Source organism: Epinephelus lanceolatus, chromosome 9, assembly GCF_041903045.1.
Source record: "Epinephelus lanceolatus isolate andai-2023 chromosome 9, ASM4190304v1, whole genome shotgun sequence".
Taxonomy (NCBI): domain Eukaryota; kingdom Metazoa; phylum Chordata; class Actinopteri; order Perciformes; family Serranidae; genus Epinephelus; species Epinephelus lanceolatus.
Genome location: NC_135742.1, coordinates 33919140 through 33979042, shown reverse-complemented (window position 1 = coordinate 33979042; position 59903 = coordinate 33919140). Strand labels below are relative to the sequence as shown.

The 59903-nt window shown below is 40.9% G+C and overlaps 1 protein-coding gene across 2 annotated transcripts; it reads right to left on the bottom strand.

Moving 5' to 3' along the window:
- Positions 1 to 1654: 1654 nt before the first annotated feature.
- On the bottom strand, positions 1655 to 58570 carry LOC117252292 (leucine-rich repeat transmembrane neuronal protein 4). Of its 2 annotated transcripts, none has more exons than XM_033619071.2 (3): positions 57973 to 58570; positions 55902 to 57491; positions 1655 to 2856 (listed from the first exon to the last, which is right to left on the bottom strand). In XM_033619071.2, exons 1-2 carry the CDS (start codon positions 58022 to 58024, stop codon positions 55945 to 55947), a joined length of 1599 nt encoding a protein of 532 aa, XP_033474962.1. In that variant the 5' UTR covers positions 58025 to 58570; the 3' UTR covers positions 1655 to 2856; positions 55902 to 55944. The 2 variants fall into 2 exon arrangements, with proteins under 2 accessions (XP_033474962.1, XP_033474961.1); XM_033619070.2 differs by having other exon boundaries at positions 55951 to 57491.
- Between the last annotated feature and the right edge of the window lie 1333 nt (positions 58571 to 59903).

The window sequence follows — 59903 nt, the reverse complement described above, 5'->3', positions numbered from 1 at the left end:
AACAGCACCAAAGAACCACGACAGACATGCTAACGTTACCCTACACTCTGATACTTCAGCATCCAGGACCGGCTGCCCTGCAGTGGTGATATACTATATGGTGAATGTGCTGGTCATGAAGGGGGCTTTTTTTGTCTAGAGGCCCAGACACACCAAACCGACATCAAAAGAACTAGCAGTGACGAACACTGACTGTCGCGTTGCCTAACGTTCCCCCTGCGTGAGAGGAAATAACTCTCCATACCAGCAACCAGCGGTAGTCTGTATTTGTCATTAAAAAGGGATCCTTTCAACAGGATGGATATGAGATGCTAGTTAGCCACTTAGCACATTAATAACACAATCCGATGTGAAGAACAAAGGATATTTACCATGTGCTAGGGAACAAGAACACTTTCAGCTAAAGAGCTCATTGCCCAAAAAATAATCTTACCTCATATAACAAGTTGGTTTCAATCTTACCCCCTCTTGACCTCAACTTTACAGACTTCTTACTGAGCTGAACTACCATTCAGAGGTGATTTAATTCACCAATCAGCTCCGCCACCAATTAAACATGCTGAATCGGCTGATTTATTGTTCAGGAGGTTTTTACTGGGAGCGGAATTATTCGCAGAGGTCTCTGTTTGGCATGTTGGAGAAGGGTCGCTAGCCCAGCATCTGCTAATGTGTGCTCACCTATTTTTCTCTGATAACTTAAGATCCAGACATGAGCCGATTTATGAACAGATGTCTCTTCCTCTTCAAACAAACCCACCAGGTGATTTAAACTGGTAAAAACACTGCATAAAGCAGTTTCACATTAAAAAAAAAAAAAAAAAAGATTTTTCCAAAGCTCTTGTTGCGGAAGGGCTGCTAACTACAGTGGCCAATGCAAAAATGGGAATGGCCCTATGTTGAGCAGGTGTTTGGTTTTTCCGTTCTGGGCTACTGTGGAAACATGGCGATGCAACATTGTGATCTTTGTGGACGAGGATCTGCTCCCTATGCAAATATAAACGGTTCTTTATAAGGTAACATGAACAGTTCTTATTTTCAGGCTATTATGCACCAAATAACAGCCTACATAATTATATTCCATTTCTGCCAATATATCCCTCTAAATCCTACACACTGAACCGCTTGCTGTTTAAATACAAAGTACCACTGTTTTAGCACCACATACAACATTTCAACATGGAGAGATCTGAAGCTTGACAGGCCCTCTGCAACTTTTTTTTATGGTTGTTAAACTATGACTGGACAACTGCTGTTCGGGGGACTGGTTCAACTAACGGTCAATTCTTAGCTGACAAACTGTCCAATTATATTACATTTAGCTTTCACCATTTTCATGGCACATTACTTGTGTGTAAAGAACATGGAGCTGCTGTCTATACCCAGGAGGAATTTTCCACCCTTGGAAGCAACATAAAAGTCCATGAGGCGAGTTCAGAGAGTGGAGTATACTGTATTACGTCAGATAACGGTCACACACAGTCACAGGAGGAGAGAAAAGCAAGTGAAAGTTACCATCGGGGTCTTGATCACTAAGGCAGAAACCATACACATAATTAATCAGTCTTGCCTTCAGCGCTGTGCTCTTCAGTCTTAACCACCTACGCAGCTGTTTACAGCAGACAGATGCCACTGACCTTGATGAATGACAATGTTACTGGTCATTTACCACAGTTTATTTACCATATATTATAATGTAACATCTTGTAAAGAGCACACACATGTAGATATATGAGTGCACAATTAGATAACTGTTTGAAGAACACATTTCAAAAACAAAAACCTTTAACTACAAGAGTGATTTAAATGGATGATGAAAAGTAAATATCCCAGTGCGCCAAGATCTGGTGTTTATTTTCTCGCCTGTTTCAGCTCGATTAAATTAATTATAACGTGATCAACATCCCAAATCATTAAGGAAATCAAAAGTCACCATGAAAATTATACTTACTGCCAGCAAGATGTGTAGGCTGTACATTTTATATGACAATTACTGTCCGTTATTTTCTGACTTGTTTCTCTTGTCTCGGGTAATTTCATTTGGGTGGCTCATTTCTCGAGATGAAAAACGCCACAGGGACTGGAGTTAGAGAGAGACCTCTGACTGACAGCGTGATCAGAAAAAGCAGCAGAAAACCTTTTAGCTTGGCTGATCTTTCATTTGTTCTGCTACTCAATTGCTTATCATGCTGTTTCCCCCTGCTCTGTTAATAACATTTTGCATTTGATTACTTTACCTGACGCAGCAGAGAGGTGCCCAGATGAGGAGCAGTCAAGGAAATATGTTTAATAAGATTAACAAATGATTAAATTATTAGCCTTAATACTCCTCAAGAGGCAGAGCAGAACGTGGAAAGTCATGCTGCTGTTCAGCCTCCTTTGCTAATTGAGGACATTGAGGGTCAGGTAGGTCAGAAGCTCACTAATCAATACCGCTGCACCCCTTTATTTCCACTGAGAAATATTTTCATTTTCATTACCCTGGGTCCAGGATGCTCTGCAGTAGATTAATTGTCTCCTTTGCTTCTTTACCAGTCCCAGTTCCCTCCCACACAGCCTTGTGTTTCATCTGAGTGGTCCACTGATTCTGTGCAGCACACATACAGTAGTTTAGACACAGAGCCTCACAGTGTGCACAGCTCACTGGTGGAGGGAGTGGGTCTGGGGACAAGGCAGCACGGGCTCAGAGGGGAGGGGAACCATTAGGCCCGGGTGGTACTTGGCTGGCCTCGGACCTCCCAGTGCCTGAGTTGGGGGCTCCATGCCCACATTAAGGTGCAGCGACAGGTGGGCATGGCAGTAATCCAGAACCGACTGCTCACACCTGTACAACGTCAGAGCACTCAGCTGCCGCGGTATCTGGACAGAAGCAGAAAGCAGAAAAGGGGAAAAGAGAGAAAAAGAGAACCACACATAAGCCTTTTAAATCAGCCAAAAAAGCCCTCCGTTTCAACATTTTATATGCTCTCAGAATATTTGGAATTGGTTTAATTTACTTCATGCAGTCGTGGCACATCGCTGTCATTAATGCAGCCTTGGCCGCTGATACAGTGCGCGCCCCAAGACCTGAAATCTGTGGTGCTCAAACACCCACTTTCAGCTGGAATGATTTATATGCAAGATGAAAGCCTTAAGCAAGAGTGCACACATATTTTCTGCCCTCTTTTAAATGGAGTCAAGGCTCCATTTAGAAGAGAGTGCTTATTACATTACAAGCACTTTGCTGATTCAAAGACCCCTCTTAGTTTTTACGTGTTAGTGCGGTCTGAATTATGTCAATTAAATGGCATAAAGCTGCATCATGGCCTGTCTGATATTGATATTAATATCCAAATGTCTATTAATGCTTTCACACAAAGTATGAATGCACTCATGCTTCTTAAAATGCACAAAGCACAATAGAGGGTAAAGAAACATTCATACATGTCAGGTAATGCAGAACACATGCAGCACTTGAATGCACCACAGTCAAGTTCAGCTCCACATGGAGATGTGCTGTATATTCTGCAAACTCAAGAGTGTTATTATAAGCAATGAATTATTCCCATTCTCAAACACTGCATACTCAACTTCACTTAAGTGCAGCATAATAAATGAACATGCTGTTACCATGGGCACATTATGAGACAAAGGGCCCCTGAGCACAGATATGCAATGGGCCCCACCACCTGTTCTAGTGTACATAGGAGAAAGACACACAAACTTTGTGGTGGTTTTGTGTCTCTTATGCATTTATTTATTTATTTATTTATTTGTGGTTTTGAGTCACTTAATTGTCATTTTGTGTCTTTTTGTAGTCAATAGGTCTCTTTGAGATCATTTTGTGTGTTATTATGGTAATTTTTTTTGTCTCTTCAAAGATAATTAAATGTCTTTTTTGGTCATTTTGTGTGGCTTTGTAGTCATTTTTGTCCCTTCGTCAATGTTTTGTAGGTTTTTGTAGTTATCTTGTGTCTTTCTGCAGTTCCTTTGACTCTCCTTGTGGTCTTTTTGTGTTTCCTTGTGGTTGCTTTGTGTCTTTTTGAAGTCGTTTGGGTCTCTATGAGGTAATTATATGTCTTTTTTAGTCATTGCGTGTGTCCTTGTAGTTGTTTTGTGTCTCGTTGAGGTTATTATATGCCTTTTTTGGTCACTTTGTGTGGCTTTGTAGTTGTTTGTGTCTTCTTGTGGTTGTTTTGCCCATTTTTATTTTTTGTGTTTCTTCACAGCTCTTTTGCATCTCTTTGTGGTCTTTTTGTGCATCTCCAAGGTCATTTTGAGTCTCTTCCTGGTCGGTATGAGTTGATTTGAGTGACATTTTGCATGTGAAGGCCAGGGGGTGCTCCTGACACTTTGGTCCCCGGGGCCTGTGCCCAGTAGGCCAGTTCAGAAATCCATCCCTCACTGTTACAACTAATGTTGTTAATTGTTTGTTAAACCATTTGTACTAATTATACTGTGAAAGCCGTCACAAACAGCAGTAGTCAAAGTGCCTGCTTGAAAAATCACCATGATATGAGTTATTGGCAAAGTATCTATCGTAAAACATGTTGGATTGGATTATTTATTGAACTACGGAAGGGATTACTTGAAGCTGATTTGAAGCAGAGATGGCTTATAGATTTCTGTCTTCTCTGTAACTGGTTAGGGTCAAGTTTCACAGCGCTGTCACCACTCAGACCCTTGAATTTAAAAATCACAGCTTTCAAAAGGTTATGTTTTCCTTTCTGGAAATGATCTGGCTCTGTTTGTTCTGCGCTTTAATGGGAAGATTAGTTGAAAACACTCTATTGTCTAATTCAACAGCTGAACTTTGCACACTACTTCAGAGGCCTTAATAAAAAATTCATGAAGACAACGCTTGGAATGCAAAATGAGCTAAGTAGGGGGGTGACGGGGTCTGAATCTGGGATTCTCTGTACAAATTGTCAAGGGGAAGGGCTATACTGTGGACTTGTTTTTTCCAATTATTGTAAAAGAAAGAGTCAAACATGTGAGTGCAGTTAGTATTAATTCGTATGGTTGGCTGGTTGAACCGACAGCCCTCTCTCTCTGTGTATACAGCAGTAGTTGGCATGAGCACTTGCAAACTCTGTCTTTTCGACATCTCTTGCCTCCTCTGTTTAACTTCCACATTGCCAGTTTATCCCGGCTGAAATCCAAAAGGTGCCATAAAATAAACTGAGCTGCAGTTACTGAGACAATAAAAGGCTCTTTTTTTGTCTTCCCTCTACAGATCTGCCAATACATAAATAAATAAACCCTTTAGAAAGGTATAGTGCTATTATTATATAGGTCTCCTCACTGTAAACGGCATGAATAATCCTGACAGAATAAAAAGACTGAAAACAGAAAGCTTCTTATGACCTCTTGTGAGGAATCATATAGCCTTTGTTTGGGACTTAAATAGCATTTGGGTTTTTTGAAGGATTTGTGTCATTCATAATAGTCAAAAGAGAATTTGAAATAGTCAAAAATTGTAATGCAAAGCTTCGGGAGTGACTGCCTGTTTGTTTTGTCAGGTTATTTCTGTCGTGCTGCATATATCCTGCTTACCATCGCTGTGCAGATTGATTTAAAACCTTCTCAAAGAACCTGACACAAGTAGCTCCTCATTTTTTATCATTATGCTCAGTGCTGCGGCAAATACATCAACGTCAAGGTTTTTGTCTCTGTGTGCAATTTGCTGTTTGGAATTGGACCTTTTTAGACTCAAAGAAATAAAAAATACTTTATGTAGGTGATACACATTAACCATAACATTTACCAATGACACGGCAGAGGTTCCAAATTGTGCCAATGTCAAACTCATTTTCCTGCTCGCCTAGGAGGTATAGTGTGATGCAACACGTGTGGTAATGCCTCGGCCTGGACTTTGTGTTGTAATGTTGTGACATCTCGAAGCAAGAAGTGGATACACTGAAAACTCATTTTCAAAAAAGCATGCATGCATTTTTTGGGGGAGGTTTGTCTAACTTTGTATAGAAAACCAGCCAAAAAGCATGTTGAGATGTAGAGACACACACACATGCAAATAAACACATACTACACCCCCTCCCTCAGCAGGTTTGGTGGTTAAAAAACAACCACACTGGATCACAACCTTTTTCTGATTTCATTGCCTCCTCCTCCAACACTTTAGTTGGTTGCTGCTTTTTCCAGCACTTTGCTTGAACTGTGACCCACTGTAGCTTAGAGAAAGTGCACTCTCACTCTGCAGTTCGCCAAGTGGCAGTCACGTTTTTTATTAACATGGAGCTGCTTACCATGAAATAAACTATAATTTCTATTTCATGGGGTCTTTAATTTTTAATAAGGCCCTCCTCAGTATTTTTTCATTGACAGCCGAAGGTGGTGTATCTGAAACTTTTCTTTCTTAAATGTTGTAAAGCAGAACTGACACAGAAACATTTGAGCCCTTATGACTTGCTCCAGATCATCGCTCTAAAGCCACACTTCACAAATACTGTACAATCCATTCATTGTTCTACTGACACTGTGGAATTATAGAGAGATGGAAACATCACTGATTTTGTAACTCTTCAACACTCGTCACTGAGAAGGAGTTTCAGTGAGTGAAGTGGTGGGACATGAAATAGCAAGAAGCAGAAACTGGGACTTCACACTTCCAGTATGAATTGTTCAAATGACATTTGTTGAATGTCCTCCGCTCTGCTGTAGGCCTATATTTTGGCAAGCTCTCCGATATTCTGTTTAACAAGACTAAGCAGATGTTCAGACCAAAAACCGCCCTGAGTTGAAACAACACAATGGGCTGCAAAGGTGGAGGTGTGTTGCTTCAGGCATCGGTGAGATAATGAAATATGATCCACAAAGTCCAGTTTGAGTAAGATTCAAGAATTTGAAGGCCAACACACTGCAGAGTGGTTTTGTAATACCCTGACACGGGATTTTACTTTTTTTTTTCATTGTGATCATTGCGACTGTGATGAAGATCAACATTAGAAGTATGATCTTCATGTTACAAAGTAATCTGCCAAAATGCACACAGTTGGCCACTGCAGTATTTTGCCAGATAACAGCTCGCTGCATTACAGACGGATAACCCTGTAGTTTTTCTGGAGCCCTCGGCTCCCTGCTGCTTTGCCAGGCTGGCCTAGCAGAGGTGTGGACTTGAGTCACACGACTTGGACTCAGTTTGAGTCACAAATTTGAAGTCCTTAGACTTGACTTAAACACAATCAAAAAAGACCTGTGACTCATGACTTCACTTGGACTTGAGCTTTCTGACTTGAAAATACTTGATACCTTCCCACAAGCCCAAAGATTAAAAAAGTATTTGATTTCAAAAGTGTACCACAAATCATCTCATTTCCATTCATTTGCCGAATCGATGAATGTTAATGTTGTTCATTTCCAGCAAGTCGACACTTAATTTCCCAGAACTAATCCGACAGAATCCAAGCAAGTTGCAGAAGAACATACAAAAGTAGCATATATAGGACAGAAACATACAAGATCCATTCTGCTGTGATACTGGTTAGCAGTGCCATGTACTTTATTAAAAATGGGGCAATGTCAGCATTATTTTTTTGATGATTAACTTTAGTGGCACTTGTTTTAACAAACTTGTTTTAACTAATAAATACACATTTTAAATAGCATTCATGATTTTTTGTAAATTTAATATATTATTATTATATTTGTAGTGAAAATGGTGTTGCATTTGGTGAAGACTGCATTATGATTGCTTAGGACTCAAAACTCAAAGTTCAGGACTTGGGCCTTGAATCGGGACTTGCCTGTTTTGACTTGTGACTTGAGTGCAAAGACTTTAGACATACAGTACTTGTGGCATGCAAAACAATGTCTTGGTCCCACCTCTGCCTCAGCCATGCTAGTAGCTCTGTGAGTACGGAGCTACATCAGGGTCAAATGTTTTGTACTTGAAAAAATAAAATTTGAAACTGAAAATTCATGTGTTGATCTTGAATTTTGAAAAATACAACAATGTATTCAAAATAAAAATAAGTGTGTGAAACGTTTTTTCAGGTTAAATATAATTTTGATTCACTTTGGTAACTCTTTTGAATGAATAATTTATTTTCACTTTTCACTTCCATATGTATTTTAACATTTGAGGTCTTATTTTTTTCAGTTGCATATTTTATCTTTTCAGATTCAGATCTTATTTTTTACAGTTTCAAATCTTATTTTTTTCAGTTTCAAATCTGTTTTTTGAGTTTCAGACTTTTGACCCTGATGTGGCGTGGGGGGCGTGGGGGGCATGGGCTGAGCACCAATTGCGGTGTAAGAGCGATACATTTTCACAGCTCCATCGTCACGGCCCTGTTGATGCTTCCACATCCAGACGTGTCCCCTGGATGAAATCTTTGAGCTTGGGGAAAAGGAAACAATCCTAAAACACCTCCCTACTCACCTGGTGCCACAAAAATCACCTGGAGCCAGGTCAGGTGAGTAGGGAGGTGTTTTAGGATTGTTTCCTTTTCCCCAAGCTCAAAGGTTTCATCCAGGGGACACGTTTATTGAATGAGGAAGCATCAACAGGGCCGTGATGATGGAGCTGTGGACAATCACACTTTCCAGCTCTGACAAATTCGCCACTTCAAGACGTCACAAAAAAAAATGTATGTTGTCACAAAAACGACACCTTAATATTTGTTATGATTTCCCAAAGCTTAGTTAACATTTCTCACCTGTGTGCTGGATGTATGGGCTCCAGCAGATTGACCCGACCGACTGGACGCCATCAGTCCAAGCGGACACTACGCTGCGTTCACAGTGCTATGTGGAAATCGGACATATCAGCACTTAAAACGTGGCTGTTGAACTGCAAAATCTGGCATAATTTATCGCTCTTACACCGCAATTGGTGCTCAGTACTGTCTAAAACAGATTTCTAAATGGAAGTTTGTCACTGGCATCAATTTTTACACTGCCAGTCACATGAATATGGTGCCCCCACGCCACATCAGGGTCAAAAGTCTGAAACTCAAAAAACAGATCTGAAACTGAAAAAAAAGATCTGAAAGTGAAAAAAAGATTTGAAAGTGAAAAAATAAGATTTGAAACTGTAAAAAATAAGATCTGAATCTGAAAAGATAAAACATGCAACTGAAAAAAATAAGACCTCAAATGTTAAAATACATATGGAAGTGAAAAGTGAAAATAAATTATTCATTCAAAAGAGTTACCAAAGTGAATCAAAATTATATTTAACCTGAAAAAACGTTTCACACACTTATTTTTATTTTGAATACATTGTTGTATTTTTCAAAATTCAAGATCAACACATGAATTTTCGGTTTCGAATTTTATTTTTTCAAGTACAAAACATTTGACCCTAATGTAGCTCCATATTGAGGCTGTATTTAAGCAAACTGTTGCTTTAGGTTCAGTGTTAATGCTAACATACTCACAATGACAAAGCTAACATGCTGATGTTCAGCAGGCGTATTGTTTATTGTGTCAGCCATCTTAATGCACTGTACTGTAAGCATGCTAACATTTGCTAGTTAGCACCAAACACAAAGTACAGCTAAGGCTGATGGGAATGTCATTTGTTTTGCAGGTTTGACATATGACGGTGTTGGATTAAAGCTCAGGGATGGGCAAAGTTATTACGTTTCATCCTGGGGGGAACATGAATGTGTGTACCAAATTTCATGGTAATCCATCCAATGGTTGAGTCACTACAAATATAAACCCAATGGTGGTGCTTGAGGAAAAGTCAAAGGACTGCTAAAGTAAAGTCAGCAGACTTCACCCATAAATATCACCAAAGTACCAAATGTCCTTTCAATCCATCCAACAGTTGTTGAGATATTTTATTTTGCACCAAACTAATGAACCAATTGACCTACTAAAATTGCCACCCATAGAGCCAGGGTACATGGCTACAAAAGCTACTCTAAGTCTAAAAATGATAAGGGCTGAAGCAGATATTTCTGATTAATGTGCCTGTTTGTGTATTTTGGAAATAAGTTGGTCTGGTTATTAGAAAAACAGATGCCTGGTAACCAAAAGGTCACATTTTTAATTTCAACAACATCCTAATGTCTTTCCATTAGCCGACCAATTATTACACACACTCCTGTGTTTTTGTGAAAGATTTCAAAAAGCTTTCCTAACTCAGTGTCAGTCTCTCTGGATAAGACCATCCACTAATTACTAAAATACAAACAGCAAAATGTCAAAACTAAGTCAATTAACTTTCAGCTCTCTTCATAAGTGTGATGCAGTCTCGTTGAAGTCGAGAGTCATTAAATTGGAATTAATGTTGTTTTATATTTTGGCAGTGTATCCCATAGGTCAGCAAAACGTCATATTGCAGTTTTAACATGTTGCTTTCACTCGGAGCAGATGCAGTCGTTTCCCACTTCTTCATGAGCAAGATAAAGCATTTCTGAGGCAGTAAACTAAGACAGGCTCAGTTTCATGTCTTAGCATAGAAGAAAAGAATAAAAGCCTTTTTGGCCAACTGAGCTGAGTGAGCATTCAGGTTTAATCAGGAATATTGAGGAAACGTTGGCTGTTATGGTTGGAGCTCTTAGAGAGGTGAGTCATTGGCTAGCATAGCTTGGACAGCTGCCAACAGAGCTGCTTAGGGCTGAACGCTGCATACAGTCGGATTTTGCCCGAGGCATGATCACCATCTTTCCTCAACTTTAATGGCTCAGGAAGTCCTTTCCAATCTGGTTGTGCACGACACAAGCAGATAAATATAAAATGAATTCAAATCTCTTGATTACAATAGCTATCTAAGAATAGCCTTGTTTCCTCTTGACAAGTCCAAGTTGTTATTCAGTGAGTCACTGGCGACTGGCCAAGGTAATAAAGCGAGTATCTGGCATCAGCCCGATCTTGTCCTCACTTTATGTTAACTGTTTAAACTATAGCTCCACCTGTTTACCCTGAAGTGAATTTAAAGGGAACAAAATACACTGAGTGGCTGCTACCTGTGGAAACGACATCTCTGTTTCAGCTTTTGTATGTTTACACTGTGTAATGCATTTATATCTGAGATTATTACATCTCATTTCAATTTCATGATACTCTTCCCTTTTCTTTTGCATCCTCCTCTGAGCTTGAAAACCTCATTGTTTATCACAGGAAACTTAAGAGTTTAAAGTATTAAGAAATAATCTTCTCAATTGGTCTGGGAATTATTTTAGACTTCAAATGGAAACAGCTTTTATTATAAACAATAGGGCTCTTTTTTTATTTCTTATTTTATTTTATTTTATTTCAGTTTAGCTCTTTGTCTGTTGATAACACAAACACACATACACACACACACAAAATGAAATAAAAAATGAGGAGGGATGTGACAGAAATGATAAAATATAAATGACAAAAACATAAAAACATGGGGGAAACTTGGGAAGTTGGGAAGAAATAAATTACAGTAGGCCTGATGCAGAGACAGAAATCACAGGAGACGTGAGCGTGTGGTTTTCATACAATTTTGAGCCTCAGCAAAACATAAGCACAGAAATCCTCACCCCAGGCAACATGACAAATTATTCACTACCAGCTCTAGTGGCCATTTCTGCCCAACACTGCTGTGTGTGATACAAACTATTCCATGTAGCACACACCAAGTCATTTTGTAATGCTTAGATTGTCTAGCTACTTTGATGTATTACTAAAAATGTGCAAAGGATCTGACTACACAGAGAGCAATGCAAACACATTTAGTAGAATGGCTGACATTATGGAAAAATGCTTATTTGCTTGCTTGCAGAGAGCTGGATGAGAAGATAGATACCACTCTCTCTGTATGGCAACTAAATATGAAGCGTTGCTGTCCAGCTGCTGTTGGCTAGATACATTTATGTTCAGCTTAGCAAAGAGACTGTGAATACCAACTATTTATGGTGACCAGACATCCTGGTTTGCCCAGGAATGCCCTGGTTTCAAGCTGGGTGGCCCCAGTCCCTACAAATATCTGTGACACACTAAAATGTCCCGGTTGTCAACATTCACTACCAAATTTTCCTAATATAAATAATAATAATAATAAAATTACACTTGTTTCAGCGCCTACATAGATTTTTATCATGTTCTGCCCACTCACTGTCCAAAATAACATATGTCTGAATTCAACACTGATTTTTCTGTATGTTTGTCAATCAATGTGTCGTTGTCAAGGCTGTTGCTATGACGCTTGCGGCTCTCTCTGACAAACCGTCAGTACACTAACTGTTAGTTGTCACGCCGAAAAGAAAGTTGGTCTTTTCTAAAGAGTTCCATGAGGGTTGCTTCTTTCTTCATAAAGTACCAGACCACAAAATGTTGCATCACTGCAAGGGTTCATTTTTGGTTGGGTGCGGTGGAAATGCCAATATCAAAGATCACATTAAAGGTTTAGTGTGTAGAATTCAGGAGCATCTACTGGTGAGTTTGCAGACTATAACCAACTGAAACATCTGAGAGAAGAGAACAACAGTGGCTGAAGAGAGAATAAGAAAACACTGCAAAATCTAGGGCCAATGTTTGGTTTTTCCATTCTGGGCTACTGTACAAACATGGCGGACTCCACGGAAGAGGACCCACTCCGTATGTAGATATAAACAGCTCATTCTAAGGTACTTAAAAACACAATTATTCTTATTTTCAAGTGATTAAAAGCTAATAAAAATATAGTTATGACTATCATATTCCATTTCTGCCAATATATCCCCCTAAATCCTACACACTGGACCTTGAAGACGGCCAAATATAACTGATGGCTACATGAGGGGCAACCAATGGTGACAGCCATCTGAAACGGGCAGCTCAGGAGGGGACCATTGCCCACCATCTGGTGAAACACAACCAGAGCTTTCCATCCATGGACTGTACAGCTGGTCTTGTGTGTTGTAGTGTTTTACACAGTTTTCAAATAAACTATGTTTTGATGGATTTGAGGAGAAAAAACATATATTTTGTCTGATGAGCTGCTGTCGATGGTGTTGAAAGTCATTCGCGGTGGGTGTGCAAAGCACTGAAGTAATGGTCCCCAATCCTGATGAAATTGGTGTGTGCATAACATGTGTGAATGTGCGGTACACTTAAGGGTCCCAATTTGGGGGTTTGATAATATGGCCATCTTACCCGTTTCAAATCTTTATCCCAGGCTAAGATAAGTGGCTGCTGGCTGCAGCTTCATATTTACTGTACACACTTGAAAGTGATTTCAATCTTCTAATGTAACTCTCAGCAAAACAAGTAGACAAGTGTATTTGTCAGAAATCTCAAACTGCTCCTTTAAAGTACAAAAATCAGAAGAGGAGTTCTGACTCCATGGGATGACCCAATATCAGAAACTTCCAATTTTACAACAAACTACCTCTCTGGCAAATTCAATGTTTTATAACAAAAGGCACAGTTCTTCAACAAAGCACCACACCGACCCACTCTAAAGCACTTTACTGCACATGTAGAAGAGGACAATGATACAAACTCTTGTGACACAGCACACGGCAATTAATTCTAATTCCCAAGCTATTAGCTCTGGATTGCTAATAAAAACATTCACATAGGTGGTCCCCCTTTGCACTGCTCTGAATGTAGGTCAAGCTGCAGCTAAATGATTCCCAATTAGGTGATAGGCAGCTGCACCATGCCAACATGCCTCAGACTGGCACGGGAGGCATGAGCTCTCATTGGCATATTAACAACATCCTCCGCTCGAGCTGTGCTGCTGCTCTCTGTCAGCTGGATAATTCACTCAGTGGTCAACGCCGCGGTGAGAGAGCACAGACAAGCCTCTATTATCATCGCTGTCTATTAGGCTACTCACACATGGATGCTGAATGGCATGCTAATGGCCACAAGACCTCCGTCCTTGATTGTTGCTTAGCATGGATAAATTAAAAAATGATTTCAGGGTGAGTGATATAGTCATGAAGCTGATCACAAATAAACTTAATTAAGCAGGGCATACTCTACTGTGGGCAAAATATATGACAAGATATTGTGTTTTGTCCATGTTCATAATCATGAATGTTACAAGTATGCAAAAAATAGCCAAGATGCATTTGCTCTTGCAGATTAAAACATAATATTGAATAAATCATACAACAAATATTACAGACAGCAGGCCATGATTGTCCTCCATGTAAGGTTTCAGCAATCAGTAAAGAAAAAACTGACACCCATCTGAACTCCAAGTTGTACATTGTAATACTGCATGTGTTGGAATTCCAGAAAGATCATCTTTTGCTGACTTTAATATTCACCATGTAATTACATTTCTATTTGAAAAGCGCTTCGCATTTGTCAAAATAACCATAATCCTTCAGATGTGGGGATTTATCTTCTCCTAATGCTGCTCATCCCATTTTCTGCTCATCAACGTTGGCAACGCATGCTGAGATTTACTGTTATTTACTGGATGGACAATCTATGAGTCACTACGGAGTCTTCTCTGATGTATGTAGATATAAGTAATCTGAATATGGATACCAAGAAATATAGATGCATAGATGAATCCCTTCAAGAATAGGCGACGTGTGCTACAGCGTTTGCTCCGTCCTCCTTCGCTGACTTTTTCCTCTTTCTTTACACTCCTACACACATTCCTGAGTGTACACATGCACACACACACACACACACACACATACACAAACATACAGCATGTCCTGATGCTGCCTTTCAACACAGCCATTAAATGCCTCAAATCTCAAAGAGAAGAAGAAGAGGAAGGAAAAAAACGAAAAACATGTCACCTCTAGTGTCACAGTTATTTACTGTGATGGTGTGATAGTGCATTATTCTTTCATATCTATTTTTAAGCTTCATAGTTAATTTATGGAACAAACATCGCACACATATGGTCGGGCTAAACGCTGCTTTCATTCTGTAACATGAATTGTGCTGAGGACTAAATATTGCTTGATGCAATTCCAGTAATATTTACGACAAGAAAAATAAATCTACAACATAGGCTTTTCATTCAGATGGAGACTGTAATCCAATTTGAAAGATGCCAGATGCCCGACTGACATGCCCACAGCCTAGCCTACAACATGTAACATAAATCTAAACTGGATTTTTTTTTTTTTTTTTTTTGCTGGTACTATTTCATTTAGGTTCTATAGTTGCATGGGTAGGCCAACTCTGCTTTACTGGGAAAAATGTAACGTGTGCTTTGCTGTCTTTGGAATGAGAAATAGTTAAAGAAGGGGCTCTCTGCAAAACTTATACTGTATCACTTGTCTGGACATAGTTGTCAACATGGAGGATGAGCCAGAGGCTAGCAGCAAACCACGACAACAGAGCTAATGGTGTTGACCCAGGGCAACCAAAGGGTGGGCACTACTTTTCCAAGATGTCACTGCCCCGGTATCAGCAGTAACGGCCATACGAGTGCAGTGCAATGATGCAGTGATGAGCAAACCAGGGGGAAACACACATGCACTAACATGCAGGTGCAGCAAATAATGGTTTGCTGCTTAATGCTCTGAATGTCGCATACTAAACCTTTCAAGCTGCTATAACCAACATATGAACCACATGACTACTTGTATGTAAAAAGGCTAACTGTTAGTGATGTGCCCAAAAATAGACATAATCCACCTCTGCAGTTCCCTTCAGCTTTGCACAGCTTTTCAGCATCTTTCAGTTAATTGTTTTAGTTTTCCGGCCTGCTATTTTCTGGTTCACTCCCACCACTATCATAGCATCATTTTCAGCTGCAACAGGCAGCTGTTTTCAACAACAACAAAACCACAACTGCACACTACCCTCCCATCACCAAATGGCATACAAACAAAGTTTGAAACTAGCTGGTGAACATAGTGGAGCATTGAGAGTCAAATATTTCCCTCTGGAGAGCTAACAGGACAGTGAACACTGGATTTACATTCATCAGGTAGCCAGAAGCATGACATCCAAATGAATGATAATGCTGCTTCATAGGCGTCTGAGCAATAGAGCAAGTGGAGCAAATGCATCCTTATTATTTAAAGGGGCAAAAAGCAAAATCCTTTCACCGCTAGGTTTGCTGTTGTGCACTGCCTGTAGACCAAAACAAAGTGTGTCATGAGCCACACCTCCCTCTACCTCTGTTCTTCACCGCTCACAGGCTCCCGGCTCTGGCTCATGGAGAAGAGAGGAATGTTAGCGTTAGCTCCCAGAGTTAGCACTAGAGCTACTACGGCTACTGGAGTAACTTTACAGCTATGGAGCACTTCTACCAGCTCTTCTAGTCACTGAGCCTCGCCTCCATCTCAGCAGATATATTGCATTTATTACAGGGACCATCATCATTGAAGTAGGCAGGGGAATAGCTAAACACAGCCGCCAGGCTGCCTGCCAGGCTACATTTTACAATGCTAATTGCAAATGTTAGCTGGGCTGCTGGGCTGCCGGGCTACTCACCTAACACAACCGTAACGCCTGACCCATTGCTGGGACCGAGCCGCTAATAACTCAAGCTCCTGACATTAACCCATGCTACGATTGTAACATTAAATGTAATTGACTCGACATAGCGACATGTGCTTAACATTACTGTAACACTAATTAAAACAGACATTTGACTTTATGTTGTACCTGTCCAGGAGAAGAAGAGCTAGCTCCGAGTCAGATTGTAACCCCTTTAGCTCTCGCAGTGCTCTCCACCTTGGAAATGCAAGGCCAATGTTAATCCGGGTTCTGTCCCTTTCTTTATCCAACAACTTCTTCGCCAACAACCGTTGTTTCTTTAGAGGTAATGTCAGATCCTGGTCGTCTTCAGGTGGACGTTCCGCTCTCTGCCATTTCATTTCCAAAATACGCGCTGCCATTGCTCACTGGCTATAGCCTTTTATAGGGAGGGAGGGCCAAGGGCTCAGAGAGGAGGAGGAGGAGGAGGGGGGAGGTGGGGATTCACATGAACATACATGAATGCGCAGCCGGACCGGCTTGTAAACAATGGGCTGGAGATCAACACAGAGAGAGGGTGTGTGAGGTCATGCTATACTCCAGATGAAATTACACCTCTGGTTCTTCACATAGCAATTTTTTAATTCCTTCAATCTAGAAATGATGAATTTCGCTTATTGCTCCTTTAATTAGGGGAAGCAAAGTAATGGTTTTGTTACCCCACTTTTTTCTCTTTAAAAATAAACATCATCATGCCAACTCCACAACCAGGTCATTATATTTAAGCAGCCCATATCAGTCATACACATTTTTGGACCACCCTGATCGCTGATCACACAGCTGATCGATCGATTGGAGCAGACTGACAGCACAGTGCCGTGAGAAAGGCAGACCAACAGCACCAAAGTATCTGATTTAACAGTCAAATGGTTTGTGGTGGAAAGTGACTTATTTACATTTCAGACTACTTTGTTTTAGTCTCAGTTTTAGTCAGACTTTGGATGGAAATATTTATAACTATGAGGACACATCGCTTGAGCATCGAGCCATGGGCGCCTGATTAAAACATAATCAGGCGCCCATGGCTCCATATCAGCTTGATGCATAAATAAGCAAGTCTTTGCAAACAAGTTAGCCATGCAAACTAAATAGGTGATAATGTCAATGTTGTGTTTAGAACCAAGTGGCCAAAAGAAGAGTCATTGTAGGTTTAACATAAATTGTTATTCAGTGACTGTCTTTACCCCCCTTATTGCTTTTCAGAGTCACAGACAGATGGTGCCTCGTCCAACATGCACTGCAAGGACAGCATTAAAAGCAATCCCTCGTAATAGAAATACAACCGACATTCAAATAGGAAAACAAATCACTGATAATTGACAACATATCATTCTTTGGGCTTATTTTTCACTTTCTCACCAAAAGAAAAGAGGTTTGTCGAGAGAGACATAGTTGGTTACACTTAAAGAAGGACTTGAAGGAATTCAGTGCACCAAGGCCAAGCTATTTCATTCTCTAATGGCTCAGCAGGGTTTATCAGCCTTGCTTTGTCCAGATGAGATACCAAGCTAATGTTGCAAATCGCAGATAATTTAGTACTGTAAGTTCAAAAGAGATACGAAAGACTAGACTGACGGACGTGTGTTTAATGGATATGGTAATAATACAATCACCTTGGTTCAGATTGAATGATCATTGATTGTGCGGATGAATGCTTTAGAAAAGTTGAACAATATTTTGTTTGATAGGAAGATTTTACAGATACAGTGTCTAGTGGGAGTCTGGCCTTCCCTTATTGGAAACATCTTAAATCTGTGTGGATATGCTGATATGCACATTCTCCACAACACCAGAGATATGGTAATTTACCCACAGCTTGTTTGGGTAGTCCAATTAAGTGCTTGTATTTGTCTGCAGAGTTCAGCTATAACTAAACATTAGGTGAAAAGGATAAGTGAAAGTTTGGAGTATGGGTTAATTTGGGGATTACAGTAAATTTAAATAGGGAGAGGATAGGGGTTGGGGTTTAGGATTAAAAAAAAGGTTTGGGATAAACCTAAACTGAGCTTTGGGGAACACATCAGTCTGACTCAAAAGAGACCTCAGCTATAATCCTCCCGTCGGCTTGTTCACTGTTACATCCTGTTTTCCCTCCACTCTACCTCCCAGTCTCTGTTGCCATTGTCGGTGAGACACAACAACATGAAGCACTCGAGCTAACAAGCTATCTGCTAATTAAGGAAAACTCTGACAAATGTCTGAATTGTGCACAAGGCAGGTAATTAGTCATGTGCAAACTGTTCCTCAGTTACATTTCCCCTCTGGTGCTATATTTAGAGAGTGAGCACTGCGCAAAAAGTTTCTGCGTTTGAAGATTCTGAAACTCAAATCATGACATTTGTTTCACATATGGCAGAAACCAGTCTGTGATTGAGAGATCCTTCTCGAGCCTGGTTTTGGGCATACCACTTTGTCAGTAATGAAGAATCCAGATTTTGGAAAACTAAAGTAGAGTTGAAGAGGGACGTGATGAGGCGGCAGCAGCCTTAGTTGAGTGAAATAGGCTTAGATTCCTATCAGTTAACAAACAGTAGGGCTGGGCAATATATGTATATTATACCAATATCATACCAATATTGGATATCGTAAGGTTTTTTTTTTCCTGATCGTAGAGGCTGCATTACAGTTAAGTTTTCTGGATTTACCAGACTGTTCAAGCCATTCTATCATTTATCTTTTAACGTAGTCATTATATCCATTACTGATGATCATTTATCAAATATGTCAGTGTCTTAATATTTTGTAAAAGCACCAATAGTCCACCCCACAGTATTGTCTTGATATTGATATCAAAGTATTTGGTTAATTGTGATATTTGATTTTCTCCATGATTAATTTTCTGTCCACTTTGCTTCATCTAGTGTGATCCTTTCTTTTAGTTCTGTTTTGGTTGCCACCAACTGCTGAGGGAAATATCTTTTTAGCAGCTACATGCGTCATTATGTTCACCAGCTAGTTGCAAACTTTGTCTTTCTGCTGTTTGGTGCTGGGCAGGTAGCATACAGTGAGTTGATCAGAGCTTTTTTGCCTGCTGTTTCTAGAAACATCAATGAGTGCTGTAGCGGTGAAGCCTCAACATTGAGCTGAAAGACGTTATAAACCTGCGTGGAACTATGGAGAACTGTGGAGTCAGGTGATATTTGTGGGTTCTGTGGGTTCATCATTGCAGACTACACCTGCAAGATCATCTGCACATGCATGAGATAAAGTAACTCTTGCAGTATCTCTCTCAGGGTTTCATAGTCTGCGAAGTAGCACTACAGGCAAGTGACGCCAACAGACAACTACTTAAGAGTTACTTGAGTAAAGCTGAGCTCAGACTTCAGGAATTTTAAAATCTTTAAAAACCTATTTTGAAATCACGTTGCATCAAGCACATGGGGAGACTCTTCACAGATGTTCTTCTCTCTTATCTCAAACATGCACACACTACAAGATGTGAAAATAATGATGCATCACACCCTCCAGGATATTATCAAGATTATCATGCCAGAGGGAGCCACTTATGTGACCTCTCGCATGATCTAATAGGGAAACAGATGTACCCTAAGCAAACAGAGACTGTCACAACTTGATGTAATGTTAACAATGCTTTGCAGTAAGAAAAACAAAAGCAGAAGGCTAAATAGGTCTGAATGAGAAAATGGGGAGACAAGGTGAACCAAGTTGTCTATTCTTCACCACAAACTGGAGGTGTGATTTGAACTGTCAGTTTTGTTATCGGTCAACAGTGGTATGCTGGCTAACGTTAGCACCAAGGGCTAGATCTGGATCTGTAAACCTTTTGCATTAACATTTGGTGTGAACATCGGCATCGACCAAAGTCCCACACTGGATTTCTCTTGTCTCTTGTCAGGAGGGGTGAATTGGGGATAAATTGGCCCAAAAGTCCTGTAATCTGAGCCCAACTAAGGGCACTGAAATAAAAAAAAAGAAGGGACACATCAGAAACAAATTCAAATCAGAGAATTTTTCTACGTCCCAAAACATGTCTGGAGGGGAAGCTGACTTTCTAAAGCATGAAAGAATTTAGGTAATACCTTTAATCCAGCCATGCAACCATCTGAGAACTCAGAAGTGAAGCAACATGAGAACCTGTCTGGCTACTGATGTATAACTGAATAGTATTGCTGAGGGATTTTCACAAATTTTCATTACTGTTATCACTGTCACTTGTTTTTGATACATCACTGACCCTCTCTAACAACTCAGAGTCACATTAATTCAGTGGTACTACAGCGGGCAAAGCAAAAGATGCAACAATAGGAAAAACAATCTGTACATTTCTGTATCATTTCAGAGGAGTTTACACGCAGTGCTAAACCATTTCATATAAATGTCACAGTGTAGGACCCAGGATGCTGTCGTGCCATTGCTCCATCCACAGTAGTACAGGCTTTTCACTCCTGTCCAGTTTCCATGGTGATAACTCTAAAGAATGGGCTGTATGTCTAACTCTTAATGCTGTGGAAGATTGCGTGTGTGTGCATCTGTGTATGCCACGATATTTTATGTGCTCCGTCATTATGTGAATATCCCCTTTAGTTTCTGCTCTGATATTAAATCTGTAAAGATACTAACCAGAAATCTCATAGAAACAGGGACAAGTACACACATACACAGACACACACACCATTTGACTGCCCTAGATTTGATCTTTCTCCTCATGATTGGTTGAAGAAGCAATATAGTAGGAAACAACTCATTGCACAAAATATTCAAGACAATGAACTGCGGGAGGAAAAAATCAGATTTGGTTTATCCCTGTTCTGTTTGCCTGCTTCCTTCAAACGAGGCCTAGAGGACGGCCATCTGTTTAAGTGCTACAGTCTCAAACAGCCTCTGAACTTGAACAGACTTGTCCAATATTGATGTGGCTGAAAATGTGAGGCGACAAGAGATGAACTGCAGCCAGCTGTTGGCCTCCCGTGATATTTCCACAGAGGAACGATCTGCACTGGGAGGATCGGGTTGTTATTAAGGGCCAAACCCTGGCAAAGATTCATCTGTGGTGATGAGATGTGAATATTGCAGAAGGATAATATACAACTCAAGTGAAATGGCGCGAGGCCAGTGCTGAGACACAATGCCCGCTGCATGGAACCACACATTATCTTGTCATTCTGCCCCCTGTCAAACAAAGGGATGATGAAACTGTGTTGCCCCACTGGAAGTCGTCTCAAACTGTCGCCTCCATGGAACTGATATGCAAGATTAATGATTTGTGTTTTAATTTGGTGTCATTTGTGGTGCTCATGCCTCTTCCCCACAGGCCTGGTATATAGAAGGACACTTTAATCACCATCACATGACGTAACCGCGCTCTACCAAACTGTCTTCACCTGCTCAACATGCAATGGACTGGAGAGAAAACACCATTTTTAAAAAGCTCACTATATGAGGAGCTCTGAGTAGCTTGTAGCACCAGTGACACATGGTTTCTGTAGTTTTGTTCAATTCCTGCATTTCTGTTCCTCCATCTCAAAGGGGGCCCATTACACTCGTTTTCAGATTCATGCTTGTATTGTAGGTTTCTACTAGAACATTTTTACATGCTGTAGTGTGACAAAAAAAACCCACCTTCTCCCTTCATTCTGTCACTGCTGGAAAACCTGTGTTCACCCTCTGTCTAAAATGCTCTGTTTTTACACCTGTCTCTTAAAGCACCCTCCAGAAAAAAGCCCAGTCTGCTCTGATTGGTCAGCATATTTGGGTCTTCTGTATCTTGGCGTCTCTGCACTGTTACTGCAACTGAGGGAGAAAATCACCAATAAAAGCTTCTAAACACATCCAGAAATTATCAGCAATCAAGATTAAATGTTTCTCTTATGTTAGCACGTAGCTACATGTAGCAGTGTAGGCTGTGTAATGTAAACAATTGCAGTAGTGTGCCGAGAGCAGATTACGATATAAAGAAATCCGTCGTGATCTAATGTCATCTTGTAGCAAAAATAACAGAAATACATTAGAAATGGAGTATTCAGAACGGTCTGAAGTCTGAGGTTATTACTCACAGGGTCTACTTTTACATATGTTTGGCCACATTTAATATGAGCATCTGACATTTTAACATTATATATCCATCCATTCATCCATCCATCCCTCCATTCATTTTTATCTGCTTATCCAGGGCCGAGCCGCAGGGGAAGCAGGCCAAGCAAAGCACCCCAGACATCCCTCTCTCCAGCAATGCTTTCCAGCTCCTCCTGGGGTAACATTATATAAATGGCACAAAATAAGTAGAAGCATAAAAGGTCCCCTTGAAAGCTAGTGGCCCTACTGCTCACCTGCATCTGTGCAATATTAAATATAATAAAATAATTCATGGACACACATAACAATGTTAAAACTGATGAGATATTATATGTAGAATTATATGGAATAATTTTACACTTAGCATTATAAGCCTCTGCAGGACAAGGGGACCACATTACTAACAAGAGCACTATGAAATCAATGTTATTATTTCCAGTGAATGAGGTGGGTGTACCTACTGGGTAGATTACAGAGGAAGAAGTGGGTGTACTCTCATATACAATGGTGTAGTGGAGCATATACACATAAGTTTATGGGATATATCCACTTTTTTATCCGTCCATTTACAGTGTACCCACCTATCAGCTAAGACGCCATTGGAATATATAGGAGAGTATACCCACTTCCTCCTTGGTCACCTACCCATCTACCTAGTAGTACATCCACATCATCAAAAACCACTACATCACTGCTCCTGTGTGTTCCAAAGGCTTCTCTGCTGACAGGAGGGTATACTGTGAACAGCCAGAAAAAGAAGTGGGTAAACCCTATCTATTCTGGTACATCACTTTTGAAAGTAACATATTTCATATTAAAAAATATGAGTTCGTCAAGAACCAACCTGAGTCACGAAACAAAGAAATTTCAAGTGTTATTGCAAACTGACATGCTGTGCTGCTGCTCTCCATGCTTTCAAAGCTTTCTACGTGGCACTCTTGGCAAGTACCTGAGAGGCTTTTGCTGTGAAGTAGCTAGTCACCAAGGTTAGCGACTAACTGCTAACTCGAAAATCATTCAAGAGTGTTTGGCATATTTTTGTCGGAGTTTTAAATATTAGAGAGAAAGAAGCAGCTGGTTGGATAAGGAGGTAAGAGGCATTGCAGAACACCTTTTTTCCACGTCATCACTCTTGGGAAAACCACTTGTGCAGGTCCACCAGCCACACTGGCATTTGGCATGAGCTGTTAGTGCTATGGTGTTTTTGCATGAGATCACTTGTCAGTCATCTCTTTCCTTGTATTTTCTGTTCAATTTGAGCTTCTCTTGGTGGCGTTTTTCTTGTTTGTTTATTGCTGTTGCTAACCACCCAGTGTTTATTACAGAATAACTGCTGCCAGCATAAAATGCATTGTTCCCTAGTTGGCAGAAGATAGCTAATGGGAAAGCCCTTACAGACACTGGGTGTTTAGAACAGTAATGTAACATCCTTCGTGAAGTGACTTTACTTTGTATCACTGTTGTGCTGCAGTATGTCAGCCAGTGATGTGGAGAAGCAAAACACATTTATTCATAGGAAAGTGTGACAGATATTTCTTCACTTAAAAGAATAATTGTGCTGCTGAGCATTTGGGAGTCAAATTAAAATGTGCTTTGCAGCAGTTTAACAAAATGAGCTTTACTGCCAGGTTGTTGCCAACAGGTAGACAGGTGCTGTTCTGTTCAGAGGACTGATGGTGGGAAAAGAACATTGTGTTTACAGCTGAGAAGCCTCTCCTATATAGCCCTGTCTGCTTCTCTCCTCCCCTCTCTCTGTCTCCCTGCATTTCCCCCTCTGTCTAACTAGCACCTCTGCAGACACATCAGTTTGATGGTCAACTTTATTAAGATGAATGAATCTCATCCGTGTGACGCCTTCCTTCATTTTACTGCGGAACATTCCCCCATGCGCGTGGCGTACTTTAGGTGCTCAGCTGTCACCTTGGGTAGCCTGACAGGATCTCCCTGGGGGTCACCTTGAGGATTGTAAGTTCACAGTCCCTGTGCAAACGTTTTGTTACCCTTACAAAACTGCTGCAGCATGACTCAGTTACGCTGTCTGTCTGCTGAACAGGGTGAAATGTACCCAGCAGAACGCACAGTAATAAATCACATACGAAATACAAGCAGAGAGAATGAAGGGAACAGGGGAGTGGAGGTCAGCAATCTCAATGTTTTCTGAACAACATGCATTTAAATTCAGTGATATGATGAAGGATAGGGAGGCGTAAAAGATTCCAGTGAGGTCTGCCTGTATCCTGCAGTGATATACGACAACTCTCTGTTTTGGGGGCAAAAGCACAACCCTGCATCTGTTCTTTAAGCTCTCCAGGATTGTAGACGGTAAATGTAATTGATTACAAGATTTAGAGATTCATTTTGATTATTTAGCGCTGCTCAAAATGGGGAATTAACAACAAGCAGATTAAGGGTTGACTATTAATCTACTATGTTTGGCAATCACATTAACTCAGAAACTTCTAACACTGCTCTGGTTTAAAACCCTTATTTTTAGCCACGCTAATGGCCTGGAAGCAACGACCAAAAAAAAATCTTTTAATGCACCTTTAAAGACACGGTGAAATGACAAATACATTAACCAAGCTCTGATCCTGTGTCCCTGTTGATGTTTATGTGTCTCTTGTTGCTGAATATATGTCAAAAACTTTTAAAATATTTTTGCTATAAAATTTCCTCTCTTTTGTCTTCCTGTAAAATGAAACAATTTTTCTGATGACTCATCTTGAACTCAGGACACACACATAAATTTATCCAATTAAATGTGATTTGGGGCAACTAGCTAACCCCACCCAACTTGACTTCTAGTTCATAGCAAGCAGTGGATATCTTAGTGTCTGAATCTCAGTTGGCAAAAAATTTGTTTATATTTCCAAAGACTGTGCCTGAAGTCTAATTTATTCATTTCTCCCTCATCCTCCCCCTCCTGATCTAATAAGACGGGTGAGGGAGGTGTGGGTGGAGGCCAACAGTCTTCTACAGCTCTGTATTTCACCACAGCTCCACATCAAGTCACTGTCAAGCAATCGGTGCCCGTTTAGTCCATTTCACTTAGTCATATGTGTCGCTTAAAAACAACTGGCTTTGAGTGTTGTTGTTTGTTGGTCTTGAACACCAATTTCCTGGATCAAAATCTGGTGTTTGTTGAACCCATCTGCCTTCCCTTGAGCCCACGCTGAGCGGAGTTTCACACTCTTTAAATTACGTTCATTGATTAGAGCGTCTAGAAACAACTCGAATGGGTTTACATTGGAGCTGGCGGAAAGCCCGCTGCGTCTCACACAGATGCCCCCCGCGTCATTATAGTGAAGCCCAGGACACTGCCCAAGCTGGAAGTGAAACCAGGCTGTCTGTTTTCTGGTGACTTTAAGTCTGACAATGTGGAGTTGAGCCTGACAAGCTGAGTCTGAGATGTCCTAAGTGGATAAAGCCCATTGATTTAGGTAAGAACATGGTGTCAGAGTCTTGCACCCACAAAAAAGTTGTATAACTGGTATATGTATGTATGTATGTATGTATAGATAGTTAGATAGATAGATAGATAGATAGAATATTTTCCCCACAACATTTGGAAGTGTTGATGTGAAGGTTAAGTGGATGGATGAAAGCGGACTCAAAACAATACAACACTATTACAATACACATTTAATGTTTGCTACAAATTTTGCTGCACGTTTTCATCTGCTGTCTGATATCAACCCAGTGTAAGATCTAATCATTTGTTGCCAGATCTTGTGGGCGTGTGTTGTTGAGACAGGTCTACAACAAAATTAATTTTCTCCTGATTTGTCTTTCTAAGAAATAGTGTCAGAATGTTTGGAAGATATGTAGCTTGTGAAAAATAGGTACAATATTTAATTCAGTGACTATGGGGTGAGCCCCGCCCCTTTGTGATCCACCAACAAGCTGTCAGAGTAAGCATGGAGCCCACGATGTAACTAACTGCACTCCCTGAAGAAATATTGTCATATTTTTGGGAAAATTAACTAGTGATTCCAGAGAGAAGCAGACAGATGGGTCTACAAAATGCACTTGAAGGATATATCCAGGATGTCAAACTGACTCAGCAGCAAGATTAAAAAGATAAAGTTAGTCAGAAGCTAAAGCCAAACTATAGGCTACAGATCACAGTGTAAAAGTGAACCACCACATCACTGGTGATCGCCACAGAAGACAATGAATATAAAGGGAAACTCGGCCGATATTGAACCAGCTGTGTGGCATCACAGCGTGTGTAGATGAATGGTGTTTGGCTTCGCCCCCGTGCCGCTACCAGCACCCAGACCTCTACCTCTCATTGGTTCCTGTGCAGCAGGGTCGGTCTTTTTTTCATTCAAAAATTGAAAGCAGCATGTGTATACATTCAGTAGGCTATACCTTCAGTAGCTAGCTAGCTAACCCTACACTTTTCAGGGTTTGATTTTGGTTTTGGAACAGGAAAGAAATCTTTTTCCAACCTCTCCAGGTAAGGAGTATCATTAATACACGAAGTTTAGCTCGAAATCCACAAAACCAGCCTGAAATGAAGGAAATCTGAAATGATTGCATTAGAGTCAATGGAGTACAGCAGGACTTAAATAAAGCACTTTAAAGTGAGTGATTGTGTAGCCTGTGTGTTAATCCCGGGTTGGGTCATGGGACTCATATTAACAGGTTGGGGCAGGTCTGGATTTGACTTAGAGATAAAGTTGGTTCTAATACTTAGCAGGTGCGGGTGCAGGCTTGCAAAACTGGACCCATGCAGCATGTTTCCTGTGGCGCCACCATCAGGCTAAAATTTACACATCTTCCCCCACCATTGGTAATGATCTGACAGAAGCAAAGCCTCCATTCTTCATCTAATGATTTTGTTTTCTGGTGTGTAATGAGCATTAAAGCCTCACAGGGCCGCTCGTGTGGCTATAGACTTTTAGCTCTTTAATGTGATGAAAACTGGCACAACAGAGCACTTTCATTAGCCAGTGTCTAAATTCTGAGTGCATACTCCACTAATTACAGGATTACAATGCCTGTTCCAGTCTGTTGTAGCAAAGATCATGGACTGCTGAAAAGAATATAACAAGACAGAAGCCTTAACCTAAATGAACGTTACTGAACAATGCACACAGCTGTTTATGGCACCTATAAATAACAAGAAGGTGTTCTTTTAAATAACAATTAAAACATCACTGCGCTATCTTTTAAGCAACTAAGGAACCAACAGGCATAATTATTCTGAATCCAGGTCAAGGAGTAGAGAATATATATCCTGCTGGAAAAAAAGTTGTCTGTTTTTCCTTTGCCAAACTTGGGGCTTTTTTTTTTCTTTCTGTCTCTCTCCTTACCCACTGTCAGACACAGCTGACATTAGTATTCTGATACAGCCTCCTTCAAGCAGTGTTCGGTGCCAGCCACTTAATTTGTCATTTATTGCTCCATGACAACTGAAGTAATTGAACCTCTTGCCCATGGACGAGATCTGCCAGCCTTGTGGCCGTTTTCTCTCATTGTGGGAGAGATGGAGCTACAGGACCTTGGTGCAAATAAGGGCACAGATCTCATTTTATGGGGCAATGGGATGGTTAGTATGTACCCAGGCCACAAGGGCCTCTGGGATGTTTATTACATGCCTCCGCACCCCAGTAAAGGGGTTAAAAAGAGGATAAAAAGAGGAAATTGGAAAATATAAATAGCTATGAAAAATGAAGGAGCAGTGACAGAGGGGATGAAAACTGACCATGTCATTCCTTTTTATTAAATGCTTTGTTGAAATCATTGGCTTTAGGAAATCATATAACAGACGGGATGCAAACTAAATGTGTAGCTACAGATCAGATCATCAGTTGCATGTTTATCTCAAACATCATGCTATTGCGCATCAGACAAAGATACAATGAATTAAAGAGTATTAAAGTATGAACTGCTGATCAATGTATGAACAATGTTTGTTGTTTCTGCAAAGAAGTGACCACCTTGTTCTATCTATTTGTCTTTGTGTTATCATCTCAATCACCTCAAAAAAGTAATGGCTGGATTGAGATGTTATGAATATTCACACAGCAAACAGAAAGAAATCTATTTATTTTGATGACCCATGACCTTTCCTTTCCTGCAGCACTATCAATGAGAGCAAACAGTGCATACCCTTAATTATTCTGTCATCTTCTCTTCAGAGAGATGACTGTGAAAGTAACATATCGACTATATAGTACTGCCATCTACCCAGTTCAGCGTTGACTCCATTTATGTTGTCTTGCATCTTGAGCAATCAAATTATATCTAGATGGGGATTTACACTGAAGAAAGCAGACATAAAAACACTCAAGACACATTAACAACAGATTCAAATCCAATTACTGCAGGAGGTGGTCTGAGACATTCTAGCTGGATGTTAAACTGCTCAAGTGTTGGAATATTCATGTCTTAAAGCCACGTTCCCTCCAGGACCCGCAGCCCAATAATCAACATAAATAAGCTGTCTGAAACATAAGTGTACAATATGGTGTAAAACTGACAGAACTGACAAAACTTAGTGACAAGCGTCCATTTAAGATGGTTGCTAACTTTGTCTGTTGTTTGGTGCTGGACAACTAGCATGCAGTAGCGTTTTTTTTTAACTGAACACAGCTAACTGCACCAACTGGAAAGGAGGTTGATGAAAGTGGTTACAGTGAACCACAACATTAAAGCTGAGGGCCATCAAACCAAAAGAGTCAGGTAATAATTATCATGAGTTTTTCACAAGCAACACCTTTTACATTACACATACATCTCATTTTCGTGGCATGGTTCGGCTCACTTGACTTTACTTGACTCACTTTTGGTACTTTTACCACTGTAGATAGTACTCAATGTAGATGTGGGATTTTTAGCTGATCATTAAAGCAACACTGTGTTTAACTGCTGTGATATCACCTTTAACGTGACACAAACACTTGTTTGGTGTTGCTCCATCCAGCTCTCACGTGATTCTTTCATCAGAAACCAACAGAAGAACATCTGCACATTGTCAGTTGACCAAGCCTGATTTTGTTGGCTGCTATTTTGTAAAAACTGCTATTTTATAACGAAACGTCAAGCGAATTAAAAAAATTGTGGTTGTTATCGATGGTATCTTGGTTATTTTTAAAATAGGTGGGTTTTGACAGGATGTCCCATCTCTCTTTAAGGTCCCATGTGTAGGATTTAGGCACATCTATTGGCAGAAATGGTAAATAATATTCATAACTATGTGTTCAGTAGTTTATAGTCACCTGAAATTAAGAAGTGTGTTTTTGTTACCTTAGAATGAGCTGTTTATATCTGGATATGGTCCTCTTCCACAGAGTCCACTGTGTTGTTCTACGGTAGCCCAGAGTGGCCAAATCAAAAACTGGCTGTAGATATAGTCATTTACGTTTTTGCATCAGCCACCATAGTTCTCCTACAAGTTCAGCACACGAGCACAGAATTTATGTTCTGCAACGTCACCACTAGATACCAGTAAATCCTACACACTGGACCTTTAAGTGAAGATTCTTTCACACCAATCCGTGGTCCACCTTATAGTATCTGCTCAGCCTGGAATCTCACCTGAGGTGGTTCACAACTTGTGGAATGGAAAACCAAAAAAGATTGGTTCCAAGCGGGTCGAGTCGTGCTGTGCCATGCAGGGAAATGACGCAACAGTCCTTTCATCCAGTATAAATCTAAAAATATTAATTAGCTAATCTTTAAAAATGCTTCCATTTGAAAGAAACATGAAAAACATTGAGCCCAAAACACACCTTATCAGAACAGCAGGAAGTGGAGAGGGGACGAAGCTGAGCATTATGTTAAACTACTTAAGCTTTTCACACAGAGGTGGGAAAAGAAATGTAACCCTGTAACGGGCTCCTTTCAGAGCCAGTGCTGGAGTACCTAAATATAGCACTGAAACAATGACAAGTGAAGGAGACACATTTGCCTTCAGAGGATTCCCAATACAATCACAACAAACCTTACCCAGTAGCTTGGCCTGATGCAGCCTCTGCTCACATATAGATTTAGATAAGAAGGGCTCCTAGGTTTCTGGTGAGATCAAACTGCCATGCTCTCTAAGAGGGCAATGTGTAAAAATACACATCCCAACTTCTCCATCTGCTAAGCTAAAGTAGCCATGTACTGTAGTTGATCAATGCTTTATGGAAAATGTAATGTTTCCTGCAGCCACTGTATGTTATATGACATGTTTTTCCGTTATCTAAATTACTGTGTTATGATTCACATGTTTTTCACCCATGTTATTTTAAATGCTGAAATGCAATGAAGAGAGGTGTTATTTTCCCAGAGCATCAGTGAAGCGATTCGCACATACATGAGAGAACAGGATATTTGCATCGCTTTAGGATGTATCATCAGTGATGAGATGCCAACAAGTAATCAGACACCATCAAGTACTCGAGAAAGCAGTCCTCTGACAAGGTCCAATAATTTAAACAGTTGCTCATAGTCCAAATTTGACTTTTTTAAGCCAAAGGTTGACTTGATGGTTGCACTAAGGGGAGGGTCACTGAGTCACTAAAATCACATGATATCTTGCTGTTCATAGTGTGTGTGGCTGGGAATAAGACATGTTGTGTTTGTGTTGGCTTTTTGATGACAGTACAGTAGCAAATGTTGTAGCTCTCCAGTCACATTAACCAGTCAGTGTGAATGTGAAAATGCCAGCATCCCTGTAGTGTTAGAGTCCAATTCTGAACACTGAACACTGAAATACATGCCAGTATTCTCGCTGTGTGTCATCTTAGTAAAGTAAGCCCTGTCCGTCATCAAGGTCTCTGAGAAATCAAACGTTTTTCTGCCAGAGTATCCGACATCTTTGCACATCATAAAACAATTCTAAAAACTTCAAGGCTCAATCGTGGCTCATGAGTCACTACGGGCTTTACTCATTCGGCATGTCTCTACATCCTTGATATCAATCACTTCAGAAAGACTAATTAGCCCTGTGGTCCTGGCACTCACTGAGCTACAGTGTAATCAGCAGAGGTGAAAAGTACAAAAGATGTGAACTGACTCATCTTTTCTCAAGTCACAGTTTATGAGATCCAAGTCTAAGTTTTGTCTCATCCAGAGAAAGCCACTTATTCAGTCAAGTCACAACAGGATCAAACCGACCGAGCCTTGCAGAGATGCAGCTAATTGTATTTGTAGCGGCATTTGTCAAACCAAGCTAATTATCTGTGTTTGGGGTCAATGATGAAACGTTTTGGTGTATATTTTTCCCACAGCGGTGCAGACACTAAGACACAAATTGAGGCACCTTGTCACACAAACAAAAAAGTGGTGTAGATGCTAATTTGATTTATTTTTTTATTTATTTTTTGCCTTGCTACTGGTGAGGGTCCAGGAATGCAAATGTTGGTTAGTTGGTTAACCTCTTTGGTTTAGACTGAAATATCTTAAAACCCATTAGATGGATTGCCAGAGGATTGAGCCTAATCACTGTGGTGAACCCCTGACTGTTTTTTATCTAGCACCATCATCAGGTCAAAATGTAACATGTCCAATACTTTGATTAACACCAAATGCGTGCAAAACTCCTTCATTCTCATCATCCTCAGCTAAAGCTAAAGTTAACATGCTAAAATGTTAAACCAAGATGGTGATCAAGGCAAATATTATCTTGCATATTTACACTGTTATGGTGAGCATGTTAGCATGCTGATATGTAATGCAAAGCACCGGAGTGCCGGTGGAGAAAAGATCTATGTCCCCAAGCCCCTGGCTAGCCTTGGTTTTGAGCCTTGATTTTTGAGCATGTGTCTCTTGATATAAACAAACATTGTAAGAGATTGTTAAGGGTTATCTTCACAGTTTGAATAGTAAAAAAACAAACAAAACAACTCAGATGGACATTTCAAAAGCAGGCTGAATGGTTGAAATCCATTCAATCTGTATGTGGGTGATGTAAACATAATTGACCCTGGGAAACAAACAGTGAACATTTGACTTAGGGCAAAACATTGTTGAGAACATGAAACCCTTTGAAATGTCTCCTAAATGTGGAGGATTCTGAACTTGGGAACAGGGGTTAAAAGGACCCTGGGAGTATAAGTGTAACCGGTGGACTCTAGAGTTGTCTGTGTTGTGTTGATATAGAGGCCCAGACTGTGGATATCTTTGGAGGCGATCTCCGTTTATCCCTGACAGCAAGTGGCAAAAACAAAATCCTCCATCAAACACAACCATATGAACTCAAGCCCCTCTCCCACGGAGCATGACAGCAAAAGGGGAGAGGCAAGGCGGGAGGCACCCTTTTATAGGTGGGGTACCCCCAAAGGTGAACGTAGGGGTACAGAAACTGAGTATCAAACGTTCCACATTTCGACTCCAGAGGCCTAAGCTTGTCAGGTAATAATCACATCAGAACCATTATTTTTTGCATTTCCATTGTCAAAAGTTGATGATGGTACCACTGGAACCGCTCAATTCAATCCCAATTTTTTGCTTACCCCTCTATTAAGGTACCTAGCACACTGATCCGATACTAAAAAGTGGAGCTAGAAGCACTGCAGTCCGTTGACTGGCCAAGAGAGAATTGTTATTCTTGCTCTACCAGGGCTCGCTGCACAATTTTTGTTTATTCATTTTTTTTTATTTCTCAAAATGTCAGTGTGCATCCCATTCCGTGGATGATTGACGATGTGCAAACATTCCTCTGCATTGCTAATGAGGAGGACATAGAGCAAAAGCTGGACGGAGCAGTGAGTAACAACAACCCCACCTATCTTTGGTGGAAACGCTAAACAGATCTAGGATTTAGTCACATGTCCGTACAGGTTATGTGGTGGTTCTAAGGGTACTATACCTCAAGTGTTTGGTGGCCACAGATATCCTCCTGTTCCTTGGTAAGGACCACTTGCGTGGCTGTATACTGTCTTGTTTTTCAGTGCTTGTACTTGCAGTCAATCTATTTCAGTAAAGACCCAGTTAAAACTTAAGTCAAACATGTTTTCAGTTCAAAATAACCTATATTTTATGAGAGGTAGCTCAGTGTGTGTAAGGTGTCTTTCACAAATATACAAAAAGACACTTAACCCTATGGGCCCTAGGCGTTTTTGGGGTATTTTTACTGCCTTTACTTTTAAGCTCATATCACAGTCATTATAAAGGCTACATACACATGCTATATTTTGTTTTTTTCAGGTCAATCAGGGCTATCCAGATTTCATGTCCTGCTATGTGCCTGTATTTTATATTAATTTTTATATCAATGAAAAAAACAAATCCATGTAACTAAATTCTTACATTTTTACATGTATCTCACCATAGCAAGTTGGAAGAAGACATATTCTGCCATATATGAAGAGGGGAGACTCTCTGGAATCTGACAATATAAGAACCATGATGCTGGGATATTCTGTCACTTCACAGCTGTCCAAAACATGTGGTTTGTGCCAGGCGGACATGATTGCCAGTATTTTTTTATTATTGCAAGAAATTCCATTGACTCATTCACAAGTCAAAAATGTGTTTTACCTGAAAGAAACATACAATATTTACATCTAAGATCATAGAAAAATAGTCGACCAAGTGCAATGATGTCCTCCAAGATAATATTTGCCACTTTGTTTGCAGTAAACAAAGTTTGTTGTTGTTTTTCAGTTTCAGTTATATATTGGGGGGGCATTTTGGGCATTGGGGGACACATGTCCCCCTCAATGTATATGGTGACTATGGCCCTGTCATGCATGCATAATTAGGCTGCAGTTGTCTGGGTGTGCAAAGGTGAAGTGGCTGGTCTTGTCATACAAAGTTTGATGGAGTGTCAACTGGACAATATGGAGATATTTGCATCTTGAAAGCTGGACTACAAATGTGGATAGACAGGGAGAAACACACGCAAGCCTAAGACGTGGTAAGATACAATATTCCTCACTATATGAAGTGACTGATAACAAGATCTGTATCATGGATTTTGAAGAAATTCGTCAGGTTTTTATTTTGTAGACAATAAATCTGGATTTATAGCGTGATGGGATGATGGTACAATGATGTGTGTGGTATCCCTGGAAAGCTCTGCTCCTGCGCTTATATGCTGGCATTTCTGTGCGAGCCTGCATTCGCGAGTAATCCGTCCAAGAGTAATGTGTGTGCAGAGCTGTATGAAAGCTCTGTTATTCATCATTTTAGTGTAACTTTATCATTTTTTTCGCTATGAAAACATTGGACTACCAACAAGTGCTTGGTCTTGTCGGAAAGCTACAATTTCGCTGTTTCACGTGACATGCGTGGCTTCTCGCTATGACGCACAGTCGCGGAGAAAATCAATAGAGAAGAACAGGTGTGAATTTGGACGCACAATGCGTCGTTCGGGCCCATAGGGTTAATGATCACAGAGACAAAGTAAGTGTAAGCAGCCACATGTCTTGTTCATACACAAGACTGTTACCTTTTTTCTTTATTCACTGTCAGCAGGAGAACAATAACATGAGGAGGTTCAGACTATATCCTTAGATCCTGCAACCTTCTGCACGAACCAACCAGTACGAGTCACTATGACGACAAGGACATGAGCTCCCACTTGCTCACAACGAGCAAACACCAGCAACAGTGTGTGACGGCCACCCAGCTAAGTAAGACCCACTGTGTTTTTTTCAGCCTTATTTTCTTTCTTTCTCTCTCTTTTTTTTAAGAATACCACCCTCTGCATGTGTGTTACTTCACGGTCATGACATGGCTGTGTGACGAAAGTGTGGGGACAACAAGAGGTGACAGACACAGTTAGTAGAGGGCTGCTTTCATCTTAGCCTTGTTAGATGCTGCAAACATTTGGCTTCCATTTTACTGCCCGCTTCATATTCTGACGATGCTCATGAAGTAATTTATTCCGTCTGTGTATGAACCCATTTTTACCTGGATTTCATTCAAGGTTGTATTTAGATGTGGATTGTCCACATTACATTTATATGGGTTAAAAACAGATTAAAAAATATAAAAAATCATATTGCTCCCACTTTTCCGTTCTTTACCTGTCAACATGCAAATGGACTTGCTTGGACAGCACCACCTCTCCACAATGACAGTAAACATCTGTTTCCATTGTATTGCATTGTAGGTCTCATCCATGTCCAATGGCTGGAGCCAATCCCAGTGTGCATGGGTGGAAGGCAGGAGAACACTGTGGACAGGGCTTCAGTCTATTGCACACACAAACACCTAGAGTAGAAGCGGTTTGGAGTCATCAATGCACCTGGCTTGGTTTCAGTGACTGTGTGGGCGTGTGTAGTGTAGGCTACAGTATGTAGTGTATGACATCACTTTGGCATTTACATGTGTGTTTGTAGGCACAGATGTGTTTTAAAAAGCACATCATTGAAAACAAGAAGCACTCTGCTATTGCACACTATCCAGTGTGACAGCTTTTTACATAATGAGATACAGCTCTTATAATTTTACCACTATAGTTGTATACAGCACTATATAGGAAGTGAGTTGCGGATAGCCTTATATTGTGCCTAAATAATGTCAACATTTGAACAACAATCAACAATCAAATGTTCTCCATGACACATTTATCTATAAATACATACAGCCTAGGTATGATTGCATTCGATTGACTTCAACAAGTGGTGGGAAGGAGGACTCTAATGGGAATACTCATGCAGCTCTGTTTCTGCTTTTGTAGATGAGTGAGTAGGCAGCCGTTTGCTAACACGGTAGACATAACAACCTGTTCAGGAGAGCAACAGTGGAACAAGGACTGTGTCCAAAATCACTCCCTAACTACTATGTAGTGCGCTAAATTTAGTGTTTGAATTTTGAGTGTGAAATGTAATAATGATTGTGGCCTCCAAAATTCTTACAATAGAACAAAAAAAAAAAAAAAAAGTCGTGTCCATGGCTTGTACATTTATTTCTGCAAAGAGTTCCACAGTGCAGTGTGTTGCATTTTAAAGATGCAAAAATAGTTTTGTAACAGTACATCTGTCAGTGAGAACACAAAGTGATGATGATTCATAAGTGTCCAAAATCTCAATTTACTGCCCACTACAGAGTAAACCACTGAGTGTCTATTAGAGGGAATAATAAATGAGAGAGTGTCCAAACACTGGATTATAGCTCCCTTAAAAGTTTTATTACACTGAAAAAGGCAAAGCCAACATGACAAAGAGTGAGTTTTACACAGACACCAAACTAATAACATGATGCTGATGTCATATATGTAAATATAGGGCTTGATTCATAATCAAGGTAAATTATCTGTTTTTTGCAATGCCCAAAAGACACAACAAAACAGTAGAAATCCCACAAAAATATATCCATAAGTATTAAATAAGTAAACAAGTTATTTTCGGACACTGTTTTCTGTTTCCTAGTGGTCAAAAATTGCATAATGCAGTTTTAAAGGGACACTTTGCCGATTTTCAACCAGCTTTGAATCATAATAATGTGGGTAGTATGTGCAAATGAACTTAAACTTCCCTCCATGTCCCAGTGCCTAGATCTCCCTACTTATTTCCCAAGTCAATGCAGAACATGAGCAGAAGTCATCCGACGGATTTTTGGTGGCTCCAGGGCTGTTGCTCAAACTATAGATTGTACTTCTGCACCATGGACACAAAGAGTTTAAAAGCGGATTGAGAGAGAGACCCTGCCCCCCTCTCTCTCTCTCTCTCTCTCTCTCTCTCTCTCTCTCTCTCTCTCTCTCTCACTCTCTCAAAAAACAAAAAACAAAAAAAGAAAACAGTCCAAACTCAGATCAAATGGTAAATCAAAGCAGTGGTGATCGAATGCATCTGTTACTGCATTGCCTTTTTTTTTGCCTAAAATGCTTCCAGAAACATATTTAGCTTACTGTTCAACTGTGAATTTGATCAACAGCCCAGTTTTATAAAAAGACCATCTTTCCAGCAGTGAGATACCTCTGTAAGGCCGGTGTCAGAGTATAAAAATACAAAATACAGTCTCAGCAAAATCATGTGTTTCACTTTCTTTCTGTCCTACTTGAAAATCCTCATTTGTTGCACACTGAATGAGGTAGCATCAACACCCAAAGTGAGTGTCGGCCTACAATAAAAAATCTTAGAATCCACAAATTCATTTTGCATCCTTGTTCTCCTCGTAATAATGACAAGTGCTGTTGCTGAGAAGAGAAAGGTATAGCTTGAGGCAACTTAAAAGGACACTGACTTTAAGAAATAGCTGAGCTGCAGAACAAAGCTCCAGATTCACTGGTGGTGCCTTCAGCTATGAGAGCCTAAATCGTCGCCATTACTGACACAAGGAGCCAAATGAGATTCCTTCGCAGAGTGGCTGGGCTCACTTTGCATAACAGGGTGAGAAGTTCAATGATCTGAGCAGAGCCCGGCGTCCTGCCGCTGCTCCACCATGTTGAGAGGGTTGCCTTTTTCAGGAACCTGATAACCTGCATCATTGATTCCTGTAAATAGAGCCCATGGTTGTTGGCTTCCACATCAGCTATGATTAATGGAGGTAATTTTGAGATGTCAGGAAGTTCAACTTTAGGATTTTCTGTTCTCCAATTTTCGCAGTCATACCACTGCAGTCAGAGTTTTTCTTGTCCTTATAGTTACTCAAAAATTCAGGATGTAATTAAGTCCTGTACATTATGCAAAATCGCAATTATTACCACAAAAATGAATTCCACCGTGAAGTGGCCCTTGCTGCACTTATTGTAATCTTACTGGAGCTTTCATAATCGACTGGGAGAAGCCGTTCTGTGAGTGTAACCAGTAGTAATATAAATACACAGTTAACCAAGAGAGAAATTCATGAGTCTGAAAAACCTCTCCATTCAGCATCTTTCAAGTACATTAACAGGAACATGATGGGATGTCAGCCAGCACACACAAAGCTTTAGGGGCTGCTTTAGGGCCCTTGTCAAGGGTTTCCAGTATCTGTTGCGGTAATTGTCACTGAATCGGAAAAAGCCATCCTGTCTGGTAAATTGCTGACAAACAGATGATGATTTATTCATAATTTCCACAAAGGAACTTGTTTTCCTCACTTTGCTGTCGGACGTAACTGCCACCATGTTCGCTTCCCATAACTCTTTGGTAATGAATACTGTGTTAGTGTGGGTGTGTGTTGGTGTGTGTGTGTGTGTGTGTGTGTGTGTGTGTGTGTGTGTGTGAGTAAGCTGTAAGAGAGACGTCAAGCCATGCATGACTCCAGCAGTATGTGTGAATGTGCATCTCTCTGACTTGTGGGTTAACGTGACACATTTTGGATTAAACGCTGCTGCTCATAACGATTCATATCAGCAACCCTGTTTTCTGCTCACTTGATACATCTGAATGCATGAAGTCCCCTTCTCGACTATTTCAAGTGTGCTGTGGCACCGATATGTTAAGTAAGAGCAAAAAGAGATATGTCATGGTACAAAGTGTGCTGCAGTGTCACTGTAACAGGCTGAATGTGGTTGAAAAAACATTACCACAAAAAATGCATTGTGGGCAATAAAATGCTCTGCAGTGCAAAGTAGCTTCCATCATTGATTCTATAATATCTTTAGCAAGACATTAAATTCTGAATTAAGCTGCTTTAATATTGAGGATTACATTTGCATTTGAAAGTGGTACATTTTGTTTGATTTGCTTTGAGAGCAAAATCAAGGTTGGGCCAAAAGAAGACCAAAAAAAAGGCAGAAAATCGTCTGCATATGAGGACAGTGTCTGTGCCATACGGTTAAACCATTACAAAAAAGAAACAGCTTGACAGGTGGGTGGGAAAAAAGGAGAAAAGAAAAGTAGCTCTGGAGCAACAGAAGCACATGACCTCTCAGTTCTGCCACTGCACCGAGCTCACACCTTTCTGTGCTCTATGGAAATGGGGATTGACTGAGATCCAAGAGTCACCAAAAACAGGGAGAGGTTTCAGTAATGTCAAACATGCATGGGCTGCGAGATCAATACAAAGTCCTGATCTCCAATTGATGAAATGCCTCTCCTCCTGGCTCCAGGGATAATCTCACCCACTGATTTATCTGTGGTAGCAAAGCTCTGCAGAACATACAGCATCCCTGCATGCTGGTCTCCTGTGTTTTGGATCTATGTGTTACATCAGAATTACATCCTATACAGTATATGTGGGAGACTGTTCACCCAGGAGAACCAGCTGCATCATGTCTGACTTCTGACTGTTTTTATTAAACCACGACCATGATCATTCCTTAACCTTGTCAGAGTAGATTTTATTTTAACATGAAGGTATCCTAACCTTAAAAATACAGTTATTATAACCCAAACCATGACTTTCTCTAACTGAAGGACATTTACAAAGCTGGATATGAGCCATGCCTACCAGCAACTGTTACTGGATCAGGACTCAAAAGAATATGTTACCTAATCACATTCAAGGGTTTGGTCAGGTTCAACCACCTTGTTTTTTCAGAGCTGCTTCCAGCTCCACCATTTTTAGAGAACAATGACTGGTGACACCACCAGGGCAGAGAGCCTAGTAAAAAATTGGAATGTGTTCTGTATAGACACCATTATAATATTACAACAGTTACTGTGATTTGTGAAAAGTTCGGGAGGCCCTGCCAACTGATGTCATGCATGTGGGGGCATCAGATTAAAAAAGCCTTATATTACTATGTATTTACCCTGTAGATAGATGCAGGCATGTATGCATAGTGTATGTTAACACTGGGTACATCTAAGTGTGACCTCATTCTTATTTTGTATTTTTTCTTTCTGCTCCTCCAGGTGAGTGTATTCCATACCAAAATAGTCCCTCCCAATCATCACTTATGACCCACTAGAAGTGTGTGGCAGTGTCTGCAGACACAATTGACTGTATAAAAAAAATGTACGCAACTACTGTGATGTCACCCACTGGTTTGTTACGTCCATTTTGAAGCCTAAAGTCTGGCATTTTAGTGTCGCCATATTGGATTTTCGGAACCTGAAGTGACCATATTTGGACGACAGGCTGTGGCTGTTAAGGAACAAGGGGTGGATCTGACTCACAGACTGTGGTGACACCTTGCAGACAGCCTGCCACTCAACGTGGCCATGCTCTTAATCATGCATAAATTTAAGCCTTAATAAAATGTAAATGGGTGGGTTAATTGTCATGAATGTTGAAATTACCTACAGAGACCAAAACCATGTTTTATAACAGGCTTTAAACATGTTTTTTTTTTCTTCTGCTGTTTAGGTCCAGCATTTTAACATGGGGTTCCAGGGGGATTGAGGATTGGAGCAAGCCTCAAGTGGACATTGAAGGAACTGCAGGTTTTGCCAATTTCGTGCCGGCTTCATTTTTCAGCCTCTGAGGTTCCTGTATTTTCTTGTTATTTTGCTGTGCTCAGGATGTTTCTGGGCATCGATATTTGGCCAGTGGTGTGGGGGTGGGACTCTATAAAAGCATAGTGACCAGGTGCCAGATGATAATCACACACCCAAGAGGAGCCATTAAGCCAGGAGAGAGGCCAAGTTTGAATGTTTGTGTTTACAAACTACAACTAATCATACTCTTTCTGCCTATAAGTTTGGAAAACAAACTGCGTGCATTACTGCAGCACACAGGGCGCTTTCACACCTGTAGTTCTATTAATTTGGTCCGACTCTGGACCAAGGGAAAAACTGATTCACTGTTGCATTTTGATTCTGGTCTGGTTTATGTTCACACTGGCTTTTTACTAATGAGCCCAAAGCTTTAAATATGAAGTTATACAGAGTGACAGGTAACCCATTGACTGGACAGTTTTGGAGTGATTGACAGCAGGTCATGCAGCACTTTAGAGCTTCTAATGTATATTTATGTTCTCTGGTGTCACAAAGAGCTCATAAAGAACTGATTCTGAACACTATTAGTGCCAGGCTCCAAACCGACCACTTATTATGAATTATGACAAACAGGTCGAGATGGGGCGGAAAACATAAAGAAGAAAAAGAGCAGTATTAACAGGGGGTATTTCTGTGAGGTCACTACATTGTGCACTTTTTAATGGACTTGATGAACTGCCAAAGAACACATTCAGCATATTACAGTTTTAACTGCTCTCGACTATCTGATTGATCAGGGAAAAGCTATACACTTTCATGCTGACACGTGTTACCATGGTTACCAAATGATTTGTAGAAATATATGTATATATTACACAGACTGATCACTTCAAAGAGCTCAATATTCAGAGCACTTCTATGATTTAGAGGTTGTCTGCGCATGGCTCTCAACATGGTGGTGTTTGAACCAGTCTTTAACAGCTCACAGTGTTCACAGCAGCAACAGTGCTGACAAGAGGGGATCGGAGGGTGGGCACTACGCTTCTTTGACAACCCTGTGACAATACTAGTGGTAATCGCCATTATGAGCACAGGGCATAGTTATGGCGATTAGCTAGCCAGTGGGACAAACACACACAGGGGCTCACATGCACTAACATGCACAACACACAGAGGGAGCGTGACTTCATTGTCTGCTCTTGACGCCATAATCCACCATATCTTTACATAGCAAATAGTGTGCTGCTATATTGATGCTCTGAATGTCACATACAGGGACTTTAAGATTGCTCCCCGAATAGTTCACAACCAGCAGATGGATTTATTAGTAGCTTAGCTTTTGAATTCATGCTGAAGTCACACATCTTGTATCACAAAATCCTTTGGATGCATTTGCTAGCCCCAATGGAAGAAGACTAAGACCCTCCTTTTAAAGAGGTCTCAGTCCAGTTGTTTCGTCTGTACCAGACTTTAATTGACTGCTTTCACACCAGCCCAAACAAACCCAACTAAGCAGGCAAATGCACTAGAGCTACTGAACCAAACAGGTTGGTGCCTGGTGGTGTAGCAGGAGCTCACTAGGTTTACTTTAGGAAATATGACCTTTTCAAAATATATGCAAGTAATAAGAATTTTCCAGCGTCTCTGTTTGAAGTGTGACTCATTTCACAAAAACTAATATTCTTCTATCTGTTGCATCATTTCAATGGGAGGGAAATGATAGATGACTTGCATAAATGATAATTTCATCTCAGAACCAAGTTCCCTTAACAATGGCTCTCAATATATTCTCTTTATATTAAAATTAAAATATAATTTCTATCTCAATATGTCATTCTCAAGTTAATTTGATTGCAGGGTATAATGGCAGGAGAAAAATGAGCTAATTTCCAAAAAACTGGCTAATTAATCAATAGTCTCTTGTTATGATTTTTTGTAAAATGTCCTACAGATTTCTTTTGCTGACCAAAAAAGACCAATGTAATATAAAGTACTGTCAAAAAAAGCATCACATTTCAAATTCTGCTGTAAGCAGCTTTCTCTCTTTTCATCTCTGTCTGTTTGTATACCTACTGCACGTTACCTGGTTTGTTGGCCTGTTTATTTTTTCACTGACTGAGGAAACATGGCAAGAAGAGGATGTTGGTGAGAAAAGACACGCCACTATAACATGGAGTATGGTAATGGAGAAATGAAATGATAGAAAGCCTGAAATCAGCTGAGGTCTGTTTAAATTCTGCTCAGTCAGAGCACATATAATCCTGACAGGATGATCTGCCCCATATACTGTATTGTGCAGATAGTGTTGTTTTTCTTCTCTCTGAATGACCACATTTACTATCATTTTGCCCAGCATGGAGTGACATTTTCGGTTAATATTTGCCTGATGTCTACTCACTCAAATCCGAAAAGCATTTTAGATTTTGATTGCTGAAACACCCTGCTGATCAGAGCGTATTACATGCCTTTCAGATAGGGCAAGTAAAAATGTTCTGCCGGAACAAAGGGCTGACCCATTTGTTTGATTTGAAAAGGAGACATTGGCACGCGGAGGGGAAAACGGAGAGACGAATCCCTCCTCTGCCTCCACCTGTGCACAATGCATGTCACAACAAATTATACGCCAGCAAATATTCAATTATATACAGATGGTTCACGGAGGAGGAATTCTTCTGACTTTGGTGATTCTCTGCCTTTCATCTAATGCCACAGTAGGCCAAAGTTTTCACTCATCCAGTGAAATTCCTCAACATCTACTGAATGGATTGGCTCACAGACACATCAACTTTTCATTCATCAGGTCAAAATTTTAATGTCCAATTTTGTGGTTTAAAGGTCCAGTGTGTAGGATTTAATGGCATCTACTGTAGCAGTGAGGTTGCAGAACTCAAACTTCTCCCGTGTGCCAAACGTGTAGGAGAACCATGGTAGCTGACAACATTTGGTTTGTCTGTTCTGGGCTACTGTAGAAATACAATGATTAGCTTAGCTTCAGGTGATTATAAACCAATGAAAACATAGTTATTAATATTACATAACATGTCTGCTGATAGATGCCTCTGAGTCCTACACACTGGACCTTTAAGATCAAATACTTCAAGAATGGCATTTCCATCAGCTTCAGCTGTTGTTATTAGTCACATTTCCATCCAAATGTAGCATAAATTTTAACTGAAATTCCAGCAAATCATCCAAAAGAAATGCAAATCAATGCACCTTTACTGTTGGTGCAAATAAGTTGGACTCATAAAACATATAGTGATGGTAATTCTACAGTTAGGTACGATCAAACCACTGTAGAAGAAGAGAGCGCAACTCGATAACGTTATTAGATGAGCGGCAGTCAAAGCTCAAACGATAGAAAACCATGTAAAACTGTGATGGGAAAAAGACATTTATGTTTGATTAATGTTTCTTCATTTGAGGAAGGTTACAGTATTCTTGTCGCTCCACACAGATCTGATGTTTTTGTCTCTGCAGCAGAGGCAGAAGCATGACTGACGTTCGATGGCTCATTTGCACTCTTCTTTACACACAAAAATAGATATGTCCATTTCACATGTTGTAACTGTCACTGCCCACATACTTCCACATGTCCTTTGTGTTGGCATAGGTACAGCCCATCAATGGCACCAGAGAAAAGAGTCAAAAGTTTCTGACAACAGCAAATATGGTGACCGTGGAGGAGGTCGTAACAATGTACTTTTTAGTGGAAGCAGCGCTGTAGACAGTGGTGGTCTGTGAGGCCATTACATACATCGCAACTTCTGGGCGTAGAATTCTTTTCACTATAGGGCCATGATTTGTTCTGTTCTGCCATTTTTAAAATGTCTTCATTGTCTCCTATGGTCGCATCTCACTTGAACTATGCTACACTGCCTCTCTGGTGCTCCGTTTAGTCTATATCTGTAAGCTTTCCAAAAACGTGCACAGAGCATGGACAGAAGGCTCTGTCCGTATCAGTATACGTATCTAACAGGGAAAATAAATGAGCCATAGGCAACATATTTCATGTCAGCATGAAGGGTCCCTTGGCACAGATGTGCAAAGAACCCTATCATCTTTCCTGTATAAAAGGAAGACACACAGTGTTTGAGGTAGTTTTGTGTCTCTGTAGTCGTTATGTATCTTTTTGTGGTTTTGTGTTTCATTGTGGTCATTTTGTGTCTTTTCCTGGTTGGTACGTGTAAAAGTGCCCCCTGACACTTGGAGCCCCTGGACCTGTGCCCCAGTAGGCCTGTTAGTAATCCATCCATACATGTAAGTCATGATTTATTTGCTAAGTTTGTTTCCATTGCACTGTACTGTATTTTGTTATTATTGATATATGAATCTTTCCACCTCAGCCAAGAATTAAAATATATATTTTTGCAAATTATTTTTTTCCTGAAATTCCAGCAAATTTTTATATTCGCTGGAATATGTGCTTTATGTGCTAATTAAAAATGACCACACAAAAAAGGTGGTTCAAAATGCACTAATTGTTAGGAAGTTCACATTCTGATACTAGCATTTAGCTCAAAGCAATACTGTGGCCAAGTGCAGCCTCCAGAGCTGCTGGCATGGCTGTGGACTTGTTTAACTTTTTCTTTCTCTGGTAAGTATCTGTCTTTGTGTCAGCACTGCCTTTATAAAGTAGACCACACAAAAGCAAGAACACTGCCAAACAGTAGGTAACAGAAATGTGCCAGGCTATGCTTATTTTGGGGAAATCTCCCCCTACACATGTGGCTGCCTGACAGGCGTTTCACAATAAGGAGGAGGAGAAGTTGGCAGAGATGCTGCATCATTCTCAGATTGCACTCACTGATTCACCATTTGTCCCATCAGACAGACTGAGACGTTGTAGCTATGTGATGAAGGGGTTTTAGTTTCCGGGGAAATCACAATACTATTCTCGAGGTAGACTTCAACATTACATCAAAATCCTTCCCGATGGAAAAAAAGATAAAAGAAAGTGTCCTGTCTTTGTGCGGAGGAGGAGGGTGGAGATACAAATTGCAGTCCACCAACTTATTGGGACACGCTGTAATGTGCCAAGTCAACACTTCATTCTCTTTTAAGGATCACTTTCAAGTTCTTTTGCAGTGAATGAAAGTGACACAGTCGGCAGAACTACAGCATCTCAGTCAAATTAACTTAATAACCCTAATTAAATGAATCATAATAAAATGAAGGGCTAAATAGGCAGTAACTGCTTCAAGCTGAGATGAAAAATTAACGTGGCTGCTGTGACCATAAAACAGCATAAAATGTTATGTCTAATATTTTCGTGTTATATTATTCATTCTGTTCGCGGTGGCCCGACTTTTCATACACTGCTAGATAAGCTGTCAAATCCCATTAAAGCAAAAGTATCACTGATTGAGTGAGCAGAAGCTTAAACTGAGGGAATCCAGGGCATGTGATTACTGATGGATAGATATGGCATAATAATAGGACACTCAATATGGGATTCAGATTTTTGAGAAGTTATTAGAAATTTAGAGATTTCTGCACATACTTTTTTTTCAGGGGAAACACTGGTCCAGACTCCACGAGAATTGAAATAGTTCTTTTGTTCCTCGGCTCTAACTCAGACTGAAGACTTAATGGAAAAATCCTCTCTTGGATACACTTACACTCTTATGTATTATCAATCTGTGGTGCTCACTGCATGCCAGAAGTGATTTAGCATTGAGGTGACATAAATTATTTTTTGGGTACCCAACTTCCTTCAACTTGCCACACCTGCTTCGGCTTCAGTTAGCGATTTCCTGCATTTCCCTAAATGCCATTCGACAACTGCCAGAGAAGTGAGGGAAAGCTTGTTGCATTGGGCCATATGTGTCTGCACAAAGTGTGTAGCAAACAGAGGTAGCATATTTTGAGGGTCAAAAGAGTCCCACCCCTGACTCAAACCACAGCATATCACGAGGCTGCATTGCATTGTGGTCTGTTGAGGCTGCTGTCAGCTGAGAAATTGGTTTCTGTGCCTCTTCTATAATACATTTCTCTTTTATGATGGGGTGTTGAATGCCAGTGTAAAATTGTGAGCCAATCCTTCAGTGTGTCTGACACCAAAACTAGATGTTCAACCCTGAAGTTATAGCCAACTGGAAATGCTGCAGTGGATGAGACATTATGCGCTCAAACAATAAACTCAGTCCAGGAAACAAGGTACATCCCCAAATTGCACATTCAAATTGCTTGATAAGGTAGTTCCTTTAAGGCATTTGTATTAATTGCTCAGATAAGACTGGAAATTGACGATTTAAGACTTTAGACTTCTTTTTTTTTTTTTTTTAGACTACCTTCCCGAGGAAAAAAAAAAACAATGATTGTCCTCCCAAGAAAAGCAGCAGCATCACTTGTTTCAACAAATGCCCCAAAACAACACTCGGCTGTAGGAATTATGACTTGTCTGTTGGGAGCAACGATGAAAATAGTGTTACATTGTTATAGTGCCACAAACTCAGACAGGAGGTTGAAGAGGTTGTCTGGGTCTGTAGAAATTCAGATTTTAGCACATCACTGTTCCTGTTTCCTACCGACAGTCAGTGTTAGTTTCTTGAAAACCATGATCCTTATGATTCCCCAACCATGAAGTCGTTATTACTGTAACCATGAGAATTAATGGAATTAGAATTTTTAGAGTAATTTGTGGCAGTTTTGGAAGGCACTGATGTTGCCCTGACAAGGACATCAGGAAATGATCACAGCCTATGTGTCGTTCAGGGGAGCAATTACAAACAACACATTTTTGTCATTTGATTTAGAAGACTTGTTTCATTTAGCCATACCAGTGACATGACTCAATGGATAGCTTTGTCTGTCGATTGATCAGTTTGGACTTAAGTATCTCAACACCTCAACACCTATGGATTGCCATGAAATTGTGTGCAGACATTCATAGTCCCCAGATGATGAATCCTACTAATGCTGGTGATCTCCTGACTTTTCCTTCCATTCTATGGTTTACAACTTAATATTCGCAAAATGAATGACATTCACACCAGCCTCAGCCATACTTGCCAAGTTTGAGACCTCAAAAATAGGTAGGATTTCTAAACCAAAGTGGCAGTCGAGGGGGTCCTGGGATCATTTTCCTATGTTCTGGTGACTTTTAAGAAATGAAAATAACAAAATAATATGTACACTGCATCAGCATTTTTATATTAAATACATTTAAATTGGTTTTGATTTTGATTAATTCCTCTTGTACTCTTGCAGACTACCACAAAGAAGGAGGGAGGCCAGGCTGTAGGCTTGGCCTGTGTCAGGGACTCACAGCCTCCCTGGCCCACACACCCCGGGGTCATGGATGCCTAAGTGAGGCAGACGTTCACGGTCTCTGGAAGACAGCTGGGTACCCTGTTGTGGTGGGGTTGGTCCCCCCCGACCCCTGAGTGTTCCGTTGGACTTAGGCATGTATAACATGGTCAGCATGTAAATGAGGTGTCCACCAGCAGCCACGCCCAACTCATGCAGGCCCGACGGGGGCCCCTCTCCGGAACGGGAGGATCGGAGAAGGAGGAAGGAGGGAGAGAGGGGAAAGCCCCAACTGGGAGGAAATAGTAGACTTAAAGCTTTGGCATATACACGCTGTAAAACAGGTTGTGATAATGAGAAGGAAAAAAAGGTGTGAAAATATGCTAATTGGGAGATTATGGGAGAATTGTGACCCTGGGAGGAAACCAGGAGAGGGCAATGAAAAACTGGAGGCACCCGGAAAAATCTGGAGGGTTGGCAAGTATGGCTCCAGCTGTACTTTGTGTCCAGTGCTAATTAGCAAACGTTAGCATGCTAACACGCTAAACTAAGATGGTGAACATAGTAAACAGCTGTGTGTCAGTACAGATTCACAGGGCTGCTTGCATGGCTGTGTTGTAGTTGCTTAGCACTTGTTTTCGGTAACGCATCCAGTTAATTACTGACATCAAGCGTCTTCACTAACTGGAATTTGAGATTTTTACCACCAGACAGGGTTTCCACCAAACATACTTCTAATTAACTCAAAATTGGTTTTAGCTGATTCACCATTGCCTGAACAAAATGGCCTTGAACACGAAAAAGAAGTGAAGTTTAATATTCCATTAAATATTCATCATGGTTTATGTGTGGCTGCAGGAGGGGAGGACCACTGGAGATTGTGTGATGGGAGAGGATGTATTAGTTTGATTTATCTCAGTGGTCTTTTTCATTTTTACTCAAATTAGTTTGGGAAAAATGAGTCCTCTACTTCCATTTTAAAATTCCCAGAGGTCCTTGTTACATTATCTTGTAAACTAAAGTCCCGGCATGCATGGACCCTGATTTGTTTGTGGCAAACAAGTTCATTTGATCTTGGGCTTAAGTGAAAGACCAGGTTATTGTGTTATATCAAGTGCATTATTGGAGTTAATGATGTTGTCAATCAATGCTGACCTCAATTTAAAATGGAGGTTTGGAGGTCACCAAAGCGATGACTTTCATTTCTTTTTTTCCTCCGCAGCAAAATGTTCTCTCAGTGATCTACCTGCGACTATGATTCGTCTGGCTTTAGGCTTCCTGCAAGAGCCTGTAATGATCAGTCAGAGACACAAACAGCAGTTCGTTGTATATGTTCTGTAAATAAGTCTAACCCAGAGTGAAATTCAATATTGCCTGTGTTGAAGCGTGGAGGAAGAACATCATATTTTCTGCCTGTGCCAGATTAAGCTATTAGCAGGCTGGGCCATGTTCTATTAGTACATCATAATGAGAATAATAAAATCGTGAAAACATCTATTGAATGAAAGAGGAGATGCTAAGATTAATTATTATGAAACAACAGAATTGCCATATTCATTTAAACAAGCCATGTTGGATTAGAGGCTATAATTGCACAGATCTTGTGTTGCCTCTCTCTGCTGCTAGGCTTGTTAAATGTATTCCACCTCCTCACCAGAGCAGACATCACACCTCCAAGAGGAACATCTGCCAAAAGTCAGAATCATACATATCGCAGAGTATGTTTGTTTGGGGGAGATCTCACCCCACGCACAGAGCAACCTGAGAGGCGCTTAACACCACAGATAGGTCTGAGGTCTGACTATGTGCATTTGTGCTAATGAATCCCACTGCAGCGTTTTAACTCAGCATGAAGTCACAGCCTTGGCTGGAACTAAAAGGGATGCTGTCTGAATTCAGTTATGTGTGTTTTAGATAGATTTTATACTAAAAGTCTGCCATTGGCACGTCTAGAGGCTGGTATATAGTTAGTATAGAGTCTTTATTAAGTCATTAAACGCTGAATGAGCTGACCTTTCGTTCAAGAAGGGAAGAAGGGAAGGGAAACAAGCATTTTTGCTTTTTTGCCGAGGATTAGAAGAAACAACTGGTACAGCTTTTGTCTGTATGCTAAATATGAAGCTACTGCCGCTTAGCTTAGCATAAAGACTGGAAACATGCCTCCTTCCTGGTGTCCCATTTTGATATTTAAGGTTGCCATGCAAGAAATAGTCCGACCAAGAAATAGTCTGGCACATAGCGGCCTACATCACAAGCATGTTGCTCTTAAGGTTCATTTATTCCCTTATATAGCTACGCTAATTTCAAACGTGACCGTCATGGCCCTCCTATTTCCATGCTTCCTTAATGTTGCCATAGATACATCACCAGATGGCACTGAAGGGCAGGGTCAAAAGTCTTGACAACAATAAACATGGTGATGGTGGAGGAGGTCATAACAGTGTACCTTTTAATGGAGGCAGCATTGTAGATGGTGGTGATCTGGGAGCAGATTAAATATATTGCGACATGTGGACAGAGAATTCTTCTCACCATATAACCAATATGTTATATTTGGTCATTTTTAAAATATATTCATTGTGTCCTCAAATTGTATCTCACTTGAAATTTCCCCATGATCTCCACTGTTTTTGTGCTTATCTGTAAGCTTTCAGAAATCATGCACAAATACAGATGAAAGGAATTTACCATAGAGGATTTTGTTTCCTTCGGACAGAGCCAGGCTAGCTCTTTATCCCTGTTTCCAGTCTTTTTGCTAAGCTAAGCTAACTGGCTGCTCATTGTAGCTTCACATTTACTGCATAGACATAAGCGTGGTATCAAACTTCTGTCAGTTGCACCCTTGGCAAAAATGCGAATAAGTGTGTTTCACAAATTGTCGAACTATTCATTTCAACATCTACAATATGAATTATATTTTTGTCTTATATATTCATATATTATTATTATATTTGCTGCCCTGAGCAATTCATTTGGCTTGTTTGTAGAAAAAACTGCCGCTGCTACGGGCACATACATCACATGCTCTGTGCGACGTTTTTTGCACAGCAAAGCTATCGTGCTTAGGGTACTCAAATGGCCAGCAGTGACCCTGAAAAAAGTCACATTTCGTTATGTGACCAACAGGTCCCAATGTAAAAAGCACTGCCAAGCAGTGATAGTGCACTAAAATCTATTACAATGACTTACTTACATCACCATTGCTGACAAGTGATACATGACACTAAAAAATGATGTTTTGTAAGAGCCATTACAGCCAATTCACTTAAAAGGCTGTTTCTCCCTGCATTTTGCTGCAGTTGAGTTTGAATCGAGTCAAGTTGACCAAAGCCCATTTCTCACAAAATCATCAGGTATGATAAAAGCTAAGTAGTCTACTTCTGTGGACCCATAGATCATTGCCATCCAGTCTTGCAGTTACAGTAATTTCCCATTCCACCAAACAAGAAGAGGACCAAGAAAAATGAGGATTAATGGCAAAAGATTTGCTTTTTTATGGAATAACCAAAAACGCAAATGATGTGTCATTTATCGTACAGTATGTGTGTTACCTTTCATCACAGCATGTGTTGTATTATCATAAATAACAACAGTACATGTTGTCCCACAGCATACGTACAGACTGATGTGTCCGAAAATGACGCATCCTTTTTTAGAGGCTGTTCTACTCCTGTGGCTAACCTTTATTTGGCAAGTGAGCCACAAATATTGAAAGCTGTCAAAGTCCCTTCATATGAAGGAAGCCTGCCTTCTGTGCATTTACGCACAGATGAAGTGCAAGCTGCCATCTTGGCAAGAAGAGGCAGTGTATTTTCATCGCTCATCATCTTTGTTTCTTATTCGTGACATTTTAAAGACAGGGCTCGTATTCTGGAGCTTAAAAATTAAACAAATGTTTGTTGAATAAAATGTACCCACAGCTGCAGGATCTGTAATAAGCAAACACCGGATAGATCCATAGGAGCCATTAGTTTTGAATATAACCAGGAGGTGGATGCGGGGTGCCACTTTACTGAGTGCAAATGCAGGGAAAAATGAGAACAACTTGATGCATGATTACAGCCTGTGCTGGCCTAAATTGTTACTTTAAATGCTAGTTTGAGCATCAGAGTGTTAACACTACAATGCGCCTGACACTGTCAGCTCGAAAAAATTAGTGAAGTTGAAAATTGTAATTATTTTTAGTCTAGTCGTTCAGACAACATTTGTATCAGTCAGATAGATGCACCAGCAGTGGCCCACCCACCTTTCTCTTCACTTCCTCTGCTCTCTCACAGCCCACTTTAATTATCTGTGAGCAGGAGGATCCCCTCACCTTATTAATGCTTGCAAATTCTGCCCAAGTACAAGAATCGCCTTTGGCTGAGATGGTGGGAATTTTCACCTTAATATTTTCTCAACTAACTTTGCAGGGGGATGATCCGTGGGTGGACGTCAACCACTGCAGCTGCTCTGTGAGCACAGAAGTGGATGGCATTCAAGGGAGAGAGGGCTTTTTTTTAATAATGTGCCACAGGAAGACCGTGGAACCGCACAGTTCAAAGTGTTCATCGAAATTCACACTCGCAGAGTTCAGTTTGCAGTGTTGAAGCCAACCTGCTGAGCTGTGCTGGAGGAAATCTATAGAAACAAATTTACTTCAAGTCTGTTGGTCTGGGCATGTGCAGAAGATAACAGACTTCAATTACAAAGCTCTTTCTTCTAATTGAAAATGCAGCTAATAGCTTAAGTGCTTGCTATCTGGGATAGCTAAAATAATGTGCAGGGGGCTCACTGGGTTGGGGCATTTAGAGTACGCTTCTGACATTTGGGTTTTAGACCCTGGAGCAGCCTTTTTTTCCAGATACACAGTATCTTCATCACTTTCATCTTTCCTGACACTCTCTGCTGTGTGCCATTCAATAAAACTGAAAAAGCCTCCTCATATATCAGGAGAGATTGTGCTGCATTGCCTGTATTGTGATGCTAATAGCCCTAGACACTATCGCTGCACATCATGGGCTTCTTGTACTGTGACCTCCGCTGAATTCTGATGCAAGTTATGTGGCCAATAAACATGATACTGTATTGGATCAAGTAATGTAGCCGTTTGAAACAGATTGAAAGTGTAAATGCACCACTGCAACTTAGGGCCCTGACACACCAAACTGACATCAAAGAACTAGCAGCAACAAAGGCCAACTGTTGCATTGCCTCATGTCAACTGTGTGCCAAAAAGTTGCACTTGAACTAACTGCAAAGACTACAGCCAACGGCCAACAAGCATACAGTATATGCTCTGCACCTGCATGAAGAAGAAATAACTCTCCATACCAGCAGGCAGTGGAAGTCTGTCATCATCATTCAAAATGGGAAACCAGAAGATTGACAGGACGGATCATAGATTTATGATAATACATAGATACCTGATGCCAAAATTCAGAATTGCTCATCTGGCGCATATACCAAAAAAAAGTTTTTAGCTTCTGGGTTTACTTCTGTTGTATGTGGCCCACTGAATATGTGCAGTAATGTTTCTCCCGCTGGCCCCGCCCATGAGTTCCCGCTCGGCTCATAGACTTTACATTGTGATGATGTCACAGATCTTTAAATTACTTTTGTCAGCATGGAACCTCCATGGATCAAAAATTCACAATAGAAAATGTCATAATTGACCTTGTTTGCAGTTCATGGTGTCCTGTCAACATCTCTTTCATAATAATGGCCTATGGATATAATGCTTTTCGGGCTGCAGGACATTTTTTTGCTGCAATATTGTGAGAAAAATTTGCCTTGTGCTAGCAAACAATAACACAAACCATTAAGAATTGTTCTTGCTAAAGAGCTCAGTAGCTAAAACAATGTTCTTACCCCATATAACAAGTTAGTTTCCATCTCTTGGCTTTAACCATTTGTTTGCTTTCCTGACTTTAGTTTCTCTTCTTGCACTGATCTGAGCTGCCAGTCAGAGTGATGCCATTCACTGACTGGCTCAGTCATCTCTGGCACCAATTCAACATGCTGAATAGGCTAGAAAATAAAGCCAACAAGGGCTGACAAGGGCCGACAAGGGCCGACAAGGGCCAACTAGTGCCAACGGCGTGGGACACGCTGCAAAAACTGGGGTGACAGACGCTCACCGACGGGCCGATAATGACCAATGGCAGACCGTTGGCTAGGTGTGTCAGGGTGCTTGAACAGTGGCAGATCTTCCAATAGGTTACACAGACAGCTGCCTAGGGCACTACCCTGTGCCCCCCATCAACCAGTCACCCAAAATTTTTTGTTTTGTTCTACGTGTGCCACTGCACTTAAACATACATACAAATCTGGTTGTGTTTTGGAAAGTCCCCTGGTCTACTCTGTGTCCTTACTTTGCATTGCAGTGTTTGGCACAAAAGTAACAGACACACACACATACAGGGGGAAAAAAAATTCCATTACATTTTTAACAACTAAGGCTGCTCCCTTGAGCTGCAGAGGGCAAGGAATAACAAAGCTGAGGGAAGTCTCGGCTCCTTACCTCTGATGGGCTATTAGTTATTCTAGCTAGCAGAAGCCCCATTAGGTCTGCCATTTAATGCTCCCATGCCACATTCTCACATGAAAGCTACAAGATTGATGAGCCGACCATCTCACCTCAAGCTTCTTTTGCGTTTGAGAAATGTTCACCGGCTGATAATCTGACAAAGAGCTGATTTAGCTACCTGTGTACCCCGTCGTATGTGACATTACTGAAAACAATGAAAGATATTTGAGTCGGCCTCTTCGGTGACTTCGGCAAAGGACACAACAAGAGTGTAAGTGGTGCTACAGTGCAATCCACTGACTTAAAACATATTATGAAATGATTTATAGGGTCCACGTGGCATATAGGAAATGAGCTGTGTGCAAGTGTGAGATAAAACTTTGTCCCTGAGCAGCGCTGACAGATACAACAGAGAAGAAAGATGTCTCCTGGACTTAACAGCATGTCTGGTGAATCCGACAAAAGGTGCCGCTAAGATTCCAGTGACATGACGTCTTTCCCAACACAACACGTCTTGTTAATCACACTTAGCCATACTGCCAAATAAAAAAAAAGATGCTGGACAAAGGAAGAGTGATGCATAGCTTTAGGGAAAAAAGGACTACATGGGCAAAAAAGTGCCTCATTAAGCATGAGCAAATTGATTAGTCTTTCTGTCAAGGCTTTCTGTCTCAATCCCTCTGTGCCGTACACTGGTTCAAAGTCAGCCATGTGAAGAAGTCTGGCTTTAGGATGAGAATTTCAATTTAAACTTTTTGGACAAAACTTTGTAGCCGAATAGATTCTTTATCTTTCCAAGATTAAACAAAAGTAGCATAATGAAGTTTGTTACTGCAGCAGTACACTAAAGCCAGACAGAAATCGAGCCCAAATGCATAATTTATCTTTTTATTTGGCTGCAGGCCTTTATAGTGTTCTCCAGCCTGCGGTGACTGTTTGAACTTTGCAAATTAAACTCCTGAGTAAAATCTTAAGTACATGATTGCTGGAGGCAGAAAAAGGAAAATGAGATATATGATCAGCTGGTATGATAGTAAATATTTACATATTTAATACAGCAGAAAACAAATATCAAAACTCACACCGCTTGTGTATTTGCTACCACAGCTGTAGTAGCAAACGCACAGGATAGGAGAGGACCACCTGCACAGTGACTTGATCTAATCATTTTTTGTCATTCCTTTCTGGACAGCAAGCCATTTGTGAATAAATAATAGGCTCTCTGATAATACATAGATTCATCAATGAGCTCTTTTATGTCAAGAATGAAAGATGAACCTACTTTGTGCATAATGCATCTTACTGCATGCAAGTTCTCCGGGGAGAGGAGCTGCCACTGCAGTTTCTGCTAATGGGAATCATATTTTAGCAATGAAACTGTATGATTCAGAACAACAGCTGAGTAATCATATGGAACTGAACAAACCCAGCATATTGTACGACAAGTCACCATGCACCGACCTTTGCTTCCTTATCCCAAAACAGACAAAAGCAGAGGAGAAAAAAAGGTACTTTTCTCCGCGGATTGTTAGAAAATTTACCTCTCATGCCTCGCAGTGGAAATGGATTTTTGGAGGGCAACGGTCATACCTCGCATTCCCTGGAGCCTGAGATGGTGTATGTGTAAGGTCCTGTCCCATTAACCAGCACATCCATAGTCTCTGAGTGTGAAGGCTTGTAGTCCACATAGTACTCTTGCAGTGGTGAATTAAGGGAGCGCTCTGTCTCCCGTGACTTTTTCTGGCGCTTTTTAACCGCCGAACGCTGCTGAAGCTGTTTGATGCTGCTGGGATAGCGCTTCCATGAGACGTAGATTACCAGTAGAATTATAGCCACAGATAAGAGGAGGGCCACGCTACCTGCTATGATCTTGTGGAAGGACACATACTCAGTGTCTGGCAAGGGGATGGTGGGGGAGGCCTCGGAGGGAGTAGGGGAGACTGTTCTGTTCCAGATCAGCTTCTTATCCACCACAGATTGTGTAGGGAGAGGCAGAAGCTCGGGTTGAAAAGCAGAAGTGAGGGGCGATGTCGTTGAGGGCACGGGGGCCGGTGTCGCTGTGCAGATGTTGTAAGTCTCCACCACGTCAGTCACTTTCTCTCCTTGTGCCTCTTTGGGTCCTGCACAGATCATCGTGGACTCCTTGTTACCTTTAAAGGCTTTGAGCCAGGCCACCAGGGGACATATGTTGGGATTACAGTACCACAAATTACCAGCCAAACTGATGGTGGTGAGTGAGATCCAAGCCTCCACTGCCTGCTGAGACACATTGCTGAGCTTGTTGGAGTCCAGGTTAAGAGTCTGCAGATTAGGGAGGCATTGAAATGTGCTCGGATCCAACACTTGGAGCTCATTTCCCGAGAGGTCCAGCTTTTGCAAGGAGGTCCACATCCACGGCAGGCCCTGGGTCAGCAGTTTGATACGGTTCCACTGCAAATAGAGCGCCCGCAGGTTAGTCAGGCGGGGGAAATGGGCAAAGTTTATCTTTGAGAACTGGTTGTGCTCCAGATGAAGCTCGATGAGCTTGAGGAGTCCTGCAAAAGCATTACGTGTGAGGCTCCGTAGCCTATTGTAGCCAATATCAAGAAACTCCAGGTTGCGACAGTCAAGGAAAACTCGCATTGGGACCGTTTTAAGGGAGTTTGACCTCAAGTGCAAACTGAGTAGTTTCCGCAGACCCACAAACTGATTAGGCTGGAGAACCTGCAGTTTATTGTAGGAAAGGTCTAGATTACGTAAATTCGGAACATCATGAAAAGTGTTGTTTTTCAGCAGTGTGATCTTATTCGAGCTCAGAATTAGTTCTTTGAGCCTCCGTATCCCATGGAAAGCCTGGCCGTCCACAGCATTAATGTAATTGTGGTCGAGGTAGAGCCAAACCAGTTGACTCAGGCCTGCAAATTGGTGGGCTCTGAGGTTCACAAGGCTGTTGTAACGCAGGGAGAGGCCCTGTGTGCCCACAGAAACGTTGCTTGGAACGTCACGGAAGGCGTTGGATTCGCAGTATATTATTTTCCCATCACATCTACAGCTCTGGGGGCAGGGACGCTCACGGACACCACTCGGAGCAGCAAGCAGCCAGGCGGGCACCACCACTGTGAATACAAGCCATCGGAAAAGCACTAGAAGTCCTGCAGACACACAGAAAAGTGATAGCCTTAAAAGCATAAAACATACAAATGAGGAGCAATATGCAGCTGAGAAGAGAACAAAACAGAATTATAATTAAATGAAATTGAATCAGGGCACATTATAACCCACACTGTGTTCTGAAGCATTTGTTAACAGAGGGGGTTATTTGCAGCCTGCTTCATTTGCATCCCTGTGTTCATGGCAGATCTAGACACACACTTCCATTCATTATCACAGTCAAAGTCATGTTCTTGAGACACTGAAAGGAGACTGATAACCACATGCATCAGGCATAATCCGTCAAATAGTTGTTGATAGAAAAACCTCCTTCAGATCCCCCAGCCTGCAGTCATCACTCACAAACCGCGGGGGGCAAAGACACCAGCAAGATGAGCTTTAAGTGAATTGTAATTAGGAAAATGACTAAAGACTTTGCGCAGAAATGCAGACCATAAGTACCTTGCGGAACAGTGTACATACCCATATTTGCGCGGTGTCGGCTCCTCCTCATGGTTAGGGCTCTCTGTTGCATGCGTCCCAGGTCCACATGTTAGACGCACTTGGCGTTTTGTCCAAATAGTTGGACACGCACCCAGGACGCCTGTCTGCACGGGAAATATACGCACTTTGCGCCGCAGCCGGATCCGCTTTGCGCACAGCCGCACACCTGTCGGAGATGTGAGTAGCTCCAAAAGGTGCGCATCAACCTCTGTCTGTAGTTTCCTACGTTACCGCACAACATCAGCTTGATAATGCATATTTCGGACCGCCACCTTACAAAGCCCTTGGATGGACGCACTCAAGCTTGTAGCCTCATGAGAATGACACTGTTGAGCGCGTGCTTTAGGGAGGCGAGAAAATACATTTTAAACACCGAGTCACCAATTGTTAAATCTAGGTTAAGTGACAGAAAAGACACCGGAAACCAGGCAATGAGAAATTTGACAGGATTAAACTGAAGTCCGAACCCGACAAGTTGGATGTATCCAGAATCAGATGTGGACAGCGGAGGGAAAAGGCGCAGTCTGCTGTGGATTAGACCCGTTGACCGTGGCATCAAGAATAAATCAGTTGTATAGCAACAGGAATGATGTTGGTGTAGGATTATACTGAGCTCACTGGTGCTCGTTTCAGGACTTGAGATGCCCTCTCCTGGTCACTGAGTGACTCTCCGCAGCCCACACCAAAGTAGACTTCATTGTCCTCGTGAACAGAGCCTGCATACTAATTACAGCAGAGGAATGGGATGTCTGTTTGCTCTGCATTTAGATATTTGTGAAGATGTACAGCCGGTCAAACGCCTCTGAGCAGCCTATAAATGAGCATTTTTGCAACACGCTCATTGCAAGCTTAAATACAAAATAAATTTAAAAAAAATATATAAAATTACTGAGAAATGGTTGTAACTTTTATGACCTAAATTTTGATTACAGGCACACATGACAGCTGAAGCATCAAAAATAGAAGTACTCATTATGCAGGATGGCCCAATTTAATGTTATATATTATACATATTTAGTAAATATATAATATATGATGTAATATTACTGACACATTAACATTTAAGAAGCATTTGGATGCTGAAGCTGGTTGTTGTACTGCTGATATATCTTTAATGTCTGCCTTTATTGGGTTGTTTCATCTGTAAGAATACGTATTTTAGAAGTTCATGTAAAATCTAAAACTGCAACTGTGTTAAATACATGTACATGACTTAAAAAATACAATCTTTTTCTTCAAAATGCAGTGGAACCGAAGTATTGCAGCGTAAAATGTAAATATTCAAGTAAAGTACAAGCACCTCAAACAGGATGAGTTTAATTACTTTACATTTAGTTATTCCCTTCACTGTAATTAAGTCAAATTAGGCATCCGTATGCTGTTGTGGTGCCACCTGCCTATAGTTCAATGCATTTTATATCATATAGCCTGCAGGCTGCCTGACACTGTATCAGCAGTAAAGCCTGCGTTAATTATGATTACAATGCCTGTCTCCAAAGGTGCAGTGCTGGCAAGAGTTGTAGCTACTAATGCCCCCCACTAACTTCAGAACCCCCAGAGAGGTTTTACTCTGGATGTGAGGAACTATTGGCCAACTCTCAGATGTTAATATGACCCTTAATTAGTGTTTCATTGGCAGGTGGGCCTATAATGAAAAGGTCAGCTATGTCTGGTTTGTGTTGCCATAGAACACAGTAGCAAGCAAGAGAAATAATGTACATTGTCCTCTACAGGACCATATGGATCCACATGTTGGCCACTTCCAATAAAACATTTATTAATCTAGGCTAAATATTGTTTTCTTAGATTTTCTGACTTTGGGTATTTACAATGAGCACATTGTTTGAGATCTAACCAGAGAGACTAAAACAGTAGCCGTATTAGAGAAACTTTTGAGTGGCAGTGTAGGT

What these genes read in the sequence shown, in the direction of transcription:
- LOC117252292 (XM_033619070.2), bottom strand. Translation starts at nt 58,024, where the DNA reads ATGCAACAGAGAGCCCTAACCATGAGGAGGAGCCGACACCGCGCAAAT. An exon ending in CCGACACCGCGCAAATATGG is followed by an intron (nt 57,492 to 57,972) that starts GTATGTACACTG and finishes GTGTGTCTGCAG; the next exon opens with GACTTCTAGTGCTTTTCCGA. An exon ending in CAGGCTCCAGGGAATGCGAG is followed by an intron (nt 2,857 to 55,950) that starts GTATGACCGTTG and finishes GCTTCTGTCCAG; the next exon opens with ATACCGCGGCAGCTGAGTGC.